This window comes from Tetrao urogallus (genome assembly GCF_951394365.1).
Source record: "Tetrao urogallus genome assembly, chromosome: 4".
NCBI lineage: Eukaryota > Metazoa > Chordata > Aves > Galliformes > Phasianidae > Tetrao > Tetrao urogallus.
Window position 1 is genome coordinate 68356611 of NC_136817.1, and position 66992 is coordinate 68423602.

The 66992-nt window shown below is 44.0% G+C and overlaps 1 protein-coding gene across 1 annotated transcript; it reads right to left on the reverse strand.

Annotated features, from left to right (window-relative positions):
- Positions 1-23321: 23321 nt before the first annotated feature.
- SMOX (spermine oxidase) lies at positions 23322-44013 on the reverse strand (the record flags this gene model as incomplete). Its single annotated transcript, XM_079534565.1, has 6 exons — positions 23322-23459; positions 24695-24855; positions 29427-30126; positions 32617-32790; positions 39399-39625; positions 43806-44013. The coding sequence occupies 6 exons, from the start codon at positions 44011-44013 to the stop codon at positions 23322-23324; spliced, it is 1608 nt and encodes a 535-aa protein (XP_079390691.1).
- Between the last annotated feature and the right edge of the window lie 22979 nt (positions 44014-66992).

Consider the following 66992-nt stretch of genomic DNA (forward strand, 5'->3'; position numbering starts at 1 on the left):
GAAGTGGGGGAGTCCCCATCCCTGGAGGTATTTAAGAGGTGGATAGATGTGGCACTAAGGGACGTAGCTCAGTGGTGGAAGTAGTCAGGTTGATGGTGGGACTTGGTGAACTTGAATGTCTTTTCCAACCCAGATGATTCAATGACTTCATATTCATGACTCCTTTCCCAGGCAGCTTCCCTTGTTCCTGACACATCAAAGCCTTAGCAGCACTTAACCTTGGTTAGTGTGGACAAAAGCTGTGTTTGCAAGAGTGTGGTGTTTTATTTTGCCCTACTCGCAGTCTCACAGTCCCCTTCCCTCAGGAAGGCACCATGGCCTCCTCCCAGGACCTCAGGGAGGATGCAGTTGGGACAGGATAGCCCAGCCCTAAGCTCACAGATCCTGAGCTGAACATTTAAGAAAACTTTTCTTGGCCATGTATTGTAGGCATTGTTTTTATCAAGTTTCAGACTGTCAGTGAGCCTAAGAGTTTCCACAAATAATGACTATAGGATTTAACCATGGGCAGAGGCACGAAATACATAGGTGGTGGAGGCAGTCTGAATCTGAAGGTGAATTAAGAATGGGAACATAAAGATCAAGGGTGGAGACAATGCTGAGTATATTCTGTACAGAAACTCATCCACATCAGCACTGTCCCCCACACCTTTCAGGAATCATTCATGAGCATGCCTACTGCACATCCACCTAATCATTTTAAGGATGGCTGTCAAAGGAGGCAAAGAACTCCCAGGCATGGCATGGAGAATGCAACTTCCTACCTGTTGTTCATCTGCTTTAAAGGAAATCTAAACCCATGCTGAGAGATGGCACTCAGAGTAGGCCCTATCTCAGCACCCATAGCACCTTTCTGCCCCTTACTCAATGCAATGGACTCTGAACTGGATGAATTACTGCAGATTTTGACCAAATATTTTCCTCCTAGCCATTAACCTCATCAAGACAAATGGGCAGCACTGCATTTACACTGAACTCAAATGCATTACTACCTGCCTGTGAAAGTCTAGCCAAGGGGAAGATGGGCGCTTTCCATTGGATTCTTTCTGATGCTCAGGAGCAGATCTGCCTCAGTGCTGCTGCACAGCCTCAGTGGGAATCCAGCCAGACACCCATAGCACTGAGTAAAGTGCTCATCCATGACCATACTGACACACACGCTCTCTTTATTGCTTTTACATATGTAATATATAGAGAAGGGAAAGAAGGAATATTCTGAGTTTTTTTTTCTGTCTCTCAATCCCAATCTTTTAAAGACTCACAGGATAGAAAAGGAGGATTAAATCTGTGTAAGCACACCTGTGCATACACATACAACAGTGCCCACACTCTGGCCCATTTATTTTCCCCCATTGCAGCTGTGGGTGTTTAATCAGCCCAGAGAAGATACTCCACAAGGTGCTGTAGGAAAAAATCTCAAACTCCACACTAAGAGAAAATACTCATTTCTCACCTAAGGCCCTCCTTTCTTTTAGGATATTGCATCAGAGGAATCCATACTGGGACTGGATTCTGTACATCCTCATTTAGGGGAGACTGGGTCTGCCTGTGCTCCGGGGGAAGAAGGACAATGTCGTATGAAATGTGACCTAAGTACTTAAGCTTGTGCATTTCCCTCTGATTCCATTAAACTCCAAGCTTGGAAAAACGAGCTCAGACTTCAGAAGGTAAATTTTATCTGATCCCATTGATTTTTGTGGACCAACAAGGGATGTGACCAGCTGAGGAAAAGACCCCATTTCTCCAAATTTTCCAAGCGAGCCATTCCCAAAGCACTCATCCCTTGGTTATCCAGTAGCAATCACCTCATCACACTGGCTTTGTGCCACTCTTGCATCATCAGAGCTTGCTGCTTCAATGAGTTGAGTGTTGAGTAGTGAAGACCTATAGACTCTCATGAGTCCCATCTGAGGAAGAAGGAACGTCCCTGTCAGCCTGAGCTGGACAGCAGTTGGGTTGCATTACTATTGTTTACAGTGTGTATATAAGTGTACATTTTCTTTAGCAGACATTGGAATTTTTTATGTATAGATTTTTATTTTTCATTCCCAGACGTATTTATTAGCCGGAGTATTTCTGTTTTGTGATTCAAGTAATGTTGGATTGATGTAAGCTCTATGAAACAAAATGCACATATTTTTGTTTATTTGTACCAAATACATGCACAAACCTGTCTAAAACATGGTTGTGAACTGCTGCTGTGTCTGATTTTTATAACAGAGGTTGTAGGGGATGAGGGAGGGAGGAAGTAAAATCTGTATGCTACCAGCCACTGTGTTTTTTACAAAGGCTTTTTTTTTTTTTAATTCCACAAGGATTATCATTCCCACAGGCAAGAATTTGTGGTGACAAGTCAGAAGAGAATGTTGTCTACCTCATGCCACATAGGGATAAAGGGGTTGGACCAAGCCATGCCTTCTCCCAGGTACTACATGTAGCAGAAGGGGTGTGGATGCAGCCATGACTTGTGGGAATGAAGGAGAGCAAGAGGAGAGAAAGCTATTGCACAGTCTGTGGGATTTGCATGGTTTATGGGATTTGAGTTTTTTATGTCATTGTTTGGTCTGGCTGGGATTATTCAGTCAGAAGAAGAAGAGGCTCGGGGGAGATATTATTTCTCTCTACAACCTCCTGAAAGGAGATTGTAGTGAAGTGGAAGTTGGCCTCTTCTCACAGGTAACAAGAGGTTATGGCTTTAAGTTGCTCCAGTGGAGGTTCATATTAGGGATTAGGAAATATTTTTCTTCAAAAGAGCGTTCAGGAAATGTGGTGGAGTCATCATCCCTGGAGATGTTCAAGGAAAGAGTAGGTTTGGCGCTGAGGGATACAATTTAGTGGCCATGGTGGGGATGGTTGGTGTGGGGAGTTGATGATCTCAGTGGTCTTTTACAATCTTAATGATTCCATGGTTATGCTCAGATCTGGTGAACGAGCTTCCATCAGGGTAAGCTTTTTAATGAAAACTGAAATCTCAGCTGATTGAAGATTTCTCTAGGGAGAAAAGAAATAGTTTTTCTTCTAAAGTTCAAATTCCACCATCATTCACCAAAAAAAACCAAAAAAAAAACAAAAAAAACCAAAAAACAAACAACAAAAAAAACACTGAAAAACCTACCCATGGTGAAATAAAGCAGCATTTCACATGCTCCAGCTTCACTTTAAATAGTCTGCTTCCCAAAATGCATCCTGATGATACCAGGCAGCAGTTTCCTCATGGCTGTGTATCATGGGAAGGGCTCTAAGCTGGAAATCCCAAAAGGGAGAACAGGTTAAGAACAGAAGATAACTGCTCCACAGAACTCTAGGGCAGCATCATATAACAGAGACTGAAATGTGGTGAAGGAAGAAACAGAGCTCTGAAAACATCCGACAGAGGTATCCCAGAAATAGTTCTTTACAAAGCAAATGATGGAACAGAGCCCAAGGCTGTCTGTCCTACAGAAACAGCTCTCTGACTGCAGCTCAACAGCTCCAGGATGAGGTTGTCATGACTGACCTATGCATTTTGGTTGTGCCTGTGTGTGGTTGAGTCAGGCTGATACTGAAGGAGGCAGATGCTGTGTCTTGTGGCAAGCCTGCAGCAAAGGATGCTCTTGGCTGATGCCACTCTCAGTTTTCTGAAGGGACTTCCTTCCTTTCTGCATGACTGACAAGCTAGGCTGATGCCCTGCTTGAATTCCATGAGGAAATTGTTAGTTGACTTTCTTTAGGGCATGATGAGCAAGACCCATGCCATAGTCACAAGGGCTGAGTGAGTCTTCAGAGCCAGAACCACAGTGCTGGGCTGAGCATCTCTCCTCATCCCAAATTTAATCCATGGAGAGCATTGTATGACTTGTGTAACTGGTGTAACATTGTATGACCTGTGTAACTAAGGCACGGTCAGGGATTAGGGTTGTGTAGTAAAGTGTGGTGGTGGTCCAACATCTCTCCCAGTTTGACTCAGCCATTTTGTTTCATTGCAACCCTTAAAAGATCATGTATATCTTCATGCAGCCTTCCAGCACTTGTCTGCATTTGAGACAGCATTTGATGAACTGCTGGGTTTGGTTTCCAATGAGATGAAGCGAAAGCTGAGGAGAGCCTGGAACCTGCTTTGGAAGTAGGAATACAACTGTCAGTTTGGGTACAGACTTTTCCAAGGCCAGATAAGACAATCAGGCTGTGACATCTGTGAGCTGGGCCACATAAGCTCCTCAAAAAGCTAAGCATACTCTCCTCCAGCTCCCAAGCTTTTGTCCCAAGTTTCTTGTCTTTCTGCACATGTCAGTGGTCAAACCCAGGTGGTTCTGCCCCTACACCATTCTCTAGGTCATTATGCACACAGACCTACCATCATCATCAACCAAAGTAGGTACATCATTAAAGAAAATCTGACAGACACAGCAGAGCTCTTGCAAGAGCTTGGTGAAAATGCTGCTGAGGCTTTGTGAAGGTTGAGATACATCGTGAACCAAAACACTGGAAAAGGAAAGGCAAAAGGGAAAACCAAGAGGGGATGTAAGATGAAAACATTGAGCCAATATCTGATGGCAGGAGAAGAGTAAATAGTAAGGACTTCTGGGAAAGAGTTCAAGAACAAGCTGAAAAACAGCCTTTCACCTGTGTGATGTATCTCTAATTTGATTATTGTCTATTCTTCAGATTAGACTAGTTTACAAAAAAAAAAAAAAAAAAAAAAAAAAGTAGAATTGGTTTAGAAAAGGTTCAAAAAAAGGCTGACAAACATGCCCAAAGACATGGCATATCTATCTGAAGAACAATTAAAATAAAGTGCATTTTCCTGCAAAACAGAGATGACTGAGGAATAGCATGACAGAGGATGATAAAATCAAGAGTGTCAGGGAGAAGATGAATATGGATGATTGTTCACTATTTCTCATAACACAGGAGCTAAATGACATCAAATCCAATTATCAAAATGAAGTGAGGTAATTCTTCACATGGCACAAACTTAAATTGCAGAACTTATTGCAAGATATTGCATCTGCCAAAGATTATAGGGGTTAGAACAGTAATGAGGTGCTTTCATGGTAAAGAAGTCTATCAAGGGCATTTGGAAGCATTTATGTAATCTTTGATCCAAAAAATCCCTGAGACAGAGACTGTTATCTGCTAGGAGAATATTTCAAGTAATATCATGGTTGGCTTTTTCTTCACCTATATTCTTAACATAGTTCCTACTGTCACAGAACAGTTATTCAGCAAAAAAAGACCTACTCTGATACAGGTATTTGTATGCCCTCTTTGTTTGGACATTAGTTAGCCCATCCATGCCATAGTTAAATTGTTTCTCTGTCCATAGGCCAAAGTGACCACGTAGAGAGAGAAAACTCAATGTTAGTCCTCAATGTACATTAGGTCAACAAGGTCATTTTGCCATCTCTGTGTTCACATCCTCACAGTAAAACTTCTACTGCTGAATACCATTCAGAAATTAAAAATCAGCCCTTGAGTAGACCTGCTTTGAAGACCTTTCCACAGAGGACAGGATTGTTGCTGGAGTTGGGAGCTGCCCAGAGATTTCCAAGGTAACTTCAGCCATTGAGTGCAATGGAATCCATTTCTTTCCCATCTTCAGACATCTAAATACCCCTCCATGGAGGTGCAGATCATGTGTAGTGACATTGAAACTGTTCACAGCTATGTTTGCTCTGCTTGGTTAGCTTGATGGGAATCAGCTCATGGATGAAGACAACTCCATTACAGTAAGATGTCTAAGTATGAGCCAGATGTCTAAACTCTGTTACAGAGATCTAGAGCAAAAAATCAGTTTAGCTGAAGGTAGGTGTTTCATGTTTCATTTGGAACATCCTAGGCTATCCATTGATATACATGTGCAAAATGGTTGCAGGGGCATGTTAAAAGGCATAAGCTGGGAGCAGAAGTAAATACTGGGAAAAAAAAAAAAAAAACAGACAGAAAGCAAAGTTCTGCCTCCCCTTCTCCCCTGGGGAGCACAAGATATTTACTGTGATTCTGTGCATCATCAAAATTCAGACTAACATTTGTCCTGGAGTACAAATCACACACCACCCAATCCCTATGGTGTGCTGCAAGGCGGAGTCCCCAGTGGGAAGAAGTAGAGATGGTAACCCATCTAGAAGTCCCACGACACAAGAAAATAAAAGGTCTAAGAGCAAAATGTACAGTTTTGCTCACTTCAATAAGCCAAACTTATCTAACTTCAAAGATTTCTTCTGTACAATCCTGCTGGATAACAGGTATCTTGGGGTTTGAAGGCTGGGGAGTAGGCATAAATTTTTGTGTGCGTGCATTTTCTGGAAACACTGTTTTCCTCTTATTATGCCCAGCTCTCCCATTTCCTGTTCACAATGCCGTCCCAAGCAGAACATTTCACACAGTTTGAAAATTGCTGAACTTTCTTCACTTGTCTCCCTTATGTAAAGAAAACTCAAGCAAGGCATGGGCTCTGCCCAAGATGAAGTCAGCTGACAAATGCAACCATCTCAGTAAGACCTTAAACCAAGAATCCAGGTATTTCACCAAAAAATAATTCGAGTCCAGCACCTGTGATCTATATTCTCTCTCCCTTCCTCCACAGATATTTCATGGATGGAGAGGAAAACCCCAAGGCCCAACATTCAATTCTGAATTCTTACTGAAATCTAACCATAATTAAGTAACAGCACCACTGCTCAGAGATAACGAAGCTGCCTGTTTCATCCCCATTGCTGTCTGCTTGCAGATCTGTCGTTGCTATGAAGGCTAATAAAATAACACATGGATCAGAAATTTGAGTTGTTTTGTGGAGGGATGATGTTTTTCTCAGAAAGAGGATGTCCCAAATCCAGCATTGTCCACAGCTAGAATGCTTCACAAGGTGACATGGTTGTAAGCAGAATAACATCATAATTTCTCCTTGTGAAACTGAGTCTTCGGTTGCAGAGTTTCAAAAACACCTGAGGTGAATGCAAAAAAACTAAAACCAAAACAAAAGAAAAGACCCACAAAAACCCAAAGCCCAGCTTTACGCTCATTTGAACATCATACTGACACAGTGAAACTACAGTTACACTGAGTTATCCCAAAAGCTCTTTGTCATTTACAAGTTGCCTCAGCGCAGATTGGAATTTCACAACAAACTACTGGAGAAAGGAAATGTCCTTGGGTTACCCTGTTTTTATTACAGCAAAGTAATTTTAATGGGTTTAAAAGTCTTGCTACCTTGACAGCAGCAATGTTAATCTGTGTGTAAATTGCCACTGTTTTATGCATGTTTATCACTACAGTTTTCAGTTGATGATTCATAGTACAGATCCAATTTTACTTTGCCTGCTGTGGCATTTTCATTTCTAACCTATTTTAGGCATACAAAAGTATATGTTGCTTCACAAAACGTTAGCCTGTGGGGGCATGACAGCATATAGATATGTTTTCTTATGGAATTATATTTATGCATATGTATTATTAGAGAAGTTTACAGAGATACACATAGAAACACATAAATGAGTATATATATTGTACTTCAAATACTCATTTATGCTCTCTTGGCAAAAGCATTCCTCTGCCTAGGATAAACTTCAAACCCAGGCTGCGTCTCATATCTTCCTAAGCCAAAAGATGCCACCCAAAAGATGGTATGTAAAGCAAAGCTGTTGAATCAACATTTCATTACCCATTAGTTAGGGAAGTATGGTTAAGGTCCATGATTTTTAAGGTCTTTTCCAACCTGAGTGATTCTGTGATTCTATGATTCAACACACGAAAAAAATCAGTAAAGAGTTTTCTAATCATCCATTCCTGAAATTAGTTAACCAGCATGGATGTGGAGTCTCCATCACTGGAGTTCAGACAAATGTTTGTCTTGGGTGCTGTTTTAGATCAGATTAATCTTGGTGGTGGGGCAAACTAAGCCCTCTTGGTTCCCTTTGAGCCTTACCATTCTGAGCTTTTTCTTATGTTCTCTTCCCTACTCTACATACAGGGCATTAGAAGAACATTTTTTCTAGTCTTGTGAGTTGGTCATCCATTGTGAACTGCACTATGGGTGTTAACCCCATCTCCAGCTTTAAAAAGCTCTATAGGTGTAGGGAATTAATTAAGGTAACCCCCACCATCATACACAAATGCACCATCAACAACTGAAGTTCAATTCCCAGAAAGAAAAAAAAAGAGCAACAAAAAAATAAATCCTGTACCAGCACATACATGGAAACAACCAGCACAGTTGTTGAGAACAAATTGCTTCTAATCAGTATAAGTATTTCTAGAAGGAGAAAACATGCCCCATATATACAGCAGGTGATCAGTCAACTACACTGACTTTAACAGCTCTGTGTTTCACATGACAGTCTCACAGAAGAAGAAAATGTAATTTGGTTAGAACTATTGCCAGCTGAATGCAGAACCAATGGGAAATCCATACCTCAGATAGGTCTGGCTTTAAAATATTTGGATATAATCAGGATTGACTCAGATTTCTAAGGAGACTTCACGTGGTCCATCAAGACCACAGCCTCAGGTCCTACTCTGGGCTCTATTTTTAATCTGGACCCAGATGATATATTAGAGATTGTGTTTATGAAAACTAAAGAAATTATGGAAGAAGGAACTATGAGGATTATGGAGGACAGGATTCGATTCTAATTCAGGATCCAAATGGTCCCGGCAACATTAAGGAACAGTGCATGGGAACTATTGAGTCATGGCCTGAACCTCTGATTGATCACCTGAGGCGAGCCATGAGTCAGCCAGAGGAGCACAGGTGAAGGCAATTCACCCCTCCTAGACCTATTTAAGAGCTGGCTACCAGTGGGGAAGGATCTCATCTGGAGATCCCTCCTTCTGGTGGTTTGTGGTGAGCCCAACTAAAGGTAAGCCTTCCATTTATTCTCTTTTGTTGTCATAATCTACTTTGCCTAACTCTCTTGTTTATTTTGAGATTGTAACATCTTGATATCCATTGATTATACAAACAGTTTCAAAAAAAATGATGCCCTTGACCTGATTTGGCAAATGTAAGATTGAACACTTCAGTAGGAAGAATTAGCTTTTTTCCTTTCTTTGAAACTGCAGTTACAAAAAGCTGAAGACCTCAGGTATTCAGTGAAAACACTTCTGATAAAGGTTGCTAGATTCAGTGGACTTTGGAGTTCAACATAATAATCCACACCAGAAAAAGAAAAATAAAGGTTCCCCATCAACAGCTCAATGTGTGAGGTATTAACATGCAAAACTTTGGAGAGAGTAAAAAAAAGAAGAAGTTTTTGAATATGTGTTCTAGCTCAGGGAGAAGTAATGGGCTTGATGTAGAAGTTTGTACTCCTGCTCTGACTATAGAGGAAGTCAGGTTAATTTCTCCTAACGTGCTGCTTGGTCTATATTTTTATGCCTGACCTGGCAAGTCCTGCTGAGCTTAAAATATTGCCCAGGCATTGCACCTGTTTTGATGAAAGGAGAAAACAGTTTGTTAGTGCTGAACCTCCTGCTGCTGACCAAACGGACCTCAGCACAAAGATCTCCTCTCCTTCCCTTTATGATTTATACAAATGTGAAGGCTAAATCTTTTTATCTTTTTTCCCTCTTCCTTTAAAACAATCACTGATAGTGCTTTCACTGCTCTGTTTGATCTAAGACTCTCAAAGCAAGAGGCTCACCCAGCCTCTCTCCTATAGAGCTGCAGTGCAGGAAGCCTTTTTCTCCTTTTTCACTCAGCTGAGAGATTCCTAATTCTTTTGAAGACATTTCCAAATCCTTCCTCATTTATTTTGGTTCCCAATCCCTCCATTAGTTACTGCCTTTTGAAGAGATGCAGGGGCTGTAACGTTTTTAAGATACATTAGGTACTTGTTGCCAAGTGCAGTATGGATTTTGTTTTTTTCATATTTACCTAAGTCATAATTGGGAATAAGCTCATTTATGCCAAGCCTGAGATTTATCTGTTTTTTGTCTGTTTGTTTCACGGGTGGCCTTTGCAAATTCCTCTGAAGTGATGTCATCCACTGAGCTGTGATGGGGTAAAGTAAAAGATCTTCTGCTTTAATAATTCATTGAATAAATGGAGGAGAAAAAAAAAGTAGATTAAACAGGCACCTTTCACAGTGGAGAAGGGTTGTTAGAAATTCCCTTAAGGTGATGCTGGAGCCCATGCTGGTCACAGTATTCCAAAAAGATCCTGGGAAAGATATAAACAGGTTGGTAGTTATCTGTCATTATTCAGGGCAGTCAACAGTTATTCTAAATGCTTGTAGAAGAGATCTCAACATATTACATTGCCAGGTGATGAATGTAGTGCTAATGAGGGCGAAATAATTTAGATGAGGAAAAAACTATGCATACGTGGTCATGCACTCAAAAGCAGTCATTAGCATTCAGTGAAGAGATGCTGAATCTTTGTGAATAGCTGAAATGAAAACCTCAGCTCTGTACCCAGCAATGGTCAAAAAAGGCCAGAACGTTGTTAGGGATTATTAGGAAAAGAACTGAGAATAAAGGAAAAACATCATCATGCCGTGCACATAATGATAGTATGCACTTAGTGATATCCCTCGTGGAATGAGAATTGAAATTGTCGTGTTAACTCTGGCCATACACTGTGAGGAAAGATGTAATAGACTCAGAAAAGTTTAAGCAGAGAGGATTAATGACAAGAGTTCTGGAAAAAACTTCAGACAGGCTGAGCAGGATGGGAATCTTTGGCTGTAGAAGAGGTGGTGAGGATAAACGTGATGATCTACATGCTGTATGTTGGTGAATTACACCCAATTTGCAGTTAGGAAGAGAAAAAGAGAAAACATGGAGTTGGATGGGCATATTTTTTAATGATACATCACCAAAAAATAGTGGTGAATAAAACCGGATCATGGAGACTCATAGAATCGTGGAATCATTAAGGTTGGAAAAGACCTTTGAGATTCCCAAGTCCAACCCCAACCCATCCCACCATGCCCACTGATCACATCTCCATAGCTCCTGACTACTCCAGGAATGGTGACTCTACCACTCCCTGGGCAGCCTGTGCCACTGCATCACTTTTGGAGAAGAATTTTCTCCTAACATTCAGCCTGAAAGTTAACAAAAAAAAAAAATACCAGTCGTTTTCTGGATTTCTCTGAACTCTTTCCAAAACAAAAAAAAATGTAAGTATCATCAGCTAGAAAAAAAATTGTGTGCTAACATTGCTGATGAGTGAAAGTAGCTTGTCATTATAAGCAGAAAACAAATGGAGTGTAATCAGAGGAATCTAGACATAGGGAGGTTGAATCACTTTTATGCTAATTCATCTTCATCAGACCTCCCCAGTGGATACATAAAATGGTCTATTTATTGCAACTGAAGTTTATGATAAAATCACATTTTCTAGCTCTTGTAAAGGTAAGTACATGGGTATATATGAAAACTTGTTTTTCTCTCTTTTTTTTTTTTTCTCCATAAATTCTCCCCATTTCTTTCTTTTTGGAAATCATTGCTTTCAAGATAGGTAAACATAAATAATTTGCTCAGCTGTGCAAGGGTCAGCTCACGTGGGCACCACATCTCTGCCTCCTTAGTCCCAAACTGACCCAGCTCTGAAAAATGCTTTCTTTAGTGTTACCAACTCGTTAACCACGTGTTGCTCTTCTGCAGTGCTCTGAGTTGGTTCTAGACACGTGGGCCATTCTTGAATCACAAGCATTGCTCCTTTCATCAGTTACCCAATGCTGAGGGCTCTGTTGTCACAATATCTTGGTTTTGTAGCTCCAAGACGCTCAGTTCCTTTCTTGTCTTGGATCCAAATGGCAGTGTTTCATTTTCTATTATTTCACTATCTCACAGTGTCAATCTAACATAACAGGTGTGACAGCAATTGCTTCACTCTGCTGAGGTACACTACTTCATCTACCATGTTCTTCCTCTTCTCTTTATGCTCCTCCTTAATGACTCTGAGCAAAGAGGAAGAAAACTGCTGCAGTTACCAAAAGGCTCTGGTCTGAAATAGTTGAACTTCAATAAACACCCAAAATGCAGCTTTTAACCACAAAATGCCCTAAGATGGTAAAATCCACTCTGGAGGGAATAAATGTAAATCTTACAGTTATTCTGACTGCTCAGAAGCATTGTTAATAAGCATTTCCTGTTAATAAGCAGTCCACTGATCCTGTAGCTGATCTCCCCTTGCGCTTTGCTTCTCTTGGTTCTGGCCACCCCTGATCTCTTTCAGAACAAGAAGTGCTATGGAATTCATCATTATCTCTATTTATCCCCTTGGAAAATCTTGACTGTGGTCAGATTGAAAGTGTTCAAGGACAGGCTGGATGGGGCCCTGGGCAGCTTGATCTGGTGGGGGGCAACCAAGAGGTGTGATGAGATCAGAAGTCGTGGTGCTGGGATCTGGGGTCTTGGGTCCCACTGGGCAGTCATGGCACGGAAGGATCTGCTGATGATCTAATGGGGCATGGACAGCAAAAATAAGCCCAAGTCACCTAACCAGGTTGAATTCCTCATGTATATTAGGGCAATTTCAACAATTTTCATTGTACCTGTGAGCCCAAAATCATGAATGAAGTAATGGTAGGAAGGGACAAAGCTGAGATGAGAACAGATTAATCTGTGTGTGCCTATATCATAAAAAAGAGAGCCAGCAAAGTGCAAATTTGTCCCTCTGCAAATGGCACAAAGTATACAGAGAAGCAGTCACATTTTTCCTATGCTATCAGGGCTTTGACTTTCTGGAAAAGGGCTGAGAGGTCTAAAAGTCCAGAGCCCCAGATCTCAGCTAAGACTGTCTGCATGACTTTGGCATTATTTTTTTAAGACTAAGCATTGATTTTTATCTGAAGGCCCTATCAGCATTAGTCAGCATCCCACTATTTATAAAACCTGGTGTTCTGTTGGCTTTCTTGTCTGCAATTACAGAGTGAAAAGAGGTTTGTATTGACCTGTCTGTGCTGATGCAGAAGTGTCACTCTCAAGCAGACACAGGTTATCTGAGAATCCTGTCCTGTCTGATTTGCTTGATTTCCCCTCTTTCCTGAGTTAGCTTACATTTTACCAGGGCTTAACCTCCTCTGCCATGCTATTAATTCCCTTGTTTATGTATCTCTGAAGCTCCTCCTTGCTTTTGGCTACCTAAATTAGCTCTGTTCCATCAGCAGATCCATCTGTTTCTCTTTCCAAGCCAGGTATCAGCACATTAACCAGCACAGCTGGGACTGAGCACCCTACCTGCCTGTTTAATCCTCCTCTTTACTTTCTCCTAGGACAGCTGCAGAGCCACAAGAACAGTTTCCCACTCATCTGCAACCCCTGAGTTCCCTCAGGAGGGCCTTTAGGGCCTCTGACCTGGTTAGAAACCTTCCAGATCTCCAAATGCACAGAGTGGAGCAGGTCTCCTTCAGCCACCATTTTCCTGGCATGGTCACTGAGCCACAATTCCTCAGTGGGAGCCAGTGGGCCCATGCTCTCCAATCATCAGCATCTCTCTGTGAATTTCATTATCCTGCTTTTAAATATCATTTCAGACTAATTTCCCCAGCACAATTGTAAAGAAGGATGAGCTGCAATTCCCCCAGTCACACCTTAAGGCTTTTCAAATATGTGTGTATCCTTCCCTATATCCCAGTCCTTGCATGTGGTTGGACTTGATGATCTTAGTGGTGTTTTCCAACCTTAATTTTTCTATGATCTTTTCTTTACTAAGTCAACCATGTCCTATCTAAACTGCTTTACAATGTCTTGCCAGGTGCTCTGGACCACCCAGGAAAGTCCTCCTGAGATAAATTGAGGGTCATTTACAGTTCATGGCTGGGTTTCTCTCCAACAAACAACAGGGGCAGAGAGTTCTCTTGTCTGCCCCATTCATATTTTACCCCAAAACCAAAACTGCAAGTTCTATCAAGTAGGGAGACCCCAGTGTGAGCCAGATGACATCTGGAATCCACACTGAAATACTTGTGTGGGGCAGTGTTTCAGCTAATATAGACTTGGGGATGATTAGAAAGAGAGCTCAAGCACCATTTTGAAAGTTGTTTTCCATCTCAGCCACCTTCATCCTTTATATTGAAGCCCATGGAGGAACCAAAGGAAGCCCTCAGTCCAGCACTCCATGGTCCTTGTGGATCCTTTCTAACTCAGGGTATTCGATGATTCTATGATTTTTATATGGTCCATGTGTTCCACTTTCCATACTGAAACAGAGTGGTGTGCTTTACTGTAAGCTTCTGCAATGAAACGATTTCTGTGGGACTTGGGACTTAACTTCAGAAACTCCCCATAAATAATTTGCATTCTACCTCCTTGCAGGAAATGGAGTCATTGCCCAGCAAATATGAAGGGCTGTGTAGATTAGAAAGAATTCTGTTGAGTTGGTGTTGGTTTTTATTTTCTTAACACTGTCAAAACTGCTCTCAGAACCCATTTTCACCCATTTCCAGCTACTTTGAGGTAGAGAGAGTTAGAGAGTCAGTGAAAGCATCCCTATGGTGTGTCTGTAATGCTCCAGCTTTCCCTCCAGGAGCAAGTTGGAGTAAGTCACAGAATGGCCAGGGTTGGAAGGGACCTCAAGGGTCATGAAGCTCCAACCCACTTTCATAGCAGCCCAGGCTGCCCAGGGCCCCATCCAACACCTCTAGGGATGGACAGGGCATCCACAGCCTCTCTGGGCAGCTGTTCCAGCACCTCACCACTCTCTCTGTCAAGAACTTAAAGTCTTTGGGGTTACGTATAATTTGGTGGATCCACAATGATTTACACAAATCTGAGAAACTCTGTCTGGTCAGAGGTTTTTTTAATACTTTTGCCTAAGATCAACAAGTCCAGCTGTTGCGCCATGCCCACTAAGCCATGTCCTCAGTCAAGGTGAGTTGCTGTAGGCCCACGTCTCAAGGTATGCATCAGTGAGCCCCTGTGGGCTCAGCAAAGCTCCTTCTCTTCCATCCTTGCATTTCCCAGTGGGAATTCTTGCTCTGGTGCAACCCACGTGGCCACAGTGACGCTACAGCATGGCAAGGATGTGACATGCATGGGCTGAATGGAATAGGGAGGAGGGTGGGGAGTGCACAGCCAGAGTGAGGTTTGGAAAGATGTCCTGCAAGAAAATGAGTTTGGAGCTGGCTTGATTTGTTCAGGATCAAGCCGCTGCTTTAGGGAGTCTGTATTGGAGCAGGTTGCCCAGAGAGGTGGTGGAATGTCCTTCTATGGAGATATTTAAGACTTGTTTGGTTGCTGACCTGTGCAACCTATTGTGGGGAACTGCTTTATCGGGGGGGGGTTGGACTTGATGATCTCTCCAGGTCCTTTCAACCCCTGCATTTCTGTGATTCTGTACTGGCAGTCCCTGCTTGGGAGAGTATATTGTGGATGTAGATTGCAATTCATAGTTGCAATTCATAATTGTAGCCACATAATTGCCGTTGTAATCTTATATTTATGAAATATGTATCTATAAAGAGTGCATACACCAGGAGAATGTATGTATATAGATATAGATATAAATATACCAAGAGTTTTCACTTCGAGCAAATAAGGCTGTGACTCAGCTGCAGTGATACCTGTGTGCAGATCCCAATAATTAAAGAGTCACTTTATCCAAATCCACCTTTTCCATCCACCTCTGACGCACTGTTATTTATTCTGGCTGTCCATCTGTTCCTCCCACTGCTTTTCATTTCCGTGCAGATTATCAGAGAGTACAAGTTATTTGAAGGTGGAAACACCTCAGAACTTCTTTTCACAAACTGGGGATTTGTGTTATTTCAAATGCAGCATTTCCATCTGGAAACGAGGTCCTGCAAGACTCAGGATAGAAGATGGAGTTATGGGAAGAGCCCTCCCTGGCTGGTAAGGCCATACAGTAAGTCGTGTTGTGATTCAGGCAGAGGAGACACTCAGTCTAAAATTAATCCTGGGATAAAAACGCTTTAAGGGAAAAAGCCTCCGTACCTCCAACCTGATTGTGCTGAAGGCCTGCCCCATTTGGAGCCAATTGTGGCAGCTTGATATCCCCTGTCTTGGGGATGGCAAAGTTTTGGTGCTTAAAAGTAATTGCAGGAAGGTTTCCTTTGGCTCAGCCAGTGGAAATCACCCAGCCCTCCTCAGCAGAGGTTGCTATATGGGGATTCAGCTGAGGTTTTAATTGAAAGACTGGCAGAAATTAGAAGGATGGATTAAATCTCCCAGGGCAAAGGAGAGATTAAGTATGTCAGACATAATGAGACATGGAATCATAGAACCACTGAAGTTGAAAAAGAGGTCTAAGATCCCCGAGTCCAACCCAATCCACCCCCACCATGCCCTTAACCACGTCCCTCAGTGCCACAGCTCCATAGTTCTTCACCACCTCCAAAGATGCTGACTCTACCATTCCCTGGGCAGCCCGTGCCAATGCTGACCACTTTTTTGAGAAGGAATGTTTCCTAATACTCAACCTGAACGTCCCCTGGCACAACTTGAGGCCATCACCTCTCATCCTATTGCTATTATCTGGGAACAGAGGCCAACACCCACCTCGCTCCAACCTCCTTCCAGGCAGCTGTACACAGCCACGAGGTCTCCATGCGTAAGCATGACCTGGCATTATCAGATATTATCCTCAGGGATGAAGAACCACTTTGGACATGTAAGCTGGCTTGTCAGTAAGCAGGTAACCTCATAGCTTCCAGCTTTATTTCAGATGCTGTGCACCAGGACAGAGAGGGAGAATTTTGCTTCCCCAAACCGAGGTTTTCATGGAGATTTATGGCCCTCAGCTGGTGGCTTTCGGCACAGCACTGCAGAAAACATTGGTACGTTCCCGTGCTGACAGTTCTGTGCTTGCTCTCCCAGCTCTGCCACCCACCCACAACACTCACAAAAGCCCCAGATCTCCCTCATCCCGGGCACCTGCAAAGCCCTCTCTGGACACACACCAGCTCAGCGCTCACTGCTGCCCAGCCAAACAACGCACGCTTTGCTTTGCCAATTTATTTATTTTGTCATCTCTACCCCCCATAAACCAATTCTTCCAGCCTCTGAAGCACTCCCTGTGCTGTTGCTTTACCATTTGGCAATGCTCATTTCCAAATGCTTTGCACATTGCCCTCTGGAAGTCACCCATTCTACCCATGAGAAAACCATAGAATCATAGAATATCCAGAGAGGCGATGGACCCATAGGGATCACCCAACTCTCACATGTCCCATAAACTCAGGGAAATCCAACAAATTCAGCACGTCACCATTGGACCCTCCTATGCTATGGGTCTATTGCTATTATCTCTATAAGGGCTCATGCCAGCCATGCAGTGATGCCAACCTTGGGATTTGTGGGTCAAGCAGGCAAGGATTTACTGTTGCCCGGGACACTAAGAAGCTGGCACTAGGTCTCCAAAGAGCCAAAAATCTCACAGATATGGGCTCTGAGAGACTGGAAATCATCCAGCATCTTCTATTAACTTTCCAGCTCTGCCCTCAGATACCCCAGGGTAGAAACAGGCTGCCCAGGGAGTGGTGGGGTCGCCATTCCTGGAGATGTTCCATAGCCATGGAGATGTAGCCCTGAGGGATGTGGTTATGGGCATGGTGGGACGGGTTGGGGTTGGACTTAGAAACTCTTTTCCAACCTTAATAGTTCTATGATTCTATCATCTGTGTATGGATCATCTGTTTTTGGGTCCTTCATCCTCACTGACAAGAAACAGAACCCACTGATGAACGACACATCTATGTTTAGGTATACAAAGGCTTTTATAGGCCTTGAGAAGTCTTTTTTTAGCCACGAGATGGCAGCACAAATTCATCTTTCCTCGGTTTGTGACACCGTGCGGCTGAAAGTCATTGCAACACCAAGGAGAAACCGGTGGTGTCACCCCAAGGACACACAGAGGAAGGGAAAAACATCCAACTTGCAAACTGCAGATCCGAGGACACTTCTTGCATCTTTCCATCACTTTCCATCACTTCACCGCTTGCAGTTTCAGCATCCACTCATTGCATGCACTTCTGGTGTGCTGCATTTGCCTGTTTTTTTCAGGTCCTTCATGTAGTAACACCAGGGTGCCTTCTAAACCTGCTCTGGACACCCAGATTCCCTCCACTCAACTCCCCTCATCATTTGCTGTGTTTTATAAGTAACATCCCTTGCACATCCTGGATGATACCCACTATGCAAGCAGACACAGTGGGGAAAAGAGTTCAACAGTGCAAACATGCACAGCTCCGTGCCAAAAAATTGTGCCGCAAGCATTACATGAACTAGAGAAGCTGCAACCCAGATGGTGCCTTCATTGCATGACGGCACAGTCGTGTGCAACTTTGTGCCCCTGTGGCACCAAACGCGTTCTCCACTCACCACAGATGCATGAGGGCTTGTAGAAGAAGGCATGTTGAGCCCCAAGCCAGGGGTTGGCCCACAATACCACCACCCTTCTGGTGCAATAGAAGCATTGGAAACTCATTTCAGCTTTTCCAACTACCCCCTATCCAAAACTTACTGCCATGGCAGCATTTCTTGCTGCCATGTTCGAGGTTCAGCCAAGAAATGTGCAGCTGTGGACAGACGTCCAAGTTCCCCAATAACATCACCGAGTTTTCCTAGGAAATTGGGCAGCTCTTACCATCATCGTTGCTCCCATCTCTGCTTTCTACCCAGCCTTCATCCCACTGTTGAGTTGCCTGTGGCAGAGGGTTGATCAGAACTACATGATCGTTGAGGTCTCTTCCAACCCAAGCCATTCTTTGATTCAGTGACCATGACGAGGAGGCCGCTGGGTTTAGAGAAAGCAGAGCAGAGTGAGAGGTCATGGTCCTCACTGATGGGTCCCCTCTCTTCCTCATGTATTCAGGTGCAACAGAGCCTTCTAATTTTAAGAACCTCTTGGTAAACAATTGCTAAATTTAGTGCCTGCAAGAGAAACATTAGCCTTGTTGTAAAGGCTTAACTGCTGGCGATGGAGCAGAGGAACGAGGAGGCCAGGTGGGGTTGCCCCACTTGGTTTTCCTGGAGAAAGGAGGCGTAAATTAGAAGACCTCACACGAAGGGAGCAACTCGCAGACTCATTTGAACATCCAGCAGCTGTTGACCTTGCCAGTCCCATTTGGCTCATTGCATGATAGAGGGCACCACAGCAGGTTTTGCTTATGGAGGAACGCTTTGAGTTTTGTTGAGAAATGCTCGGCAGTCCTGGATCAAGGGCAGCCCTATGGAACCGGATGGTGGAAGAACAAGGTGACATCCTTCTCTTGTGGGGTTTGTACCAAAAGCCAAGAAGCAAGCCATAGAGGGGAGACCCTTCACTCTTCCCACCCCGACATGGTTAAGCAACGTGACTCCCGGCCCAGATGCTTTGTAGGAAACCACAAGGAGAATACACACACTTCTCTTGGGGCAACTGATGCCAAAATAGACACATTCTTCATTTTGCTCCTTGAAAGGTCCTTTGGGCAGCAGCCAGTCTTATGGATAAATGACATGCAAAGAGATGAAGCAACAGCTTAAGCACGTGTCTCTTCTTTATCCTGCAAACTTTTTTATCTTTTGGAAAAGCATTGCTTAGACATTATAAAACTATGCTGATGACCACATTTTGCTCAGCTGACTTTGAAAAGGATTTATGTGTCTAAGAAAAAAAAAAAACCTCTTGTTCCAGAAGGCACTCTTAGTAAGGTCCAGCCACAATCTGGCTAGTGACTAACAACTGTGCATACTGACACAGCCCAGGGGATGCTTACATTGGGGAGAGTGCTGCTGTTCAGCAGGACATGCAATTAAAGCATGAGGCAGCAAATGGGACATGCCATGTACAAGTCCTCATGGAAGTTGTTGTCCCAGGGGAAGAGCAGAGCTCAACATTGTTGGGGTTAAACAGAACAGCTCTCAGCAGCAAGCTGCTGGCCTAGATATACCATGGTTTGTATATCCCTGCAACCTGGGTGAAGCTTAAAGCTGGCCTGAGTTACCCAAAGCCATCCCTCTGAACCCCAACAGTTTGGGGGATCCCATGAGCTGCAAACCCCACTGATCCATGGCACCTGACTGCACCAGCCTCCTCTTCAGGGCGTACTGGAGGTGAGAACTGCTGCTGTTGGCTTACTGTTAAACAAACACATGGGCTGGCAAATCCTTGCCTGTACAGATGGAGGACCCTTCGAGGGAAACAAAACATGCACACACACACACATATGCTCCAGTGACTGAAGCTAGAACCCATTTACAAATAAACAAGTTTCTTCTCAGGAAGCCTGTTTTGGTCAGAGGAGAATTCTCTTGCTGAAAGCTTGAATACAGCACACAGATGGTTTCTCATTTATCACAGTCCCGTTAGCTTTGTACCAGCCAGACCTTTTTGGTCCAAATCTTGTTGCTGGAATCAGAAAACCCCAGTTCTGAGGGATTCGACCATCCAAAGCAGAGTTTACATGGTGTATTTCTGACACTGGGCAAACACAGCTGTTTATTTCCATGAGGGTCTTTGGGCTCTAATGCAAACCAGGTCACCTCTCCACCCCGAAATTCTAGCCTGGCTGTTTTCTCAATTCTAATCACATTCAGTCAGGCTTGTAATATCATCTTAATTCACTCACACCAAGTCAGTTCTCAGATCATTTTCTTTATAAATTCCACTTCTTACCCACCTTTTTCAAGTACATTTGAGGGAATTTTCGAAGACTTGCTCAGTACAAGAGCTGTCACTGCCTGAGGTGCTCTGCAGGTGAAGATGTGTTCTCCAGGTTACAGGAGAAGCTGCTAGGCTCAAAACCAACCCCTGCCAGGTATTTCTTACCCTTGGCATTGCGTTCAGTGTCCTCATGACTGAGCAGCATCCCAGCACAAAATATGGAAAAGGAAGGAGGGAATATGAGGGGAAGGGAAGGGAAGGGAAGGGAAGGGAAGGGAAGGGAAGGGAAGGGAAGGGAAGGGAAGGGAAGGGAAGGGAAGGGAAGGGAAGGGAAGGGAAGGGAAGGGAAGGGAAGGGAAGGGAAGGGAAGGGAAGGGAAGGGATCTATTCAACCAGTCTTCAGTCCTCGTCTGGTCTGCCAATCCCCCAAAAAAGCAACCTAAATCATCATCTCCTAGCCACTAGTGTTGCTGCAGAAGAGTTTATCATGAGAATGAATCTTGCTGGCAAGCTGGGAGCAATTAGACTGACCACAGAGCTGATCACATAAAGGAAGGGGTGTATCAAAGGTTCTAGAACGTCACCTCCTGTTGGAAAAGGTAAAAAGCACCGATGCGAAAGATGCAGCACCCCTGCAGGGTTAGTTCAGCTTTCCCATCTTGAGATTTTATCCTTACCTCTACAGAGAAAACCCCTCTATGTGGACTAAGAGAAAATCTGGGATAATTGAATTTTGAGAGATTTAATTGAAATCCATGTCAGATACTATACAGAGGCTCCAAGGGGTATATATGTATTTTTAATCCAGATATAACATGACATGCTTTCACGTTCCTTCAAAAGTCAGTGGCAATGGCCTTGACCCCCCCTGAGAAAACTCTTCAGTATCAGTGGTTTAATTTAGACTTCTGGGCTCTTCTCAGGAGGCAGGGGCTGAAAACCTCACCTGTTTTGGACACCATTGCCCAACAAAACACGGAGTTTCATCACAGGGGAAGTTTGAGAACGCATCTTCTCATGATCCTCCTTCGAGCACACATCAGTTTGAATGAAGTTTTCTATTTGGACTGCTTACAACTCCAGCTGTAGATTATGCTCCAGCTGTATCTACATTACCAAGGTGAGCATGACCAGTGTGTTTCAAGAAAAAAGCTCAAGGAGGGAAGGTTTAGATTGGATGTCTGGGATAAGTTCTTCATAGACAGTGGGGAGGTGCTGGAACAGCTGCCCTGAAAGGCAGTGGGTGTCCCATTCCTGGAGGTGTTCAATAACCAGGTTGGATGGGGCCCTGGGCAGCCTGGTCTGGTATTAAGTGTGGAGGTTGGTGGCCCTGCACGTGGCAGGGGGTTGGAGCTTCATGATCCTTGAGGTCCTTTCCAACCCTGACCATTCTGTGATTCTGTGACTTACTCCAACTTGCTCCTGACCCCCTAAAGCAGCTGCTTGATCGTGAACAAATCAAGCCAGCTCCAAACTCATTTTCTTGCAAGACATCTTTCCAAACCTCACTCTGGCTGTGCACTCCCCACCCTCCTCCCTATTCCATTCAGCCCATGCATGTCACCTCCTTGCCCTCCTGTAGCGTCACTGCGGCCACGTGGGTTGCACCAGAGCAAGAATTCCCACTGGGAAATGCAAGGATGGAAGAGAAGGAGCTTTGCTGAGCCCACCGAGGCTCACTGCTGCATACCTTGAGACGTGGGCCTACAGCAACTCACCTTGACTGAGGACATGGCTTAGTGGGCATGGCGCAACAGCTGGACTTGTTGATCTTAGGCAAAAGTATTAAAAAAACTCTGACCAGACAGAGTTTCTCAGATTTGTGTAAATCATTGTGGATCCACCAACTTATATGTAACCCCAAAGACTTTAAGTTCTTGACAGAGAGAGTGGTGAGGTGCTGGAACAGCTGCCCAGAGAGGCTGTGGATGCCCTGTCCATCCCTGGAGGTGTTCAAGGCCAGGTTGTTTGGGGCCCTGGGCAGCCTGGGCTGCTATGAAATGAGGAGGTTGGTGGCTTGTGGCAGGGGGTTGGAACGTGATGATCCTTGGGCTTCCTTCCAACCCAAGCCAGTATATGATTCTATGACTCTATGACAAGGCATAGGTTAAGACTATCCCCAAAGAATTTCCACACGAAACTACAGAAAGGTTTCCACGAAGGCCCACAGCAGCTGACAGGCAGATGACACTGAGTTAAATACACAGTGATGCAGAGGGATCTCAGTGCTGACCTACATAAGGCAAACGACAATGTCTCTAAGGCACAATTCCTTGAACACATATCAATCAACTGATACACAAAATCATTCTCAAGATCTCCCTACTCCAAATTTTGTAGATAGGAAGAAAACCTCTGTTTTTGACATCACTGAAAAAACACGTGATAACTTACTGAGATGACTATCCAGAAAGCACCGAATCATGCAGTCTTTTTATTACAACATTTATTTTAGTATAGAAGGCACTTACAATACAGAAAGGAAAAAAATGATAGGCACTGAAAGTGCAGTTAGAATTAAAATGACAACAGTTCAACAGACAAAAAGAGCACCCTTCCCTGTTAACAATACAGCACACAGAAATGAAGCTATTGATGACCAGGCTTTTAAAACAGGGCTTGTTTTTTTTTTTTTCTTTTTTCTGTTTTTAATAGGAAAAGATAAAGGCTGTTCTACTGTGAACTGAAATAAAAATAAAATAACAGTAATAAAAAAAAAAAAAGGAATCTCCTCCACACACCTGGAAAATGAATGGGGAGTTGGTGGTGGTTGCAAACATGGGGCCTTTTAGCTCCGGCACTGCAGGAGGTCCTGGTACATCTCAATGAGGTGAGCAGCCTCTCTCTGCCCAGAAAGCACAGCACCGTGGGTAGTGGAATAATACTTCCTGTGAGTGGCCTCCCCTGAAAACATCACCTGCATCGGCTGGAGGGGATAAGAAAAGTGGGAAAGCTCAGCAGAGCTTACTGAAAAGTACGCAAGAGGCAAAAAGGAGATGATATTTTTGTGCCCTCCCGCATCCCCCATGAGCTGATATGCTATAGGTGTTCATAGGTGGCTACTGAAGCCCCAGTGTAGCGTGGGACAGGCATAGCACATCTGGGAGCATGCAGCTAACCCTTTCTGGAGTGCCTGCATGTGGTTTTTGGCAGAGCTGCGGCACCATCCCAGCTCCCACAGCCTCAAACAAAGCTGCACAAGTCACTGAGCATCCAACTTCTGTGCTTTCTGTCCTCTTTGCTTCCCCCAAATCACACCTCAGACTTCTGGACATTAAAGATTTATTTGGGAATTGCAACTTTGGAAGGAAAGGCAGCCACATCTCAAAACCCACAGGGTGAAACAGCGCCTTCTCTCTCACATCAATAGTTCAGTGCTGGGTAAAATTGCTCCTCGCTCACTTTTGAGGATTTCAGATCCCACTCTTCCTCAAGAATGAATGCGAAAGGTTCCTAAAGCTTCTGCTGTCTTTTTTAATAGATTTCCATGCTGACCAAAATTACATGGTGGCTCTGGGTGCTTGTATGGCTGTTTGGAGGCTGCATATCCATCAGACATGGTCTCTGGATTTGGATGGGGTGAGTTTGGATTAATTTATTATTGCTTATAAATTGAGCTGCAGTAATAATCTCCATGTGTGCTCTCATTCTCTTTAAGAAAGTGAAGACAATATCTGGGGAACAAATCTCTCTGTCCCCTGCCAATGCACGAGTCCCTCAGCCAAGGACTGGATTTCCATTACCCTCTCCTGCCAAAACATGAGGATTTCCTAATATGCTCCTCTGAAATATTAAGACCTAGCCATTAGCAGGGGTTATGCACTTAATGCTGTATATTCTGTGTATGCTTTAAATCAGAATAACTTTTCCTAAGGAGCTCTGAACAAGCTAATGATCCCAATCACAATTGCAGAAGCCACTTGGAAGCTCAGCTCTTGGTACTTCTTTGGGAGAGGTAGGAATCCCAAGGTGTTGGGATTCCAGTCACTAAGGAGGTAAAATCCTACATCCATCATTTGTCCAGATGGGTATGTATAAAAACATGGAAAACACACTACTGAAGGCCCCAGAATCTCTCTCTTTCAATCTGCCTCCCAGAAAACCCACTGCCCAGTGTCCTATTAGTCTTCTCCTCACTCAGCTGATGCGGGCCATACTTACAGTAGTTTTGGAGCTCTCAGCATAAGGCAGTGGCTTAGCAAGTTTCTCCACGTCGGCCCCGCTAGACCCAACTTGGGTATAGGAGTAGGATCCACGGAAATTGGGATTGCTGCCCCAGGAGGACCGCAGGATCCGACGAGGTTTTGGAATGTTTGGATTCCCTGGATGGAAGGCAAGAGGAGAGAAAAAGTGAGCCTGCATTCAAGAGAAAACATCTGTGCAAGTTGTGAGTGGCTTGTATTCAAAACACATCCTGGCAGAGCCTACAGGCTACATGGAAGAGAACCTCAACCAGATCTCCTTTCTAACGCTATGTTCCAGGTATCTAAATAACAGAAACAGCATCCCTCTTAACTCCAGTCATCCACTCACAGCCTCGCATTTTAGGAAAGATTGTTAAAACATACAGAAGAGATTTGGAAGCTCCAGAGAACCCAGGACACATTCTAGGTGAAAATATACAGCATTCCCCGCTTTCATTCAGCTTCTAGACCCTGGTGGTGATCAAGCAATTCATCTCACCTAGTTTTAGGTATCTAACTGGGTGCCCACTCTAAACTGGATGACAAAGTAGTCTCATAAGAGACACTCCTCCAAAAAGAACAGTAATAAGATGAGAAGGCAAATCCTCATTATGCAGGTGCATAGGTAAGCCTGTCAGAAAGTTCTCAAAGCCTGTATTACTCACTCTAACTGCTACTCAGTCACCACCCCAAAACAAATCTAAACTCCAGCAGTCCCATTCTGTGGGATGCACGTGGCATGGAAAGGAGAATGATGCTGGGAGGAGGGTTTCTAGATTGCTGTAAGATGTCAGTGTGGATGCAGGACATGGAGGCGAGGGTAGCTGAGAGGAAAAATTCTAAGAGGCAAAGTGACTGAGAGTTGTCACAGCTTACACAGCTCCTGTGGCTGCTTCAGGCCCTGGCTTGGTAACATTTCAACATGCTCAGCCTAGCACAAAGACTATCCAAACTCTGCTTTCTTCATAACAGCTTAGAGTGGGAGATGCCCAGCTCTAAAGATTAGTGCTACTTAGTTCTACTAAACAGTCATTGCCTTTAATTCCTTAAAATCAGGAGCAAATCATTGCCATGGTTCAGCTACCACTTTCTGGAGTACGATGCGTCTACCAGAATGATGAAATATAAGGCTGAAGCACAGCAAAGGCACCTGGGTGGCTTGCTGCTGTACTCTGTGAACACTTTCTAACCACTAATACACAGATCAAAATATGGCACAGACTAGCAAACAAACACACCCTACAAACAAAATACACCCTATAAATGAATGTTGTTTCAGGACTGAGCATAACAAAGGCTCCAAAACACGCTCCTCCAAGAATCATCAAAGCGAGAATGCCTGGGATGGAAGTGAGAAGCCCAAGGGAGTCTGAGAATAGGGAGCTCTCAGATGCGTCAAGGAAATAAGTTATCTTGTTTTATTTTGAAGGGCTGTGGGAAAGCTCAGGAGAATACACCACAAACACCATGAGAGGACACAACAGCAAGCAGTCATCCATCGTGCTGCATTACAAGAAACAATCACACAAGTGAAAGGAGTCTCTGCAGTGGGCTGATGATGCTTCTCCTGCATGTTCTTATATTCATTCCACTGCCAATGTAGAGTCAACATGTAAAGCATGCCAATAGAAAGATAGAATCATAAAATACCCAAGTTGAAATGGACCCAGAAGGATCACCAAGTCCAACTCCCGGCTCCACAAAAGACCAAAGAAACATCAAGTTTCTACTAATGTAGAAATACTACAAGCAGTGAGATGATGGCTTGTTTGATAAGGCCACATATTTGAAAGACTGAAATTTGTTAACAAAATAATTTTGGAGTCATCAGCTCAATTAACAGTGGTATAAATCCTGTAATATTTGATAGAATAGTCATTCGAACCGGTAAAAGCAACAGCTTTGCATCTCTCTTGTGTTTCCCATGGATGATCGTGTGCCACATACACACAGAAGCAAACACCAGCCTTCCCAGGAGGAAATTATTCTTCACATAGCCCCTTCCATCACAAGGGAAACCACAGCACGGCAACACGAAGCACATAGATCTATCTGCCAGCACAGACCTAAGGAGCCCTGGGTACTTTATATGGCAGCTGTGTAGAAGAGAAGCCAATCTCCTTCCTCAGCACCACACTGTGTGGTGCAGACAGCTCTCCTGAGATCCCCTAAGGTTTTCCTTTAAGGTTCTCCAGCACATCAGACGTGATGCAAATGTCTCCTGTTAAACCTCTTGTGCTGCTGTTTGCAACACAGAAACTACAAAGACTGGCAGATTCTTTCAAGGAATATATTTAATTGGGCTTTTTCAATCTGCTTTTAAATAGATGGATAAATATGGTGCCTTTGCCTACAGACAAAAGTAACAACCAGCACAGATGTGGAAACTTGTAAGAACTGAGCACTCATTCACTGTCCAATCAGAGATAAAATGTCTGAAAAAAGAAATCAGCCTTCGCTAAAATAGGACACATTTTTTATGCCACTGAGTCCCATTTGTGAAGCTATGGAAGGTAAATTCACATGCTTCCAACAGTCCTCTCTTCATTCTGCACATTCACTGGTTATGGGACTGATTAGGAGAAAATGAAGCATCACAGAATCAACATATACCTATCAGTTGAGACACCCAAACTTTGATTATCTGCCAGCAGAGCATCTAAAATCCCATCAATGTTACAGAGATAGGTGGTACTATCCCTATACATCAGCATCCACAGACAGCAAAGGGACATCAGGACATCCTAGATATCACACAGTATGGCACAGCACTGAAAAGAGATCCATTGCCTTTTGGAGAAATAGCAGGAGCACAGGCAGGACTCCTCAGGGCATCTCCAGCCTAAGCTTGGCAACTCAGAGGGAGCAGGCCTGCAATTATACCTTCTGGCATCTAATGCTCAGAGCTTAGCCAACAAAGAAAGCAAAGAGCAAGACTAGTAATTGTCTGGAGGCATCCCATTTAATCAGCTCTACAGGAGCCTGCAGCCTTCTGTCATCCAGTTGTGAAGAGCTCTGACTGCCAATGGTTCTGAGGCTAGAACAATCCCAAATGTTTTTTTACCAGCAAAGCCAGATAAGCCCCAGCACTAACCTGCAAGTGAAATTTAAGGTCACAAAGGTATGTTATCTTCTCTTAGAGAGAAATACTCAGCATAATATAACACTCTAAAAGAATGGATTGACCGTAGGGCATGTCCAACACCCTCTGAAGCCAATGGAAAGGGCTCCACAAGCAACAGACCAAGGAAGATCTGAACTACCTCACAGAAGAGCCTCTCTTTCCACCCTGAGGAGCAAAGTTAAAATTAGGAACCCAAACAATTATCCCCAAAAAACTCACAGGTGGGCTTTTGTTGTTGTTTTGTTTGTTTGCTTGCTTGGAAAAAAAGTGGAACAAGTCATGCTAATAATGGGTGATTCAAGGACAGGCTGGAGACTTTTGCAGTCTTAAGCACAAAATGTTCACTGCAGGGCGAAGCTCAGTAATATTCCATGCGAATTTCTCCAGGGTTAGATAACCCAGGATTGGAGGTTGAGATGGAAATCATTCAGCTGAAGAGTCTGATGGACAGTGACCAGGTGCAGCATCAGCTGGAACAGCAACTGTAGCACGTACCAATGATTCAGTGCCAACCTATTTCCATTCCAGGAGGAAGAGAAGAACATCCAACACACACAAAACAATAACAGCAAAGGAGCACAACAAGGAAGAGGGAGAATAGGAGTATACTCCCATCGGCCAAATTAATACAAAGCCAAGGAATCAACTCTCTTAGATAAATTGAGATGAAAAAGGTGATTTAAGTGAGAAGAGCTGCAGCAAACAAGGTTGTTTATACTCTCAGGGAGACGTCAGCACTAGAACTTGGCTTTAAAACCTCCTGCTGTGCTTCCACAGAGCAGCAGCTGGCCTGCTGAAGTCAAGAGGAATGAAGGCATGTGTGTACTGCTACTGTGACGTGACGTAGGGATACCCAACACCACTGAAAACAAACAGCTCAGGAAACAGAAGCTACAGAACCACAGGGCGATCATCCATCACGGATGTATCACTGAGAAGAATGAGCCAAGGATTCAGTTTTGGTCCCTGCAATGGAGTTTGTGAAAACAAAGTCTAGCCAATGTTTTCTAAAGAGAGTACTAAAATGGTCAGTGATCAGCTATGCAGGCAGTCCTCAGCTTCCAGGTCCCCTTCTGTAGATCTCTGCCCTGACAGCAGCAAATGGTCTGTAAATGCAGGGGAAAGCTACACTCGTGAAGGCAAATTTCTTCAATTAACTAGAGATCGTGGACAAGAGGTAGGGCTGGAAACTCACTGGGTGTTGAGATTTGGGTAGCATGAGCTAACAGATATAAATAGGTTAAGTGGGGGACTTGTTTCTAGAATAAAACATATCTAATCTTGAAGGACGCTGCTCTTACAAATACTTACAATTTGTGATTAAACAAAGCAGAGGATGTGGAATCTTCAAGCACTTCAGTCCACCACTTCCTGAGCTGGTTATCAGCCCCTCTGTATAAATAGCTTCCAGGCACACCCAAGCAGGAGCTATGCTGGAAGCACTTACCCAACCCAAGCAGAGCAACATAAGATGCCAAAGAACTAAAAATTACTCTAGCACACTTCCTTCCTAATGGTTATTCAACACCCAACCCCCATTCTCCCACTCTTCTCCACTCACCCAATGAACCAGGGCATGGCTGACCTGTAAATTTCCGTAGCATTTCGGTGCAGGTTTCAGCCACAGTTTCATCATCGCACTTCTCCATGATCAAAGCCTCTTCTCCACAGATCCAGCCGCTCAGCACGTGGCCGTACCGCTCAGGTGGGTAGAGTACATCGAAGCTGCAGATCTTCTTGTACCACAGCTCCTCGGGGTAAGTCAAGCTCTCGCTCTCCGCCTCATCTTCCCAGACAAATTGGATGCTGTTGCATTCAGAACTCCAGAAAGGCTCTTCGAACTCAAGGAAAATCTTGTCAGTGGTATTGATGCCCAGTTTCTCAATGGCCATCACCTTCTCCTCGGGCAAGCGGGGATGGAACAGGCTCTCGTGGCGTTTCTTCAAGACTCCCAGGGACACGGTCACAATGACGTGGTCAGCTGGGATAAACTCACAGTCCTCGCACTCCACGAAGACATTGGAGCCCTTGTCCTCCTCAGGGAGGTCACTGTTGTGGTCAGCCACTCTCTCAATCTCCTTGCTGACCGACTGGTTCCAGTGGATGCATTTGACCGGCTTGCGGAGCTGAATGACAGATTCAGGAATGGAACGGGCTAAAATCTCCACGATTTTAATGAAACCACATGGAATGATGTGATGAGCCCCAGGGATCTCCGTCCATTCCCCAAATTCGCTGAGCGAGACCTCATCCATGCTGTGGGAGCTGCTCTCACAACTCTCTACCTAAGGAAAAGCAACACAGAAGCAACGTTGTTTGCCACAGAGCAACTCACTTTGCAAGGGCAAAAAGCAGATGCTTAAGCTGGGAATCCTGAATCCCTCTCTTAAAGCGCATTATTGTCACTAGTAAAAAAGTGTTCTGCAAGACCTGATGAAATCTGTCCCTTAACCTTAGTTAAGGTTAACTTAAGGTTACTTCTTAAGTAAGAAGTTAAGAAGTTAACTTCTCTAGTTAGAGAAACCACTTTGTTATGTCACAATCTGCACTGGCCTTGGTTGCATTGGCCACAGTTCCATCAGCCATGGTTAAGAGATGATGTGTCTTCTTCTGATGACACTGGGTTACAGTTCTGACTGTCTCCTAGCATTAAAAAACCACAGCCCTGTCCAGGACTCGCTGTTTGGCACTCCCACAACAGAAGCTGGAGCTGTGTTAATCGGATGCTCTTCCCCATGTTAATAAACGGCCTCTTGAAGAGCCAGGAAAAAAATTTGGCAGCTATTTCTGCTGTCTGCAGCTTTCAACATGCTGTCAGTCAGCAATCAGCACGCTAACTATCTGCAGGAGGTGGCAGGACCCAATACAGAAGGAACTAAAGGAGACAGGAAAGGCAGATGTCAAGATGTGAGACACCTGCAATTGGCTCTCTTGATGTGATTATCAAAGCTTTAGATCCACAACCTGTAGGTCAATGTTAGCAAGAGCATTAGATATAGATGCAGCTTGCATCAATCCCTCAAACAAAGGCAGAAATGTTTGGTTTGCCTCATGATAAGTTTCTAATAACAATGCATAGCACACAGTGATCCAAGAATCTTCAAATCACCATTATTCCCACATTGCAGTTCTTTAAGCATTTTAGATGAAGGGAACTTTACAGTTCCATGCCTTACCCTTTCACACATTTTCCAGGTGCTTCCACACTTTGAAGACTACCTTTGGAAGCCTGGAGCACCCTGATGCAGGGCAGGAATCTCCATGCTGGGCTAAGACATCATGCAAATAAGTCAGATAGCTTTTTAGGAAAAGGCTAAAGTTGCACTAAGTAGCTCACAGGCTGCTCCTGGGACTGTATCAAGATGGTTGCCCCAACCTGAACAATGCACAGGGAAGGATTAAGTAGGAACTGCCACTGGGCCACACTGCCAGCAGATATTGAAGATCTGTCCTCTGAGTCTGCTGTGCTTCTGCCCCATCCGTGCCACTCAGGGTCAGTACCGCTGACCTGTGCCCTGGGTCACACAGCAGAGCCACTCGTCTGGAGATGAGTGACTCATTATGGAGATAACAAACAGTAATGGCTGTTGGGTTATTTCAACCATGAAGGAAAAGGGCAAAACAGTTAACAGGGAGAAAAACAAGCAGCTACCAAGACCATGCTTCAGCTGAAATACTGGTTAATTCTCACTTTCTCAGCAGCCATTCTGATCTGAGAGCCTTAAGTCTCAGAAGCTTTATTGTTCTCAGGTGTTTACATGAGAAAAGATTTGCAAGGGCTGCAGAAAAGACTTTGGCTGTAGCAACCTGCAGAAGCCACAAATGCCACCACCAGAAGAAAAACACGAGTGCATCAAATGAATAATATCATCTGCACTGGTAAAACTGCATGAATAAAATAGTAAGTAACTAGTCATTAGGTAATGGAGCTGCCACTCTACACAAGTTCTTCATTTAGGATTCTGAGATATCAGGAAAGTTTTATGATGCCTGAGTTCAAATCTCAGCTTTATCACAGACCTCTTGGGTACTCTTTAAGTCTTTATCTCTGTTTCAGTTTTCCCACCTAATAACAGTGAATATCACATACTTACCCATGTGACAGAATGCTGCCTGGCTCCCCTGTCTCATTTCATAAGCCTTTAAGTCATTATAATTGAAAAAGGAATGACTGTTACACTTTACTTGTGGAGTGCTTGATGCAGCATTAACTCCTTGTCCCACAGAGATCTCATTTAGGCCAAGGCATCAAGGAGATAAAAGAACTAGGGAAGCCGTGAGGAAAGATGATTAGGACATTGGTTTATATAATCTGCCTTTGACTTTATTCCTTTACCTTTCAAAATGCTTTCCAGGGATTTCTTCAGCAAATTACTCACACCAGAGATACATTTCTTCTGGTCTCTGAGATATGGGCAGAGGCAGAAGGGGGTAAAAGATATTTGGTGGGATCATGGGGTGCCAAGTGTAAGGCACAAGACAACACATCACTAAAAGAAGATGGCAAAAGAGTAGCTCCAGGTGTAAGAAAACCTTAAATCCAACTAGAAGATTTAACATGACCTAGGAAATCCCATTCTAATTAAAAAGCTAGAAAGCTAAGAAAAAAAGCAACGAATGCATTGTTTCCTACAGCCCACTGTCTCAGCATATGTCTCAAGAGGAAAGGTTGTCCATATAAACAAAAACCTTCCCAACAGCAAGAGCCCACAGACAATGATTCCTCAGTGATGGGACAGCAGTAAAAACAATGAAACAATGATGTGTACACACACCTTAAGGTACTGCTGGATCATGGCTAGTTTCAACCTCTTGACAGCCTCTGTGTCATCTGGATCAGCCTTGACACGTTTCCGGACTACATCCCGTGTGAAGACACCCACACTATTCTGGCTCTCAGCATTGACTGGTTTACCTCGTTGGAAGAACTCCTGAGTCAGGTTATAGACCTGTAAGAGATGGGACAAGGAAAACGGACATTGTGATTCAAAACAGCATCCAAGCTCCCACGCAGGACGCTTTTTCCTCCATCCAAATCCAGCATGTTCAGGTTACCTTCCCTTGCCAACCTCTGAGATTTAGTTCATTGCACACCCTGCTCCAACACCACGTGTGACTGCACCCACAGCTGTGCTGGGTAGAAGGAAGGAAACAAGACTTCCCTCCAGGCAAAGACAAATGGCCTAAGATAATCACCCTTACTTGCCGGCAACAGCCTACTCACCATACTTCATTATTAAGTTAATATTAAGTGATTATTTATTGGAACATGTGTTTTCTATCACTTGCAGAGGAGCAGGTGACGTAGTCCATTCAAAGTCCTCTTCCACCTCTGTGTCCCAGGTGCAGTCCCAGATCCCTGACATTTTTCAGTCCTGGATTTCCACTGTATCAGCTACTTAAAAGCAAGAAAACAACCATCCACCTTGGCCACCTTCTTGTGGCTGTCCAGAATACGTCAATATTTCTGCCTCTTAAGACTCTCAGAAGAGCATGCAGTTGAATCACGGCTCTTCATCTCAATGGAAAAACTCTGAGGAATCTTTTAACAGAGGAAAGCTTTTAAAAAGTGCTTCCCAGAAGGGCAACTCATCCCATTACTGACTTGTTTGCCCAGAATGAGTCACTGTTGTCACCATCCCTGGAGGCTGGGGACATGGTTAGTGGGCATAGTGGTGATAGGTTGACTTGATGACTTTAGAGGCCTTTTCCAACTTTAATGATTCCATTCTCTCACTTACATCTCTGCTCAATTTTTCCCATCTAAGTTGGTTTCACTAAAACTCATCATTTTTCTTTGGAGACAGATGAATTAAGCAAACTGAAGGCTTCAGCTCATAAATAAGTGCTTGGCAGGCAGCTAGCTGTCCATCAAAGGCTCCAACAGCTTTTCATTGTCTACTGATACAGATAATTAATCATGTTCCAGCTTCCTTCACCTCAGTGCTCCTCAAAAGCTTGATTTCCCCTGGGGTTTTAGAAGTACTGTGAATTTCAGGAGGCAAAACGGAAGAATAATGAAGATGGGAAGGTGTTGAGAGAAAACATACAGGAGTGGCAGGAACAAGAGAGAGCAGGTCTGTGAGTAAATGGAGGAGAGAACAGATGAGGACAAGTAAAGAATGAGGAGAAAACTGACAACAAAAACATAGGGGAAAAAAGGGAAGATAAATTGTAAGAATAAGAAAAATGAGTAGAGGCGCTGAAGATAAGTGAGACTTGCAGACACTGAGACATTAAGGCTCTCCAAGGAGATTTCCAGGTGAGAAAGGTGAAGACCAATGCCCTTTACAAAACAAAGGCTTCCAGCAAAAGAAGGGGAATGGTATCTTGTCTATCTCCTAGAGACAGCAATAGAATTTGGCAGTTTCAGCCCCCCATTACTCTCAATCTACAGATTCCCAAGGCCCAGACCATCTCCAGCAAGTACAAGCTGCAAGGACCTTGAGTCAACGCAGCTCAGCTTCCATAAGCTGATTGCACACTATAAGCAGATAACACGTTCACAGGACAAGCAAAGCTGTGTTAAAATCCAGCTACCATTTGGCCAAAAGGATACGTGAGCCACGGGTATGTTTTTATTACTCTTCATTGCCCAACAGAGAAAAGAGCAGAAATGAGCAACTCATTGTGCTCACCAAGGAAAGCTGCTCCTATGGATGTCATCCCATCAATCAGATAATGAATGAGCATGATTGGCACCCAGATTTTATTTTTTTTTTTTTCCTCAGAATCCCTGTTATTTCAGTGCTGTTATCCATTATCAGGAAAGAAGCTTGATAATAGATGACAGCAAATCCCACGTCGAGACATCCTATATCTGGGTTCAGGCAGTACAATTAGCCCAAAAAGCACTACCAGCAGAAGCACAAGAAGTAGAATATCTCAAGCAGCTACACATTGTAGGCACATTTCATCCCTAGTTCTGAGGATTTACATTCAATCCTGAGGTTACATGGGATTGAAGATGAAATATTAAAATATGATCAGGTGTTAATGGAAAGGGTATGATCCTACAATGGTTTCACTTCTTCTGTCTCCTTTCTGACTTGCTTGGAAGCATCCAATAACAGGGGTCTCTGAAGGGAACGTGGGCTCTACCAAGGATGTCCCCTCTATTACCTACATGTGTTTATACGTCAGTGCTCACTTACCACAGGAAGAGGCAGTTTCTTAGGAAGAACAAATCTAAATAAAGAAGCTTCTCAGGGCTGAAGGAGGTCAGGAAAGCACATCCCAAGCCACACTTCTTCCTGTCAGCGCCAGTGATGATCCATAGCATTGCCTTTTCCTCACTTTGTTAAAAACTCAAGTGATTTAATCCCCGATCAGCCCTAGACCTTGATGGAAATAGGCTCATGTTGTTACTAGGCCAGACATCTGCCAGTGCAAAAGAAAGGCAGGGAAGGAACTCTGACTCTTGATGGCCCTTCGGTCCACCTCTCTAAATAACACAACATGCTGGAGCTTAATTGGAGATGGCACAAAGCCCAGCACAGGGTGGGGGTGTGAAGGGTGAAAAACTTTGTCATTCTTTGGCTGCATCCCTCCCCGGTGCACAGGAGAGAGATAACGAGGCCATTAATTAGCTGATTGTTAAAGAGAGAGTTCCTGAGAAGCAGACCATTAGGGACCATGGCCTAACTGAGAAGTCTAAGTAAAAATCTACTGCTGGCTAGTAGAATGCAAAACACATGGGCAAGCATAGTGCATTTAACTGAAGCTCACCACCTCCCTCCCATCCTTCACAAATACCTGGGAATTGGCAATAAATGCTTGTTTGCAGAGGAAAATGAGGACTAAATAGTGACAGAAGTGACCCATCTTAACTCTAAGATAGGCTGTCCTCAGTTACACTTTTCCCCATGCACAGACAGATACTCAAGCTGCATACATAACCCCGTCCTTCCCACTCCTGCCCCTTTTCTTTGTGGGTCACACATAAGGAAATAGAGTCCTGAACACTTCCCAGCCCCAGGCTCCCCAAATTATCCTATCCAGAGCAGAGAGAAAGATGGGAAGATCAAGAACATGTGGCATCACACCCTGGTGAACCAGCCAGTGGCACTGAAGGACATGCTTAGTGGGCATGGTGGTGATGGGTTGATGACTTGCTGATCTCAGAGCTCTTTTCCAGTCTTAATGATTTTATGATTCACTGCTGGTGCAAAACTTTTGCTCCTTTCTTTGAGGGCAAATGGACAACGACCCTGAGCAGTGCCAGTGCTGCACAGTGCAAGGTCTGAGACAGTCTTAAAACAACAGCTGTTCTCAGCTAAGACAGACTCTCATAGGAAACTTTCTGCTATTAAATGAAGATGGCTCAGCTTCCTTGTAACCAGATAGAGGCTTCTGTGAGGCACCCTTTCAGCTGTTAGAAATCCAGGCTACTGCAAACAAAAAGAAGCAAAACTCACATAGAAGCAGAAGCCAGCCAAAAAAGATTGGATAAGTGCCTGGAAAAAGCCTCAGCACTCTCCAAATGAATTAGCAAGGCTAAGCTGGAGATACTGGGATACACTGCTATTCACACAGGGGGAATTCAGTATGCAGAGGAAGACCTCACCTTGTTGGCTGCAGTCTCAGTGATCCCATATCTCCAAGTGAGACACTTGAGGGAGATCCTCTGTGCTTTGCACTCACTTGAATTTGGTATCCAAATGACAAAATAACTGAGACTAGAGAAATACACACGGAGAAGCAGAGGTGGAGGCACACACAAGAGCCTAGGCACAAGGCTGCAGCAAAAGGAGAGCAGTCTGAGAGCATGGGAAGCAAGCATGCTGTGCAGGGGAAGGCAAGCATCTGAAGCTGTGACAAATTTAGCCTCTGTCCATTCAGGACTACATTTTCCACTGTTAATGCCAGTGCTCCATCCCTGATTAAGCTTTGCATCTTTTTTTTTTTTTTTTTTTCCCTTCTCTTTTTTAAGTCAGGACAGCTTGTGTCAGTCACAGCCTTTGCTATATGAGTCTTTTCTACAGGGGGAGATGCAGCCTGAGAGATGATATTGGACCAAGGCTCCAAGAAAGGTCTGGGAGCTCCTATAAGGCAGAGCAGGAGCCTGACAACAGGGTTTGGTGATCTGTAAAATGATTGTTTGTGTTGGGCAACTTCACAGTATTCTAACACCTAGAATCCTACCTCCTAGAAGTGAAGAGTGGCAGAACTGAAGACCAAATTTCTACTGCTTCTTCCCAGCACCCATTTCATCACCAGAGAAAACAACAGGATATTGGGCAGCTGGGACCAAAAGGAAGTTGGAATGGACTCTTGCGAAAATGCAATTAAAAAAAAAAAAGAAAAGAAAAAAACAAAGAGTGGGGTAAGAAGGAGGAGAGGAAAAAAATAGAAAAGCACCAGGCTGACTCAGCACATGTAAACAGAAACATTCCCTGCATTTATGTCAGAGGAAAAGGTTCCCAAAGCCGCCTGCATACTGCACATGTTCCTGTCTTCCCCCTCACTGAGGCATTTGTATATACATACAGTCTTTTTAAGTGGTGATTTTCAGGTCACAGAAACCACTCTTCCTGATGGGTGCAGGGAAGAGCTCAGTCTGCCCTCTTTAACTCAGATTGTCCAATCTGACACCTTGGAACAAGAAGCTAAATAAAAACATGGGCTGCCCTGCAAGAAATTCGAGCACGCTTTGAGGGACTGAAGAGAAAGCAAAGCAGTCAGAGGCTGCCTGATGTCCTCTCCTTGGGTAAGCTGTCCCTCGTAAATTCTTTACTGTAGAGAGTAGCTGTAGACATTTTTACAGTTCATAAATGTGAAACCATTCTCTGTTTCCTAGCAATAAAGATATCCTGTGGCAACGATAAGCTAATTACACGCTGCATACAGAAGATTAACTTTAAATGTGTTGTTCTCTCATGTCACTGGCTGCCTCCTTTTTCTTGCTTTAAAAGGAAGGGCAGATTTAGCAAATTAATCATTTTTAAAACACTGACACATTGTTACAGCCTCTATCTTACTGACTGTATCTCAAAGCCAAGTAGCTCTCATCTTTGTAGTCCCTTTTCCTTTCAGAGTCAGCACCTGACACCCTCCCTTTGGTGGAGACTTTCTTAATCATCTCTGAGATAGGATGATCACTGAGCAGTGCAAGGAGTTGGTGGAGTTCCATTTACATAAGTAATGCTGCTCACTGAGGTATTTTCACTTACTTCCTCCTTCTCTTCGATTCTTATATGCTTTTAATTTTGCTCCACACATTTAACCCATCTTTCTTTCTGGCTGGTTGTGGTTCTGTTTTGACCCAGTAGTCTGAAAAAGCAGTTCAGATGAATTATCCCCACTTACATTTGTCCAGAATGATCTCCTTTCCATGCTGAATTACTAAATAATTCCATACTAAATTCCTAAGATTGCTAAATTCCCCCCATAATGAGGCTTCTTTGAAATTCCTATGACTTTTCTCTAAAACTGATATAATTCTGTGCCATCTCATCACAGATTGCAGTTTAGAGCCCCAGGATATATTACTAAAATTCTTTCCAAGTGAAAAATCCACATCCCTCCTCCACATTCAGTTCTTAATAATTCTTTACAGGCTACAGTGATTTTTCTCTTGGAGACTTTCTAAATTTTGATGGACAGATTTTTAAACAGAAACTATCCAAGGGTAATTCACCCTACTGTGTGTTTATCCATGCATCAGATGCTATGAAGTTCAGTCAGATGAAAATATGAAGGTTGTGGGCATGCCTACAGACTGATGAAAATAATAATGTTTGGCTGTGATTTGGATCACAACTGTGTTGCCCAGTTATATCAACGTAGAGTTGGTGATTCTTGTCTAAGAATTTAACACTGCCTTACAGCTTCTTCAGCAGAACTTAATCTTTCCATTAAACATTTATTTCCATTTCCATCTTGCAGTCTCCCTTTCAATATTTTTAGGTTCTGCATGTGTAATTGTGCGGGTTTTTTTCTCCTGTTTGGCTCTTCTACCACATCCTGAAGCCCTCTTCTGTTCAGTGTATATGAGGAGATCAGTAAACACTGAGCAAAAAAAAGTTAGAAAGACTTTAAACCAAAGCCAACGCTGGCCTGAATCTACAATAAAAGATGTCCCTTTCCTTCTGATGCAGGAAAACTTGCAATTCCTACGACACAGAGTTGACTTTGGCACACTGCACTGTACACTATGGTATTTATAACATCAATAAAATGTCACAGGGCTACAATGTTTAGCTGGTTGTTGCTAAGCTTTTGCATTCTGCTTTGTTTAGTAATTTGATCCCTCCTCTTACCCTTTTCATTAAGTAGCAACTTTCTAGAGCAGATGATTGGGTCTCCCCAGCAATCACTGGAAGCGATTAAATTGACGTCGTGGAAAAATTGTTCAACAACAACAGTAATCCCACACCAGAGACAAACGGGTTCTGCTTAAGATGATGAGCAAAAACTTGGGGTTGATTTTTTGAAAAGAAATTCAAGACATTACTGGATTTCTACCTCTGTAGAAATAGCAAAGGCTCCCAGTGTTTCATGCAGAACTACAAGCTCACCTAGTAGTACATAGTACAAGCTCACATTGAATACCAACCTCGTTGTATAAATCACTGAATTCTTCAACCACATCTTTTGGGATCCTCTGCCCGTTGTTGGTAAGATGATAAGCCACCCCATTCTTGGAGTAAAGACTGATCCGGCCAACGCTTCTCTCACCATCAGTAGTCTCTTCAAGTAAACCATTGTCTTCTGCTAGATGATAGACTGGGTTTCCATGTGAACCATGAATCCACGTAGCTCCCAGTTCAAAAGTGGCGTGCCCTGCAGGACAGTAAATAAAGCACACCAGTTTTGGAAGCACATTTTTTTGAAAGCATGAAGGGATGCTTCCAACAAAGATACATTACAGTGACACTCCTCTGATACTTAAGGTGAAATACAGAATCCTTTAGGTTCCCAGTTCTTACCATCATTGGTTGTCAGCTGCTCTAACTTTGCTACCCGGCCTGTCTAAATCATCTCCCCTAATCCTAAAACCTAAGAACACAACTGAACAGCAGGGGATGTACTGCTCGTGTTGAAGTTTAAGCTGTGTGAAGAGCTGGGGAGGGAGAAAAAGAAAAGAGCTGTAAGGAGCCACGCTGCAACACTGCAAGATATGAGGACACATAAGAAGATGGTTACATAATACAGAAAGAGAATCAAAGAATCATTAAGATTGGAAAAGACCTCTAAAATCATCAAGTTCAACCATCAACACATACCACCATGCCCAAGTATGAGAGAAAGTGCATGTATAGGTTACTTTCAGGTACCTGCTGTACTCTAAGGAGGGGATAGAAGCCCAAACACATGGAGAAAAAGCAACGACAGCAGGGAGCAGGAAGAAAAACTGGACTGCCTTGAGACAGCAAGACTGATCCACAAACTGAACCCATTCCCATAATTAAAAATGAAAGTTATTTACAAATACGGTTTGTGTTACAGTTGGTTAATACTCAGACTAAATGAAATAGAAAAATGCATTTCCATTCCCCAAATGAGGGAACACATCCCATTTTACTACCGATTCCCTTGAAAATTTCTATCAGGTTCTTTATAAGCTGCAGGTTAAGCATCAAACACATTTTGCCTTCAGCACTGCTAGCAAAACAGAAAGAGTTTGGTCAGTCCCACTGTCCTCCTTTCCTTATGACTAACAGAGTCTGAACCAGCATTGGGCTGATGGCACAGGACAGTGTTCAGCAGCTGGAAGGAGGTGCTGAAAATAAGCTGAGGTCATGTCTCTTACCCACATTTCTACAGATTCTCAGAAGTCCTGCAGCAAAGTTTAACAGAGCAGCGTCCCAGGCAACAGCACACTGTGCAGCTCACTCTGCAAAGGTGTGCAAATGCCTCATTAAGTGGGATGCTAATAGGATCCGGCTCGATAAAGGAAGGATCAGGCAGTTAGCAGTCATCAGATACTGTTTAAGATGTAAATTGATGCTCAGCTAGAAAGCCACTGCAGCACCACACTCACGCAGTCAAGTTTAATAGATGAAAGCTTCAAGAAATGTGGCTGAGGCATTGCCTCAAAGAGAAACTCTACATATAATCTCATTTTTCTGAGCAGAAACAGCCTTGTCATTGAACAGCACAACTTTCCTTCAGAATACACATCAGAAGACTTGAGTGCTACATGTTCCTTATGTGCATCCTTATGTGTGTCTTACGTGCTCCTATCACAAAGTGTGGGGTTCGGAGCGTGCAGCATCCAGGCACAGAGATGAATACTGAAGACACTGCAAATCCTAACACAGTCCCTGCACACCCAGCCTGGTGGAAACGACTGCTGCACATTGGCAGCCAAAGGTACAAAGCTCATAAATATTGCATGTGGCAGTCACCTCATTAAGGCAATCCTCCTGCGAGTCATCACATGCCAGATCAGTAGCAGGAATAGTGCCTGCTGCGTTATGTCAGGAGCTTGCTCTCTGCAGCACTAACAATCTTCCTGCATGGAGCTCTCATTTATGGGGGCATCTGAGCTTTGAAAGAAGATTGGTGCTCAGTTGCATGAATGATGCACTGCTATTTTCAGTAGTTGCACGGAATATCATCAAATACCAACACATTGAAAATAGTCATTCTTGCCTGTGGGACTTAGAAAGGCACAATCATCTCCAAGTGGATAAGCTAGTCGTTACCTAATGTAAGTTACATGAGCAATTATTTAAAAGTGTCACATTAAAGAACACATTTTTTAAGCAGAGAAAGTTAATTTATAGAAGATTTTTTGTTTCAATCTACTTGGAATGAATCCATCCATACAACAAAAATAAAGTCTACTTCCTACTCTGCAAATGAGATTACCGAGACACAAGCAGCAGTCAAAACAGGCCTGTGCACAACAATACACCAGAGCAGCAGCTTTCCAAAGGAATGCACAGATTGCATATCAAGCCTTCTGACTACGCACAGGAACTCTCCCATTTCCCTTTGAAGCCCTGACTATTCCTTACGTATCCTGTGGTGAAATATCTGCAGTGGGGACAGATGTCATGGTTCGTGTACAACAAACACACAGTCCAGAAACAGAAACCCTCTGCCTCACCTGTCCTAGAGGGTTCCCCTGTTCTGCTGAAGATTTAAAGCAGATCTTCAGGCAAGGAGTGGCTAGGGAAGTGTAACATTTAAATGCTGTTCAGACAGATGCAGATCAAAGTAGTCACATGTTGAAGACCCAGAATAACCACTTTTGTAACCATTTTTGGAAGTTTTAGGCAATTCAGAAAAATGAGCAGGTCTTGCATGCCCCAGGTGCAATCTTGCTGTTTGGAGCAGTGTGGAATGGAAAAAAAAAATAGAACTCAAGATTATACTGACCTTTTGCCTTGTATCAGCAAAGAGGGAGGTTGTGGGCACTGCTGCTGCTGAAGAGTTCACCACTCAACATAGCTCCAAAATCATTTAGCTAAAGGGAATGTGAATCTGTAAAGCATGCAAGGGGCCAGGACATGCTCCCACCATGGGAAAAAATTGCATACAGTCAATCCCTGAACAATATAATCTTGGTAACTTGAAAAAGATCACTTGAGTTGGAAGGGAGCTTTAAAGATCCACTGTCTCTCTTTTGCAATGAACACAGCTTCACCAGGTGCCCAGAGACCCATCGTGCTTGACCTTGAGAATCTCCAGGAATGCCTCACATTAGTTAAAGTGATTACCAAGTGGAAGTAGGTTTCCAAGCAAAGATAAAGAGATGATGAGTAACTGATGAAGGTATCCAAAGAAAGAACAGCTCTCCGTACTAGTAGCACAGAATTATTTCACAGGTGCACTGACAAAATTATATATTGTTCCCTGAAGATTTCAGATCTTGACACTTCCCTCCTCTTGCAGACACGATCCAGGATATTTTTAATACAGTGCATTGTGTGTAGAGGACACACTTCCCATTTTAAGCTCTATGCCAAGTCTCAGCAGAACGTAAAGTGCCCTATTCAAACCCTGGAAATCAGATTTGCCTTTTTATTCATTTCCCTTCTAAAAGTTCATAGGACATCACTGTTTATTTATTGTGATGAGTTTATAGAGTAAAATATAGAAAGTGATGTTAGATTAAAAAAAAAAAGAGGCCAGCAAGAGGCCAAATCTAATAAATATACAATGATATCAAAAACTGAGTTAACTGAAATAAGGATGGCAGTTCAGTAGAAGCAAAGAGTTTTTTGCTCTTGAGAACAGACAGGCAATGCCCTCCTAGATACCAAGGGAAAGCTTCACTGACTACTGAGCTGCAAAGGGCTACACATATCATATCATATCACATCATATCATACCATACTATGGAATGGCCTGGGTTGAAAAGGTCCTCAAAGATCATCTAGTTTCAACCCCCCTGCCGTGGGCAGGGTCACTAACCACTAGACCAGCTTGTTCCACTACTTTGCATTTGGAGATTTTACAAGCCTTCCTAACTGACTTGAGAAAGGAAGCCACAGAGGTAGGAAAGTAGGAAGCCAGTATGAAAGGATACACTGAAGAGGGCTTTCCAGCAGCCTGATTCGCAGGGAGCAGTTCTAGGGAAAATAATGGGGCTATCAGTGAAACAGAACAGCACTGAGCTTGCCCCTTTGCTGCGATGTAAGTCACAGAGAAAGAGACTACCTGGAAGATTTACTGATTGCTTCTAGTCAGCAGTCAAGCTGAAAACAGTGGTGCAAGCTGTCCTTTACAGTTATTTAATCATAGAGCTGCTTTTATAGAGTGAGTGTTATCATCAGTAAGACCTTCATGTACAGAAACATGGTCCATTTTGGAGCAGCCCTCCCTTGCAAGACAAAGGTAAGCACACTCATACCAACTCATTCACCCTGCAAGGAGCCCAAGATGCACATGCCAAGAAACCTTTTGCAAGTTTCGTCAAATTAACTTCATAACAAAACAAAAACCTGCCAACATTAAAAAAAAAGAGAGCCCAATGGATGACTAATTCCCCTCGAAACACAGCTCTTACCAAGTTTCACACTTTGGACGCGGCCTCCAATTCGATCGGTCGCCTCAAGGATAGTTACATCCGTGAAACCGCTTTCCAAGAGCGCTTTTGCTGCGGACAGGCCTGCAAGCCCAGCACCAATAACTACTATTCGAGGCTGTCGTTTTCTCCGTAGGCCACTACTAAGAGGATCATCCGTGCTGTCTCCAGATATTTCACAACTTTGCATGCCGTCCAAGCTCTCTTTCTAAGGAACCTAGGGAAAAAGCAGAGAAGCGCGTTGAAGGAACTCGGCTCAGTGATATCCTCATCAAAATCTCAAAGAACTCTGCAAAAAGAAAAGTCCAGCAGGAGAGATAGTGAACTTGGGATGTATAAGAAGGATAACTGAGGTCAAATTGGGTTGCAACAGCCTTTTGGACTGGAGCAGGCTACTGGAAACTGGAGAAATCCCCACCCTCCATTGCCATGCAGACTATTTCCAGTGAAGCCAAAGGATTTTCAAACTCCCATCTCTTAATATAACCTTTAGAAGTGGCAATTTTGTGGTAAAGACTTTAAAAGAATGAATGAGAAAACCACATACCCACTGCTGACATGCTCCACAGCACACTAATGAAGCTTCACTTTGCCTCTGTGGCAACCACAAAGCACCAGCTTCAGATCACATAACGACGGGATAAGCTAGAGAGGATTTAGCTCAAAGCACAGAGCTCAGATATCAAAACCAATCATTACCTAAGTGGTGCAGATGGACAAAATGCTTCAAATGACGAAAGCCAACGAGAGACAGTTCAAAAATTCACAGCCATGTGATACAGACCCTAGAGCCAACATTGTCCTGACAATCAGGAATTGCCTTATTCTTACATGAGGAGAGGTTCAAACCCACAATAGTCCTGAGTAGACCAGCTTTACCTACCCAACATATCCAAATCCTTCTCCAAGCAGTATCCCGTGTTTTGCTTTGCAGACTCCTGAAGGCCATCTTTTTAACTGTGTATGCCATTACTTCTCAAATCCCATTGCCCTCTTACAGTACACAACCTCAGCTTTGTATTTGAGGGCAGACCTTAATCAGAGATCGCCAAGTAGGATGCCATTATACACACATGTCAATGTCAGGACATTTGGCTCACACCAATCCTCGAGAGCACCAAGAAACTAGGCACAAAGTCCCATACTCCTCCAAGTCCAAGAAGATATCAGTCCTGATTGACAACAAGAAACACACAGCCCTGGATTCTTCAGCTCAGGCATCAGATGGCGCCCAACAGTTTTGGACAAAACATGTACAAAATTCCCAGGTTTCTTACTGCTCTCTTACCCAATACTTACTGAAACCCAAAAAGTTACTATTGCTGCTTACCTGCTGCCAAGCTGCTGGATGCTCCTTTCTGAGCTCCTTCCCAATTCTCCAAACATCTGGCCACCATCAAAGACTCCTGTTACTCCCTTGCATCACCAGGAGAAGTTTCAAACCTCTGTGCTTGAGAAACTGCTCAACTATTGCCATATATGACCCTGCGTGCTAATTAAATACAAAGCAACAGTGATTTCATTTGGAGAGTCCCTTTTACTCTGGGATCTTAAAGTATTTATGCAAGTTGGCCAAACATCTCCTGCCCTCCCTAACGAAAGGGACACCAGACTGCAGTCCATAGAGATTTCAGCAGTGGTGTGAACAATAATGCTGTCCTTCTGGTATTCCTGACAACCATTTTGAAAATGTGTAGTTTCAGCTTGAGCAGCTTCAATTCAATTCACTCTATGTCGGCTTACCTGCGAGGGATAGCAGCACAGTGGCTACAACAAACTGCCCATGCAGCGTGCTCCAACTGCCACCTGGCAACGGAACAGGTGACATGGAGCCACATCAAAAACTGCCACTGCTGTTAACAGCCATCACCTCCTGATGTGCAGATCTTGGCTGGCAGATATTTGTCACAGGGAGCCAGCCACAGGTATTTGAAGAGTTATTTCCAAGCCCAAGTCAAACACGTCAAGCACTCAGTGCTTTCTAGTCCATGTGTGGTCATCTGGCAGGTAGGAAAGTTGTGAGCTGCCAACAAGAGGCGCTGGATTTACTGCTGAACAAGCCATCCTCAAAAGCACTGCAATACTTTGAGGAAGTGTAGCAAGAACATTTTCCCCCTGGTTTTGCAATCATCAGAAAAGTTCTGGAGCAGGAAGAGAGGAGGAGGATGCAAAGCTCCCTCCCTACAGCAAGCAATGAGATGGGTTAAGATCCCAGCTGCACACAACTTCCATCACTGCTCATCTTCTCTGCAGATTAAGTGAAGCCACTGTATTTCATGGGACTTAGTACCAAAGCTTCTCAAGAAGCAAACAGCCCATGGATCAACCAGTACTACCTTACTTCCCAACCCAAGCATGCCAATTTATTGACTTACTGAAGTGAGATTTCTTCGGGTTCTTTTAAGATCTTTAAAATTGGCCATGAACACTGGGACCTCTTTACTCAAAGCCTCAGGAAAGTCCATCACTGCGTATGAAGGGCAAAGAAAAGAGTGCCTAAGAAAGGCCATAGAAAGTCATACTGAAGAGTATGATTGGTACAAATAGGAACAACGCTCTCCTAATTTAAGGCCAGAAAGGTTCCAGCAGCAAATCCAGTAGGGATGTCATAAAGTAGAGCCAGCATCCACACCTCTGACTGTAACAACCCCTGCGGTCTTCTTCCCCTTGCATTTGCCTGCTCCTATTTGAACACCTCTCTACTTCTGGCCTTCACATCAGCTCTGTGGCGAGGAGCTCCACAGTTTAATAATAACCCAGCCCTTAACAGAAATGCCTTCCAGACTTATTACAAGCCACAGACATTTTACAACGCTCTCCACTTCTCAACCAGTCTCCAGACAACACTTCAATGCAAGTGTTTCAGTTGCCACAGTAAAGAAACATCTCTTCCGCCACCTACACCCCATATACGAACAGCTGTAGCTCAGCTTTTTAAGTACAGCTTTCCTAATCCTAGCTTTGGCGAGCTCGTGTGAATTCTTCACATGAAAGCTTCAAGAAAATGTTTTTCCCTCCTGTTTCAGAATTTTAATACTGGATTAGGTGAGCTGTCTAGACAGATGAGAAAATAACAGGTTGTTTTGTGTGTTCAGAATCCTGATTTAGAAACCACTTTTAATTAGCCAACAACCTTTACTGCATGATCAGCAGGGGAAGGCAATTAAGATTTAGCAAGAACCTGGGCTTCCCAATCAAATGCACACTTCATTGTGAAATGAACAGACAATAAAGCATCTATGAATCCCCACTGCACTTGATTTCAGTATTATTTATACAGTGGGAGGTTCATAAGTAAGATAAGCACATAAAATACCTTATTTTTTTAGCGTGCGATGCCCTACAGTCATTATTTGCCAAGCCACCAGCCAGGGTTACACCCAGTTATGATATATATATGCACATCATCTCCATCGTGTCTTACAAATGCATCCTTGATCCTCTTACCTCTTATTTATGAGTGCCTTACTCATGGTATTCTACTCAATTCATTTCTTCTCACTGTCCATCACCATGCTGCCCACACCTCCCTCAGTGCCACTACCCTTCATTTGCCCCTTCTCACTGCTGTCCTGTTACCCCCATTCCAAAAAATATCTTCCAAAAAAATCCCCAAAAACATTCCCAAGAAAAGACCTGTGCTCAACTGCTGCTTCCCAGCAGGCAAATCTTTACAGCAATTTACTTTCTCCAATGCTCATCGCTGGATGACCAACTTGGAATCTTAAGTTTCCATTCCTAGCATTGCTCCCTGGATGCTGCTATTATCTCCCTCTAAACCAGCAGCAAAACCACCAAAGTTCAGAGGTGTGTCCACTTAAAAATTCTCTTCTAATTTTGCCAGCAAAAACTGGCACAGCTCACAAGGAAGAAGCCAGGGAAACAGGGCTGTTCACAGCTGCCATCCTTATGACAACAATACTCTGTATTCTTCTAGGACCCTTAAGGGAAAGGTCAACGAGGTTCAGACAATATAAAATACAAAAATAAAATAAACAAAAACATTTCTCAAGGAAATCTCCTATTCTTAGCTCACCCGTATACTACCCTCATGGCAGCACTGTCGTAGCTGTGATGACACATGGCAATGCTCTGGAAACAAAGCTTGCATGCTTAAAAGTTTGTCTATCAGCTAGTTTAAAGAAAGACCTTCCTCCTCCTTCAGGTTTTGCTTCATATCACACAGTAAGTTATATGCAAGCAGGGACTGTGAGCTTCCAGCATGCCCCAGACAATAATAATGGTCCCTTGAGGTGGGACTGTTCTCCTCAGTTACATTTTGGATGTCAATTTTGCATCAGCTGTCTGCAATCTGTCCATCAACGGAGGCCACCACAGGGTAATCCAGCCTGCTGATTTTCACAGGATCACAGAATCACAGAGGTTGGAAAAGACCTCTAAGATCACCAAATCCAACCCACCATGCCTACTAACCATCTCTCCAAGTGCCACATCTCCAAGGTTCTGGAACACCTCCCAGGCTGGTGACCCCATCACCTCCCTGGGCAGCCTGTGCCAGTGCCTGGGTTCCCATTGGGTCTTCCTATGCTAGATACTAAGCATCATCCTTAATCAGCAACCTAAACAACAGCATTCACTGCGTTTGTCTGAAAGGAACTCGGATAAAAAAGAACAAGATCTCACTTGATAGGAAAGACTAAATGGAAGCAGAAAAATCCACCCTTACTTTTATTATTATTTGAATTGCAACTATTCAGAATACAGTCAAGACATGACAGGGCACTACATATGTGTTTGTAATGGAGGTTCATTGCTCTCAGTCCAGAGAGTGTTTACAAACAATGAATACTTGAAAGCAACCATCTAATTTAATCCAGGCAAAGATAAAGCAAGATTGAGCAACCAAGAGCAGAAGCCAGACCAATTCAGAAACAGAACCAAAATGACTATTTTTAATAGTGACAGTAATCAGCTGTTGAAACACTTTCCATTATAGCCAGTGAGGATATTGCTTCAAGCTTTTAAATCAGAACTGAACCTCTCAGAGGCTCCAGAACCACCTGGATACAGAGTATGGTGCTGCAAGTTAGCATGGTGCTATAGGGACAGTGCACACACGGGAGGTTTCTAGTGGTGCCTAAGAAATGGGAAGTAAAAAATAATAATTAAAAAAAAAAAAAGCAAATTTTTGGATTCTGTTTCAAAAGGTTTTGTTTTTTTTTTTTTTTTTTTTTTGTCCTAATAGCTGTAATGATCTCCATTATTTCATCAAATGCATACAAAAGAATGGCAGTGCTGCTGGCTCTGGTTCTCCCCAGCTCCTGGCACAACAAATGCCCGTTTTGTAACTTCTTCCCTTTTTCCCCTTTCATCAGCCTTCTCAGAAGCCTGTTATTTCAGGATGCTCTTTCCAAGCTCTCCAGGCTGTAAACATGTCAAACTGGAAGATCCTTCTCTTTCTGCCTTCCCCTCACTCCTCTCTTTCCTAACCCAGCCAGCTCCCTGCCAAACTCACTCACAGCCCTTTTCAGAGTCATTTACACCATCGCAGGTAAAGCACGGAAGCAGAAGGCAGGAGAATTATTAATTGAACTTAAGCCCTCCACATCTGTCAGACGCATGAGCGAATGGAACAGGCAGCTGTTAAATCTGCCTTCTGTTCCACAGTTGTGCAAACACCGACCCAGTGAGATTGCAACAGGTTTACTGCAGTGGAAGCAGGCACGCCTTGTTTGCTCTGCTACCTGGAGAGCTGCAGGAGCAGAATGGTCCTCAGCCATCCACAGACACACCAGGGCCCTTCCTGAGCTTGTAAACCTGTGACAGCGACAGCACATGCACCAGTGAGATCGAGGTTAATTCGTGTTGGCTGCACATGCTGGAAACTCACCTCCTGCAGAGCGCTGTTTCGTCACCATTCTCCTGCTCAGGCTTTATCCAAGGCAACATTTCAGTCTGAACAAGCTTGCCAGCTGGATATGGGCAGTAGGAACAAGTCACCCAGCCCCAAAGCAGTCCTGCTGAGCTCTCCTGCAGGCAGCAGGGCTTGCTAGAGGAGACCCATTTCGACAGCTCACCAAAAGTGGTGGTCAGAGGCAGCAATTTTGAAAGCAGAATTTTCCAGGGCTTGAAACACAGATCCTTGTGATTTTTTTTTATCCCTCATCATTGCAACTTCAGCCCCTCGCTCCTCAGCACCTCTTCTTGTGCTGTTCATCTTCCCCACAAGGCACAAAGAAGCCAGGCAGCCTTTCACAAAGACAAGCCAGCATTTCCACTACTTGTGCCCTGCCTTATGTTTCTGTGGCTGGAATTTATAGGGGTGGCTGTGAGAGAAAGGCAAGTTTGAACCTCAGTTCATCTATAGAATAACAGAATCTCTTGATTGGAAGGGACCCTTAAAGGGCATCTCATCCAAATCTCCTGCAATAAACAGGGATATCTACACCTCCCAACCCTACAGGGACGTTCTGAGGGTTGGGGCTTTTCAGTCTAGAGAAGGCTCTGGGAAGACTTGAGAGCAGCCTTTCAATATCCGAAGGGAGGCCACACGAAGGAAGGGGACAGACCGTTTAGCAGTGTCTGTTGCGACAGGATAAGGGGAAATGGTTTCAAACATTATCCTCAACTTTCTGAGATTTGACCAGGTGAAAGCTCAAGCCGTCAAATGTGTCTCGAGGCACTGAAAATGCTGCCCTTCAGCAGTGCTGCCCTTAACAACAGCATCAACAAGCCCCACTTACAGACTGCTGACCCACCCCAGTGACACACAGTGCACAGCTGGATCAGACAGCAAGGAAGGAAGCACAGTAATAACACACCATGTGTATTCTTAGACAGCAGCACGAACAGGATGCTTCCCATTTTATCTGTACGCCAAACCCTCAGCCTTCTGCCCCAAGCCTCCTCAGCATCAGTTTTTGGAAAGCAGCAGAGACGTTCAGGCTGATTTGGCATGCTTCTCCCTCCTGAAAATACCCCCAAAGAGACAGATGGAAATCATAGCATTAACTTTTGCCTATCCAAACTCAGGTCTCCTCTAGTCTAAGAAAATGACCTTACCTGGGCTGACAAGATCTGTAACAAAGCACTTCAAGTCTTACCTACAATAAGACCTCACTTCCAGCTATTTCACCTGTACGTGTTGTATTTAAGACAACTCACCTGTGCAACACAGCTCAACTAGTAATGAATTTTGGGAATGCATTGGCACAGCTGCCCAGTGAAGTTGTGGAGTCACCATCCCTGGACGTAATCAAGAACCTTGGAGACACAGCACTTGGAGACATGGTTAGTGGGCATTGTGGGGGTGGGTTGGGGTTGGACTTGGGGATCTTAGTGGTTTTAATGATTGTATGAATGAGAAAAAGCCCAAGGCTGCTCTTAGAATCTTGGAGTTGAGGTCGTCAGACCTTCTGCAGGCCACAGGGTCCAACAGCAGCTCCATTTGTAGCCCTTACCCTGCTGGCCTTGAAAATGAAGCAGAAATGTCTTAAGTTCTCCAACACAAAAACAGAAAGTTCTGAGAAACAGCATTTTTCATTTCTTTGCTGAATCAACACTCTGTAATAAGAGCACTTAGTTGAGGCACAGTTGAGGCACTGGGCACCTCATTTCCTGAGCAGACAACATTTACTGGAAGCAATGTTGCAAGAGAAGACACAGCTGTATGGTATCTGCATCTCTGAGTGCCCAGCCCAGCAGCGCATGGACCATGGGAGATGTGAACACAGAAGAATCTACAATAACACACTCTGTGAGACAGAAAGAAGCTCAGGAAGCCTCCTCTACACTTCAGGCTCATCACAAATTTGCTTATTGGGAAAATCTCTACACTTTTGAATGCTTAGAATAGAAGGTTCTTTTGATTTTTGGGTTTTTTTCTCAAGGGTTACCAGCTCGTGCTTTTCATCAGGAGACCACTGCACATACTTTTACCATTGCAATCCAACTTGTTTTAATGCCTCAAACATCCCTCAAGTCAAATGAACTCGTTCAAAACTGATTCATACCAGTGCTACTTTTTCAATTGAGTAGCTGCTGACAAGCAGAATATATTTAACAAGCCCCAAGCATCTTGGCATGCACTGGAAAGACTTCCTATTATGAGGTGGTTTTTTTAAAAGCCAACATATGGGCAGAGCAGGTTGTCTGCCACAGGGCATTTCCATACAGCGCTTGGCACTAACCAGACTGCAAAGATATCCAAAAAATAAACTAAAGAACGTCATGCCAAGAACACAGGGAATGAATCACACCATTTATAGTGCTCTGATATAATCCTCCATTATGCGTTTTTCAAATCCTTCTCATCCAAGGGAAAAGAAAATAAATCAAAATAATTGGCTGGCCTGCAGCTGATTCTCAAGCCTGTTCCTCTGGCTGAATGGCAGCATGAGAATAGAGCAGGTTCAGCCAGCTCCTAGGTGCTGGGAAGGGAGCAGGGTATCTTCAGTATCACAGGTCCCTCTGACAGCATGGTAGAATGCAGCCTGTCCAGCAGGTCAGCGCCATGAGATGTGGGCTGCAGAGCTCTTCCTGCTCACACAGCTGATGAGAGCAGTGCTTGTGCCAAAGGCTACTGCCTTACATAGGACACATTCTAAGGAGTCACAGCAGCAATAAAAAGCAGAGCCAATAAATCCTCTGCTCTACAAATCCCCCAAAGAAAAAACAAGTAGAAGCTGCAGCTGGCACACCAGCATGCCCTTTGTTTTGGGAGATGGTGGGGATAGGTACAATGGCTCCCTTAACGAGCAGACATCTCACAACATCTTCTCCATCACCAGAGAGCTTACACTGTCACAACACTCTGCTCCCACATCAGGAGAAGCCGGAGAAAATAGGGGCAACTGAATGGTAGCCAACCTGCTGCAGTGAATGGGATATTCCTATCACAGAATCATGGAATAGCTTGGGTTGGAAGGGACCTCAAAGATCAAGTTCCAACCCCCTGCCACAGGCAGAGCCACCAACCTCCACATCTGGCACTGTCCAGGTTGCCCATGGCCCCATCCAACCTGGCCTTGAACACCTCCAGGGATGGATGGGGCATCCACAGCCTCTCTGGGCAGCTGTTCCAGCACCTCACCACTCTCTCAGTGAAGAACTTTCCCCTGACATCCAATCTAAACCTTCCCTCCTAGAGCTTAAAACCATTTCCCCCTCATCCTATCCTAACCCTAGTGAAGGGAATCATGATCTAACCTTGAATTCTATAACCTGTGGTGGTAGAAATCATTGTGTTTCTGCATACTACAGACTATCTGGGACTCACCAACCCCATGATTTGGCTAGAACCTCAATGAGCAGAGCAAGATGCAGAGGGGAAAGAGCTCAGGAAGACAGCTGTTGAGTTACCTGAGACAAACAACCCAACTGGACTCTCTTTTACTGTGTACCTGCATTGTTGTTCAAGGTTAGTTTGGAGACTCAACACAAGCTTGGCAAGCACTGGCTGACCCATTGCTGGGAACCTTCCCCTGATTTCCAGCTCTCAATGACATTTAGCACTGGGAGGCATCTGCTGCTTTTATGCTTCCCGTCAATGGCTTGGTGTTCAGGACTGTAAAAGGAAGGAGAGAGAGACAGCAAACTAAAGAAAAAAAACAGAGGTAACAAGCTGAAACCACTGTATAATGGATCAGAACAATGCTGCAAACAAGTTTCCTGCAAAACTTATGTTCTGACTGCCAAAAAGAGCTGTGCCCTATCCCATCTGCACAGCCATGCGATGTTATCTTCACCACCCTACTTCTCTCTTCAATTGTTTCGGAAACTTAATTGATAAAACCCAGCCTTAATTAAATAGGAAACATGCCCATGTTTGCACAACTCAGAATACAATGGGGTCTCAGTCAAATAAACACTGGTGTCCCTGTTGCATTTGGGAATTCTTTGTGGTTTGGGGTTTTAAATTCATTTCAGCAAGCTTGGGAGCAAAGTTTCAACAGGAATCTTCTCCTCCTCCTGTCCTGCGTAATAGAAGGGTGAGACAGGGAATGAATCCACGCAGTGCTCTGCTCCAACTCAATGTGTACATGAGGATTATTTCAGGACACACCATATGAGACATGCTAGCCCAAAAGCAATTATATTTTCTCACCACTTCTCAGAATCCAGACCCAACAAACTGCCCTGAAATAGCAACACAACTTTCTAAATAACGTCGTTTATTCTCCCTGTTTGAAAACAACACCCACACTGAATCTTTGATTTCAAGCCATCCCCAAGCATTTACCACATCTTTACCATTCAAGCCACAGGGAAAATCATTAAATGCAACAGAGACACTAGGGGATGAGAACCAAAATTAGAAGAGCCAAACACTGCATTGATTTTCTCCCACAGTAACTGGGCTGGCTTCATCCTGCAGGAGGGCAGCCATGAATCCAGGAAATCTGTGTCTCTGCAGGTGGAGCAGTTTCCAGGGGACTTATCTCAGGCTGTGCTCTGCTGGAATATCACTTGCAAACTACTGTGCTCCAGCTCTGAGACAGCAGACACAAGCAGGGCTGGCTCAGCATGCTGTAACACACAGCTTTCTCCATTCAGCTCTCTGCACTGACACGCTCACACATCAGACAAGAGCCCAAGGCAGGGGAAATCAGGCTGGGAAGTGTGTTCTTAGATCTCAGTGAAGTCTAGGCTGTGGCTGGCAATGTTTTTCTGAGATTTTTACCCACCAGAGGCCTCCTTTGAAGAAGAAGGGTGCTTTTCCCCATGCTCCTTGAGGTGTGGGATTTGCATATGCCACCTCCCTGTGCTGATGTTCCTAATGTTTCAGTGCAAAAGCACAGACATCAAACACTGTCTGCATTCAGGTCACCTCGATGTACTCGCTGAAATTCTGTGACTGCCATATCCTACATGGGAACGTAATGAATAATGCAGCAAGTCACCCTGCTGAGGGATTTCCCTGCTGAGCGCTCACACGGAGGCACACCAAACAGAGCAGAAAGCAGAAGCAGCTGGCAAAAGACAACGGGTGGGAGAGGGAAGCAATGAGAACACAGCAGTGACACGTTTAGCGTTGTATCTACCTTGCTGCAAACATCAAAACAAAGCCTGATGATGAAACTTTGTCCTCTGGCTGAGTTCTTGTGCTCTGGGGTTGCTGAATGCCCTGCAGGGAACAGCAGCCCGAGTGCTGCGGGACGTGCACAAGTGATGGATTATCCCCCTCTGCAAGGTGCCTTTCATCCCTCCTCACACATCTGAGCTCAAAAGCATTTCTCCTCTGCGACGATCAAGACATTTTACTGAAACAAAGGGAAATTTGGTTTTGCTCTTTTTCATTAAATCCTCACAAACCGCTTTACAGAATTAAGATGAAGCACTGCACAGAAAGGAACAAATAAGACAGATAAACACACAGGTATTTTAGATCTGAAGTGGTTTCCACGGAGCAGGAAGGCTTATCATGTGGAAAGCGGCAACGAGTGGGAATGGAGACACTTGTTTGATCTGCTCTCCCACAGCCTTCTCACATGATGAGGGTAACAGAATTACAGCCCTATCCACAAAGCAGCTAAAAATACAGTGAAGTTTCAGTGTATCCAGACGAGAGCTCATTGTGCTCAATATGGCTTGCCTCATCCCTAACATACTTCAACTTCGGCGCATATAAAACAGCATTAGCACCTCGCTGTGCCAAAGAAAGCATTTTGACTAATGCCCTGAAATGAAAAAGAATTAGTATAAAGCACTAGATGCTCAACGGGGCTACTGAGCTACGTGGAAGTCAGGAGAGATAACGAGCCAATGAATTTCAGATCACTTTCTGCATCCCTCCTGTACCGACACACTGAAACTCACAGAGCCTGCATGTCAGCAAGAAGAAATTGTCATCTCTAAATTTAGCACACACTTCAGCTATTGTGTGATGCTTCAGAAGCAACAGAGACATAAAGTCGAGTTTGTAGGAGATGCATTTAAACTCGACTGAGAGCTCCTCACACTGAGCAAAGTCTTTTCTGAACTGCCTTCCTGTTTGGACAATTGGATCCACTTCATTTTTTCCACCACAACCATGAGGGTCTGTCCTGCAGTGAATGGATGGGTTTTTTTTTTTTTTTGCTTTTTTTTTTTTTTTTCCCCTGGGATAACTTCCAGGTTAAAGAGAAAGGATTTACACTTGAATGAAACATAGGCTCTGTCTTTGGAAAATCTGTTTTGAAAACTTGGGAAGGAAGCAAAGCCTCCTCTGTTTCAAAAGGGACTCAATTAACATTCTCCAACAAATCTTCCTATAGAAAGAAAAGTACTCACTGGGGTACATGTGATCTGAAAGTTTTTCTCCCTGCTCACAATGTCCCTTTCTGAAATAGAGGCCACTGTTGTCGAGGATCTTTGCACAGCTTTCCAAAGAACTGCCCACCACAGCCCTTGACTCCTGACGTACAATGTTCTATGATCTAGGCTCAGAAACTTGAAATACTACCTTAACAGGGAGAGCTTGGGGGCCATGGTTTTAGTGGGCATGGTGGTGATGGGTCAATGGTTGGATTTGATCACCTTAATGCTCTTTTCCAAACTTAATGATTCTATGGTTCTAATGAAGACCTGGGCTGGTGCACCCTCTCCCTGAGCACCGTGGATCCCTCTGCAGCAAGAAGGCTGGTCAAGATAGTTGTTAGCCACAAGAACTAAGCATCATCACACATCTCACCACCTCATCTCCCTGAAAACATACATGTCTGGTTTTGGTTCCAAAAGGTTTTGTAAAAAAAAAAAAAAAAAAAAAAAAAAAAAATAAAGACACTAATGACCAACTGAGAAGGTGTTCTCGTTTGGAGGCACGTGGGTTTGATTTGCAGCAGGCGGTGGTCAGACAGGACCCCCATAGTGGTCCTGACAAACAGCTCTGAAAGCACTGGGGCATGTCTCAATAATGCCAACACAGGAGGAGGAAAACAGCCTATGCCATTATTTGTTTCAAGCTAAAACTATAGGGAAAATAAGGTCACTGATGATTTATTATCTAGTTTCATGTCTGAATTCCTTTATGCCCTGCATATGACAGAATATTCTTCACCCTTTAATAAGTGTAGGCTGAAGTCAAGCCCAACTCAAAGTTGATGACAGATTGAGTATAGGAGTTTAACACGATAAACAGCAGATCAGGATGAGAGAGAAGAGTATTATTACTGTATATTGCTACAGAAAGTATGCAGCCTCCACCTTAATGCTTTAGGGAGACTGTCCTTAATTGACCACACTAATTCATTTCTTCTGTGTGCCTCAGAACGAATTCTGGCCCAGACATGAAGCAATAGGAGGGAACTTACCTGCAACTCAGCTAGACTGCAGCGAAGACAAGGACACAGCCTGTCTCCAGAGGTCTCCAAGCTATTTAGATGCTTGGATGTGAATTACTCTCCGGAAAAAAAATCCTTTTCCCTGCTGACCACGCTCTTAATCCAGGCACTAAATTAACTGTGGATAAGCATCAAACCCCTCTGCACTCAACAGCTACTCCCTACTCCATCCAAAATAAAGTGATGGCTTGGGAGTTTGCCTACACATAAAAGGACCAGAACAGTTACCCTACGATCTTTTCCCTTCATTCAAAATAAAAGAAAATCTGAAGACACACGCTAGGCAAGGCAAGCACTCTGGAAATGAAGAGCCCTCAGCACCTCACACAAGACACAAAGCCTTAAGTTGGGCTTAACTTGAGCCTTATGTCAGAACCTTCTTTCCAAGAGAACCTAGGAAAGATTTGGCCAGAGCGTGTTTCATTGACCCCATCACATTCCTTTGGGGATGGATCCCCCATTGGTAGATGCAGCTCTTCCACCCAGAAATACGTCCCTTGGGAAACATGCTCTCCCAGGAATAAGAGGCGGTGACAAGCAATGAAATGTGCTCATACTTGCACAGTAAAGAAGCTGGCTGCTGGGAAAATCTAAACACACCTCTTCCACAAGAGTCCAACAGTTTCAATTACAGCTTTCAAGACAGCCAACCCACTTTCAAAACTGATAAATCGAGCAAATATACTTTCTGTGAAGGAAAGGGAAGTGTATTTCCATCATCACAGCACCTTCCTTCCATTTATAGAATGGGTCATGCCAATCCCCGGGAAAGCTTTCTGATCCTGTCAACCCTGCATCTTCTTCAAGCACTGGAAGAAGCTTTAGGACCAGCTAACGTGAGCAAAGTCTGAAAGCATCCCAGCTCTCTGCTCTGGGACCCAAATTCCAACCTAAATGCTGTAAATGCACCAAGCCTGAACCCATAAAGCTCCAGGAAATGAAGTGATGGGGACAGAGGGCTGCATTTACACTGCTGCTCACAGTCCAGCTTCTCATGTCCATTTGTCACCAAGCACAACTTCCCCTCCCTGCTCAAAGCAGATTAAGCTTAATATACTTATGTAGTTGTGAAGTGCACTGTCTATTATCCAATTAGACAGCTAACGAGATCTGAGTAACAGCACGTAGGCACAGATAACAGTTGGCTGATAGATGGGACAGATTAGACATGTTCTTTATTTTTCCAGCCCTTGCAGAAAGAGGGTTGGGATTCGTTCAAAGGCTGCTTTGAAGACTGGATCCAGGTAATTGTTTTATTTTGTTTCAGACCCATAAACACATCATGATTGTTTCCTCTTGATCTCCCGGAGCTGTGATATGGCCACTGTCCTGTTATGAAAGTCCTGATAAATCTGGAATGGTTCCCACAATTAAACTTTCAGTGGGTGCATCTCATCAGCTTCTGTCTTCAAAAACAGCCTATGAGCAATGAAGGATATATACATCAGCAGGAAAATAAGTGTATGTTTGTGCAGAAGTGATAAGGATATTCCAATATGCAATCTTTATTCACTCTTATGCTGTTCCATGTCACATTCCCATAAGATCCAGCTAAGAAAACATGATCTAGATGTAATCATCATAAGATGGCTGCTTGACAACATATTTCTTGCAGCATAATTATCAAGAGTTTGCTATCTCACTGGGTTTTGCACAGGCACAAGAGCCGCGCAATATTTTCATCACCAATCTGGATGATTGACTGGAATGTATGGACTTAAAACCAAGAGATGATTGAAAGCTGGGAGGATGTACAAGCACTATGGGGTACAGGTTCCAGTTTCCAAATTTGAAACGTTGGCCCAACATCAACAAGAAGAAATACTTACGAAAGAGAAATCACAGGTAGAAATGCAAAAATGGGGAGACTTCCAACACAGCAAGACTACAGGAAAGGCTCTTCCATTTTAGAGAGTCAGAGTACAATAGCAAAGCAACATTCCACTTCTGCATCAGGGCAAACTTTAGCCTGCAGTGTTAAAGAGATCCTAGAGACACTTAACCTATCTCCATAGATAGAAAGATGCAGATGCTATGGGAAGAATAGAAGGTGGTGAACATTTGTTTGGAGAACTGAGGTCAAAGGGTAACCAACAGAATGAAGTATTAACGGGCATCCTCTGAGGAATGGTGCTCCTCAGAAACGGCCAGCACTCACACTAACACTGTCCATTCTTGACCTGAATGATGGAGCAAGTTCAAGGACTGCATCATGCTGGGAGGGCAGGACAGCCCAGCAAGCTGGAAGAAAGCTCATGAAACTGAAAAATACCAGTGTGAAGTCCTGCACCTGAGACAAAGAAAACACACCGTCAACACACACTGGGGACTTATTGGCTCTTCACTAAGGCTCATGGGAATTCTGGCAGACAGTGAAGTGAATAGGAATTAACAGAGTGCCCCTGCAGCAATGAAAGCCAGGCACACACTGGGCTGTACTGGGAATGGCAATAGCCAGGAGCTTAGGGACACAGTTCCTCTCTTTGGAGGATACACTCGGAGCACAGTCATTCCCCAAGAAGGCACTGACAAACTCAGTGATGTTCTGATCACTGGAATACATAAAGTAAGAGATGAGCATGAGGGAGATGGGCTTGTTTAAACTGGAAAAGAAATGGGAGCTAAGGAGGGATCTGATCTCCATCTTCACCTGCCTAACTGGGGGTTACAGAGAAGGTGGAGGAGACTTTATGACACACAGCAAAAAGAGACAAGTTGCACATTTTGCAGCAAGGGATATCCTGATCACATAAGATGTGAACACTCTTCACCATGAGAGCATTAAGCACAACACTAACTTGCCATGCTTGACTGAAATGGTCCAAAACTGGATAGGTGAAGGTCACAAGCAACTCACCTTTGCATTGGGACTTGCTTGGAGCAACAGGTTGGATTAGAGAGCTCCAGACATCCTATCCTACCTAAGATACTCTAACAGTACTCCTAGCAGTTCTAACAAAATCATCATGAAGAAACGCTGAACGCAAGATTTTGCACAACAGCCTACAGCACTGTATACACCTGCTCAGTGTTAACAAGTGCTTTAGACTCAAAAGCTGTCAATAAAATACTTTCCACATGACTGAAGTTCCCTTCATCTGTAATTAAGGAAGGAAAAAAGAAAGCAAGCAGTAGGGCTGTCACTGCTATTTGAAACTGAACATGAGACACTGGAGACTCACGTTATACGTGTTATCACAGAAAAGCTCTGCAAGAAAACTAAGGAGAGTTCAAAAAAGAAAGAAAAAAAAAAAAAGATATGCACTAATAGTTTAAGCAAACAAAACCCAGACTGCTCCTCCCTACCTGCTCTGTCTACCACAATAAACATGAGTTGATGCCAGGAAGGATTTCAGACCTGTACAAACCAGCCTTCATTGTGGAGCTGAGTCTTCCTTTGTCTCAGGGTGAAGACTCTCTCTATGCAGACATACCTTTCTCACAGGCTTCCTACTGTCTCCCACTGAAAGGTGCAAGAGGTGTTAATAGATAGATTGAAAATGCCTACAACAACCTACAGAGGAAAGTTTTTCCAACCCCCCCCCCCCTTAAGAAAAGCACTCCAGAAAGTGAAGCCCTCAGTCACAGTTCAAATGAAACTGCTGCCTTCCTCTGAGTATCCTGCAAAACAAAGCCTACAAAACCTGAAAAAATAAATACAGCCACAGCATACAGCAAGGCTAATAACTGCAAACTGAGGTGTTTCATGCAACGTGGACATCCATCCACCTGTAAGCAGCAAGAGCCAAATTCACCCAGAAAGGCCACATAGCCCTCTGATGTGTGATGGAGCCAGACAACAGCTGTTTGGAATCATTTTCCTAGCCCTGCAATTACCATGCAACAATCACTTTCAAGGAAATGTCTGGTCACTGCTTTAAGGCAATCTGATACTTCAACCAGTTTACCTTAGCAAGTAATGTTCTAATGCTTACCCACTGTATTTTCTGTCACAGTTTATGTTTGAGTACTCTCCGAAAGATCTGCACAGCCACACTTGAACAGTTTTGCAGACGCAAGGATAACCTTATCCTACACAGAAACAGAGACAGTGCCTACAAAATGAGAAGTACACAGTGTGACCACTGCAGAAGGTCACTCAGGAAGCACAGCAGGAGCTCAGATCAGGGGAGTAACATCGCCCAAAGTGCAGCCCAGCTCACCATGGGGAAAGCCTTCATGATAGCAGCTGGCAAGGACCTTCCTCGTCCAGCTCTGGAATAGCTGGTGAAGATCCTGGGGACCTTTTCCTTGGGGAAAAGGCAGCACTTGAGCTAGAAAAGCCTGTACTTTTTCTTTTTTCCCCCCTTTAATAGTGAGCAGAGGCACAAACCCATCATGAAGCCTTTCATGACAAAACATGTTATCTGTGCAGATGCCAGAAAGAAAACAAACACATCCAACATGCCCCAAAGTCTCCATATGAGCATCATATGTGTTTGTCAGCTCCATGTAGGGTCCAGCCAGAGGCACACTGCAGCCCAAGGCAGTCTCAACCCAGCTGCAGCTGTGGCCTATGCACAAAGCCTGCGGAGAGGGAACTTAACTCCTTTTGCACAATAACAAAAGGGCAAGAGGTCAGCAATTCTCAACTGCAGCAACAGAAATCCAAGTCAGAAACTAGGAAAATCTTGCTAATGCTAAGAACAACACAAGACTTAGAAGGATCACCCAGGAAGAATGGGGAAAGCCCATCACTAGGGGCTTTTAAGGACTGGACAAACATCTGCTGGGAAAGTTTGGATAGATCTGACCCAGCCTTGGGGCAGAAGGTCAGATCAGACAACTTGCTAAGGCCCCTTTTGGCCCTCTCGCGAGTCTGTATTATTCCTAGCAATTTTGCTTCCTTCACACTCCACCCTGCAGTCAGAAGAGCTCTCTTTTTTCCTCAGATCTTCTTCTGTTCCTCCCTGGAATATTTTCATGCATAAATATCTTCAGGACTGGATCCCTTTCATGTTCTGAGAAGCTCGGAGCAAAATGCCTGTGAGTAACAACAAAAAGACCTTACAGATCATTCTGCTTAGTGTTACAGACTGCTCTCCTACCCAGCACAGCTTGTCCACAGTAAGCCTGTGGAAAATCCCACCTGCACCAACTCTTCATGCAGAAATACCTAGCTTGTATCTCATCCCCAAGTTGTACAACCTTCAGTGCTTCCTACCAGCTTAACCCTGGCAGTCAGCAATTGAGAACAAAGCTGACTTTACTCTGGACCCCCTGCAGGGCAATAGAACCACACAATTCAAGATCTTATCCCATGGGAATCAGAAGGCAAAAAAAGCGATGATCCAGTCCTTAACCCTAAAGCCCACTGTGTAACACTCAGCCTTTTATCAGAGTGCCTCTATCAGAGACACCAGATGCTACTGTATAACTACAGCAATAGTGTGAGCTCCCCGTGACAATAAAGAGGACATTTATTTTGGCATATGATACTACTGGAAGCACTGTGCTTCTGCAAGTGTTAATTAATGGCACATAGCATTGCATGAGATCAGACAACCCAAGCAGCAGACTGCAAACTTAAAGTCTGGGAGTTCTAACCTTTATCTCAGGGTTAGAGCTGGAACTACCAACTTCAGCAGCAAGAAGGACTTATGAGCCTTTGATTCCTCATGTGCCTTATAGAGCTCTTCCAGCTCATCCCTGGAAACACAAAGCCAGCTCACAGTCCTGCCTGTCTGTGGAAGCAAGCAGGGAGCGTGAGAATAAGATGTGATCAGAGGCAAAGACATCCACTCCAGTTTGTGTGCACACGTGCAACAGCACATGAAGGCACAGTTTTCCAATGTCAGGAAAATCATCCAAGTTTGCTGTCATTAAGGACAGCCCAGCTCTTTCACCAGCAGTGAGAGCCATGGGATGAGCAAGGGATAAGTCCCAACTGAAAAACGACCCTATAAAAATAAGTAACGATCTGCTGACAGGGATTGGGAGCCCAGATCAGGATCTCTTGGCCACCAGCAGATAAGCAAGAATAGGACCAACCTCTACACCAGCAGCAGTGCCTTAAACTGCCATCTGTCAGCTGAGGCACTGCATCCCGATGGGATTGGAAAGAGCTTACACAAGAGAGGAAGCAAGCAGACAGACAGCACAGTGAAAATAGCTTGACGTCGTTTCACTGCTGAAACCACTGCCTTGCCAAAGGAGACTCCTTCCAGCAGCCCAGACTTTCTGAAAGGGTCTGTGGCTCTCAGGATTTCAACCAAAGGGTTACCAGACACGTTAACGATGCGTGTCTTCCTGGCAGCATCCGCTGGGATCATAACTGCGACTGATTCCAAAAACAGTATTGCTTGAGAAAGAAATCTGGAGATCAAAGCAAGAGGTTACACCTACATCCTGGAACATGCATGCTTATGGGACAGAAGAATTTTACATTCAGCTTCAGAATAAACGTCTGTTTGTCCAACAGAAACATGCGGTTAGCATGCAGTTGTATCTTACACCTGTACAAGATCTTCTGGAGAAGAAGCTGAGTGTTCCAGCATTCCCCACCTGCTCTGAAACAGGAATTAAACTGAACCAAGGCGTTACAAAAGCAAAGAGCACTCTTCTTTCCCATGCAACAGCCAGCATAGGAACAAGCCAGCACTACTGCCAACCTCAGTGCAAGGCATTTTCTGGATACCTAAACCACAAGGTAGTTTGAGTTGATGTTTCACAACAGAAATGATCCAAAGCAAAGCTTTTATTTCCCCTCCTCCAAGTGTGCAAACATCATCATATCCCATCCAATATCTGAGTCATTCCAAGCATGCCAGCAACCTACGCTGCTAAATGCCATTCAGCTAAATCTGGAGAGCACACTTGAAATAAAAATCAGAAAACCAACACACGTTATGCAGAATAATGAGCTACGCAGAAAAGAGTAAATAACCATCCATTGTTCAGAGCTGATCTACCTTTATTTAGTTCTCTACTTCGACGGTCAGGAAAGCAAATATTTTATTATTTATTACAGGGTAGTTCCTGCCTTTGAACTCACAGATTTTAACAAAATTCTCAAGCCACTATAAAGATCTTGCAGCCCTTGAAAGATCTGTTGGATAGAAGATGTGAGTGATCAAAACCAAAGACTCCCCACAAACTGAAATGAGCCTTATTTACATCAGTGCAGCTCCCTGGACATTGAAATGCTCACTGCAACCTCTGTTCTGCCCCCTATCTGCTCCGTGGCCTCCAGCTCTCTCCATCTGACCTCCTCAGAAGTGAGATAAAAATTGTCCCCAAGGATGATGTGGAAACAGGCTCTGCAGATGGAACACTCAACAACCAAAGCTCTGTACAGCACCACTCCAAGGCTGCAAAATCTGTTTCCCTCAAGCCCACCGAGTTCCCAGACACTGTAATTCTGAGCTATCTGAAAGCACTAACCATAGGAGTGTTGTTTCACTGAGACTTGCAGAAAACTTGAAATGATGGCACAGTCACACTCTGAAATAGCTCAGAGACCAAACTCCAGTGTGAAAAGCAAGGGATGCTGTTATCCCCTGCTGTAAGGTTTTACTAGTATCTCATTACCTTCAGAGCAACCCAGGCCTTTCTCAGCCACACAACACTCCCTGCCGCATCCATCCTTACAACCAGCATGCCATAAGGATGCAATATGCACACACACATTGTGATGTGATAGGCATGCTCTGATCAGTGCCATTAAATCCACAAAAGCACACATCTCACATCACTCCAGCGATGATATCTTACTTCAGAAAAGACAATCACATGCTTTAAATTAAACCTCCAGAGAACCATAGTATCATTAAGGTTGGAAAAGAGCTCTAAGATCACCAAGCCCAACCCCAACCCACACCAACCCATCCCCATTAACCATGCCCCTCAGTGCCACATCTCCACAGTTCTTGAACATCTCCAGGGACAGTGACTCCACCATCACCCTGGGCAATGCCCACTCCAATGCCCAACCACTTTTCTGAGAAGAAATGTTTCCTAATATTCAGTCTGAAACTCCCCTGACACAAAGCCATCACCTCTCATCCTACTGCTGCTAAGTGGGAGAAGAGGCCAACCCCTACCTTGCTTCAACCTCCTTTCAGGGGGTTGTAGAGTGTAATAAGGTCTCTCCTGAGCCTTCTCCAGACTGAACCTTCTGCAGACTGACCCATCCCAGTACCCTAAGCCACTCTGCAAACTCATGCTCCAGACCCCTCACAGCTCCACTACCCTTCTCTGGACACCCTTCAGGGCCTCAACATCTGCCTGGTAATGAGGAGACCAAAACAGAATGCAACACTCAAGGTGCAGCCTCACCAGTGCCACTACAGAGGGACGATCACCTCCCTGCTGCTGCTGGCTGCTCTACTGCTGGTGCAAGACAGGATGGCTCTGGTCTTCTTGGCACACTGCTGCCCAGAGGCTTTATTACAGTGTACCCAGACTCACAGAAAGAGTACAAATGGGAGTTGAAGCATACAGGTTCCATAAAATACAACTGAGACACAGAGGGGCTCGAGCTCAGGTTCGTACAAAGCCATTCATCAGACTGCTCATCCCATGCTGCACCAACTGGCTCACAATGGGGGGACCGTCACTCTTCTGTACGACTGCTGTGCTACAGTCATCCCTGCACCAGAGCAGGGCAGAACCCTTAAGACAGATGGTTTAGACACTGTTAGGAAATAAGAGTTCAAGTTTGTTCCCCACCCACTTCATTTCCAAGAGGTAATTTTTGTACTTCTTCATTATTTACCACTTTGACACAACTTTTTAGCTCATCAGCAGAAGCAAAAATCTCAGTTATTTAATTTCCATAGACCTGACTTCATGAACTTCTAAAGAGAACTGATGCTTGTAGCCACTGGGAATGGCATTTCTACATTTTTTCCATTTTCTGGTCTGTTAATTATGGTTACTAAGAGAAGGAGACAGAAGTTAAGAGTTGTGAAATACTGTACTTTAATATTAGTCAAAGAAACAGAGAAAATAACTTCAAGTTCCTTTTGGTATAATTCAATCACACAAACTAAGTAAAGCTACGTAGTTCAGAAGTCAGCATCGCCATTCTCCTCAGACCTTCATTTGGGCCAGCAGAAAACTGATGGAGAGTGTAGACTTCGTTAGTAGGATTACTAATCTATTATATTATTTATATTTATTAATAATTAATTAATATTGTTTATTTATTAAAAAAAAAAATGAAGCAATATAAACCAGGTGCTGGGGTTTAGAGGACAGGCAGCTCTACTCCTGCAGCAAGCAGCAGAAAAACATCAAGTGTAGAAACATCCGTCCTTCAGTGGTAGAGATGGGGAGGAATCTTTTGCAGATGGAGAACTGCAAAAAACCCAAATCATCCTACTTGTCTGAGGTAGAGATCAGTGCAAGAGCAGGACTCACATCTTTCAGACCAAAGGGTAAACACTCACTGTCATAGACTCATAGAATGACCTGGGTTGAAAAGGACCACAGTGATCACCTGATTTCAACCCCCTGCTATGTGCAGGGTCACCAACCAGCAGACCAGGCTGCCCAGAGCCACATCCAGCCTGGCCTTGAATGCCTCCAGGGATGGGGCATCCACAGCCTCCTTGGGCAACCTGTTCCAGTGCCTCACCACCCTTTGTGTGAAAATCTCCCTCTTTCTATCTAACCTAAATCTCCTCTCTACCTGAGCTTCTCCATGCCCATCGAATTGATGGATGTTCCCCCATGCAGGAGAAGACATGCTTAAAAAAAAAAAACCACCACAGGTAGAATCATAGAGCCATAAAATGGCTTGGGTTGGGAGGGACCTTAAAGATCATCCAGTTTCAAGATGATCCAGTTAATCGATGCAGTTTGGTGGGATAGACACAATATATTTCTGGGGGGAAAAGTAGGGCCTTTCAAGTGAAAGCTACAGAGGGTTATTCAAGACTGCAGA